The sequence below is a fragment of the Struthio camelus genome, chromosome 15, assembly GCF_040807025.1.
Source record: "Struthio camelus isolate bStrCam1 chromosome 15, bStrCam1.hap1, whole genome shotgun sequence".
In the NCBI taxonomy this organism is placed as follows: Eukaryota; Metazoa; Chordata; class Aves; order Struthioniformes; family Struthionidae; genus Struthio; species Struthio camelus.
Window position 1 is genome coordinate 14,079,879 of NC_090956.1, and position 72,089 is coordinate 14,151,967.

General features: G+C 42.6%; 1 long non-coding RNA gene across 1 annotated transcript; it reads right to left on the minus strand.

Annotated features, from left to right (window-relative positions):
- Nucleotides 1-8,288: 8,288 nt before the first annotated feature.
- On the minus strand, nucleotides 8,289-46,093 carry LOC104149723 (uncharacterized). Its single transcript, XR_011134734.1, has 4 exons — nucleotides 45,903-46,093; nucleotides 31,895-31,996; nucleotides 14,310-14,373; nucleotides 8,289-12,282 (listed from the first exon to the last, which is right to left on the minus strand). It is a non-coding gene; the product is annotated as an uncharacterized lncRNA (long non-coding RNA).
- Between the last annotated feature and the right edge of the window lie 25,996 nt (nucleotides 46,094-72,089).

The window sequence follows — 72,089 nt, forward strand, 5'->3', positions numbered from 1 at the left end:
AATGCATTTCTCCACCCTGGCTTGACTGCAGGTTTTTCTGTCCATCTGGTCTGAAGAGCTCAGCTTGCCGCTGGCCTGGCCAGCACAGCGTGGGGATGGCCGTCATCTATTCCCTGGAGATTTCTCCTCCAGGCAATATGGGGTCAGCCTTCTTCAAAACACAGCTCGTGTGGGACTTCGTGGAGAGTGTTCGCGTGCATTGGCAGTTGAAGCTGGCACTGCCAGAGCAATTGGTGGCCTGAACCGAGGAATAGGGCTGAGCCCCGATGCAGACGTTAATGACACGACTTCTCGTTAACGTTTGGGTGGGAACAAATCTGTTCTTTGAGCATTGCTTTTTGAGAGAGACTTCTGCTTTGGGCATCTGTTTTCAGTTTTGCGCAAGCAGGAAGATGTGCTGAATCTGCCCTGGGAGGGCTTGCTCAGGTAGGTCATGTTTCTAACCTGTGTTTGCTAAGGAGCACGCAGCAGGAAGCAGAACATATCCTGTTCATGCTGGAGAGTCTCCAGTACACAGACTAAACAATTCTTGGACCTCTTGCCTCTTATGGAGTGGGGAGCGATGTGCCTGGGGAGTCTACATCCATCTTGCATCATTAGCTCCGAGGCAGGAATTGCACTGGGCTGAATCTAACACACCGAACCAAGGTACCCAAACAGATTTGCTGCATTTGTGGATAAAGGCATCTGTCGAGCTTTGGCCAGGAGAGTTTGTATGTGCCGGGTCAGCTCAGTGCTAACAGCGAGTGAGGGCAGAGCACAGCGGGAGGCTGTCACTGGAGCGCGAGGCATCTCTGCTCGCGGGAGCCGCTGTTCTAACGGCCTATGGGACGCGTCTAGGCAAGAAACTATCTAATCATGTTTCTTGTAAAATCTCCCCGATCCTTCTTTGCTTTGATTCTGTGCATAGTGCAACATAACTCTTGGATAATGTGTACTGCTGTGATGAGTCCAGAAATTTGGTAGTGAAATGAAATGTCAGATAATGAAACTGTAAATCCTGCCTTCTTAACAAGCGACTGAATGAGTAGCTGAAAATAAACCATCATCTTAAGAAGCAGCTAGGTTAGATAATAGCAATGGTCTTTCTCAAACAGACATGTCCTGAATGCAAGGGGAAGAAATGGTTTTAAGTAACGCAGAAAGTTTGGCAATAAGTTTAAGATGCCTAATTGTTTGCCAGTGGCCTTAAGGAGCCGCTCTGGCCCCAGGAATCGCAGGAGGAGGTACCTGTGTTGCCAACATCATGGCCTGGGAAATACGATGCAGTTCCTGCTGCAGCTTCTATTAAATGCTGTCATTTTAAGCACTACATACTGAAGCTGCATGGAGCATGAGATGGGTACCAACAAATCAAAATTAGGTAAATACATGCAACTTTGTAAGTGTTAGAAGCATAATTAGCTAGTAGTATTTTAGCAGACTCTTTATACAGCATGTAGAAAAAGCAGCTTGTTCACACGTCAACGAATTTAGCATTAAGAGATATGCTGTAATTTGTTATTTGAGCAAGTGGTACCACATGCCTCTGATTTTATAATCTGTTGACTCAAATCACAGACTGTCAAGTACATTTCAAGTTTATCCATGTTTGCATGCCAGATTATAATTTTAAGGAGCAGTGTCTGTTTATTAAGACCTCTAACGATATTCTCAGATTTCTGCCATATACTGCACGTCACAGGTGAGGAGTTTGCTGTCCTAAAATTTGACAGCTCTGTATCTGGTGCAATAGTTCTGTCATCTCTGTGTTGCCATTAGCACTAAAATACAACAGTGGATTTTTTTAAGCATCAGATTATGGCATCAAATATTTGCTAAAATAACAACGGCAGACATTTTAAGAAGAGTCAGTAATACTTTAAAACCATCAGTCAACAAAGGCATAAAGACTGATTTAGTGGCTAATTAAACAAAGTTTCCTGTATGATTATGTCTGCACAGTTATACTGAAGTTTTATGCCTCTGTCTTGCTGTGGATTTTATGCATAATTCACACACACTGACAGAGTCAGGTGTCTGTTGAGAAAGGCATGTAGTCAATGTATTTCACGAACGGTTTTAAGGATGTGCGAAGATTAAAAAAGGGAGGAAGATGTGTAGACCCACACTCAGATTGGATGTCAATAGGTTCTTGTGCCAAAATTACACATTAGCAGGTAGCAATGCAGTTTATGCAAAAAGGAGGCGGTCTGTGGGAGTGTGGGACGTCACTGCTAATCAGCTCTTTGGCCGCCGGGCTGCCGTCCTGGCGAGGGCAAGCACCGCGGAGAAACCCGCTTCAGAGTCAGGAGCACACACAAAACAAGGGCATAGGAAGAGAAATGCTATGAAGAGTAGAGCCCGCTCAGCTTTGCAGTAAACGATAGCAGTCATTTAGCTTTACCGTTTTCCTGTTACAGTATCGCCAGCCCATCAATGCATTGAAACGCAGGTGAAATTTAAATGTAATTTATCCTCTGAAAACCAGGGATTTTTGGTGTGCCTGAAACTATACGCTCGGTTGGATTACAACCGCATATGAACCCGATGTGAGCAATTGCAAATTCCTTCTTACTGGAAAGGCAGCCTTGTTCCTCCGTGGGCTTGCGTCTGCATTTTGTTCTCTTTTTATGAACATTTCTCGTTCAACATCGCTGCGCGATGGCAGGCGAGCGGCGAGGCTCTTAACCGCCAACGTCAACCCGAGGCCCAGCTGACGCGGCGTGCGAGGGCAGCGCCCTGGGACGACGTGTTGGCCGTTAGCACGTATTTCAACGCGGGCTGGCACGGCCTTCGCTCAGGCGTCGCGCGGCCCTGCCTGTCGGCTTTGCCGTGAGGAAGGTTTCCTCTCGCGGGCCGGTGTCCGTGAGCGGCTGCTCCGGCTGGCAGGAGGGTGGCGGGACAGCGGCTCTGTCCGTGCTCACACCGAATTCCACTGCCGCATAGTTCGCAGAGAATAATACATGTGTTTACTGCAATAAAGCAACCTGTGTCTAGCATATAATATTCAATTTGTAATTTTGAATTAAATGACACCTCACTTCCTATAAACTATGCAATTGTATTAAAAAAAAAATCAACAAAACAAAAACCCCTTTGTCTTCCAGCTCCTCTACCCACGTTCTGCCGGGAGAAGGTGCTTAACTGCGGCAGCTCTCTCTGGGCACATTATTTTTGCTGGACATTGCTCTCCGTCGTGCTCAGAAACGCCAGCAAAAGCAGCAGGTCTTTTTTGTCTTGAGAAATATCAGCTCTGGCTTAGTTAACACGGCCGTATGTTGCATTGCCCGTTTTTCGCAGCGCCACCTTCGAGCAGGTCTGATGCGGCTGCACAAGGTGAAACTGCTGGAGCACACGCATTTTTATTTCACTCGCTTTCCTTGCAGTGAGTCTTTTTTTTTTTTTTCCTGGTCACATTTCTATTTTGCTTGTTAAGCTGCTGCTTTCACTAGCTTGGGAGAAGCTGCAGACTTTATTGATCACGCTGCCTGTTTTTCTGATTCAGTGAAATCCTTCATTTGAATGTCTATTCATTTTGCTGACTCAGCTGCGCATTGAAACGCTCGAAGGTTGACGTACGCTTCTACTTGAGCTGCGTGTTGCATTTAATCCCCCTGTGCTTTTTGCTTACTTAGCTGGCTACTACTTTAGCTGAGTAATTTGGAGGAGGAGGGTAATTTCATTGCTGATTGGGAAACACATGCTATAAAATGAGTTTTGGTTGTTTATGGCTGCAACCTAAGTGTTCTGTTTGAATTGGAAAAATATTTTAAAAGGAAACAAGTAACTGAGTTGTTTATTTTATTTGCAGTATTTGCAACAGGAATACTGAGAGTTCCCGACCTGGAAGCTAAAGGCAAGTAGTAGGTAACGCAGTCTGATGCCAAGCGAGGGGGTCGATTTAGAGACAGATAGAAGGAGATCTACTCGCTTGTTCTCTTCAGCGTTTGTGGCTGCTGGAAAGCCAGGCTTCGTGGCTAAGCAGCCTCTTCTCCCTCCTGCCGGCGTGGGGCCGGCAGGTCTCTGCCGTCGGGTGCCGGAGGCTCCCACCGATCCAGCGCCGGCCGGGCAGCCCCGTGACGCTAGATCTGCTCTCCGGGCTGGTCACCCGACGCATGGACGCGCCCATGCACCTGGGTTTCCTGCACCTCTCCAGCACGGCCGGACTTGGCCCTTGAAAGGGTTTTAACCTGCTCCTGCAGCCCCGATCCCCTTCTGGGCAAGGTGAGAACGCAACAATTGGCGGAAGTCTTTCGCATTGAAATGACACAGCGAAATGCTTCCCCCCTGCTCCAACACAAATACTCCCACTTGTATCTCGAGAAGAGCCCTGTGTGACTTGTAGCTGGTGTAGTCATCCCCCACGGCTAACAGACAGAGATGTGCAGGTATTTCAGGTCTCTTCTGATCTGTGCTTTGTTTCTTTTTCCCTGAAGTGTCTCACATTTTGGGTCTGTATGCTTAACAAGAACTCTGCAAGACTTCCCTTGCCCTCATATGATATCTAATTATCACCTATTCTTGTAGTATTGCTGCTGTCAAATAGTTTACTAGTGGTAATTTGGAAACAGACATTCAGAACAGAAGTAGGGGAGAAATGTTATGAGTAAATCTCACCCTTTGCCTGTAGCACTAAGCAAACATTAACTCCTGTGAAAAATTCCTGAAAAGTTCCCACGCAAAGCTCTTCCCTCAGCCCCTCATCTAGCGCCAAGCAAACTCCTGTATAGGCGGTGGCTTGCAGCCACAGTGCAATGACATTTATTTCAGCAGCTATACCTGCATCCGCTGGTCAAACACGTGCAGGTCTGTCAAATTCTTACTGCAAGCTAGGGATCACTTTAACTCTCTTTTTTTCCTGCAGAAGGCTGTCATTTAAAGGAAAAATTAAACAGAACTCAAAACAATGGGAAAAAAAAAGAGATTTGGAGAAAATGGTAAAATTGCAAAGAGGCCTAGGAAGAAAGAAATATGTAGTGCTAATAACCAAGATGTTCAAAAAGAACTGAAGTTCATGGTGCCCCTGCTTTAGGACCCAGCTCTCAAGGGCCTTGCTTTCACCGGGATGCTCAGCACTTCCTTACAGTTGCGCCCCTATAAATACCTGCTGCATCTGTTTGTACCCACCCCACTTCTGCTCACTAGTTGTATTTGAAGTTATTGCAGTATTTTGTATTTCTGCAGTGCTGTGTAACACGTGGGCGCGACCAGGCAAAGGGCAGGCTGCTGGCGCTGCCGACCTGGAGCACCGCGGGCTCCCGGCGCCGGTCGTGCCTCGCGCCGGCGCACCGGCGCAGCCCCGAGCCCTGTGCGCCCTGGAGCTGGGCTCGAGCCAGCAGCTGGCACCCCCTGACCCGGGAAAGGCCAGGAGACTGAAGGGCTTTTTAATTTTCCTCTCTTCCTTTTTCTTTTTTTTTTTTTCCTCCTGTTTCAGCGTGTTTAATACTGCTGTGGATTAGAGAGCGTCTGAAGTAAAGCAGAGGGGGCTCAAATGGCCTCAGCGTTATCATTCGCCCGTTCCCACTTCTTCAAGCGAGCTGGCCTGGAGCTGAGCAATTCTGCCATCGTCAGGCTGGACGCAGCAGTGCCGAGCGAGGGAGCGGCTGCTGCACCCGCGCTGCAACTTCGGGAACAGCTGCGTAAAGGCTGCAGCAGCTCCCCGCTACGGGCGCTGTACCAGAGAAACACTGTGCGGATTATTTGTAGCTCTCATAGAAAGCTTTCCTCTGAGAAATTTCCTATCGAGGGCTTGAAATTTTTAAATCAAACCTGGGACATGGGGAATAAATCCGAAGAGAAAGGCTGTTATTATAGTTCATAAGCTGACGTTTTATCTGAAGCCAGAGAAGCATTAGAGCAAAACCAGCCTATGAAGTTTTGCCTGGCCTGGGCCAATACTTTTACATATTTACAGGAAAGTTCTGCAGCTCACCTACCATTTATACAGGCCTGGTAGAGCAGGGATTAAATACGGGTTGGATGATCGAGGTCGCTGAACACATATAATTTTATTCCTGGGGGTAAGCAAGCTAGCTCGGATAAAATGAAAACTGAACCAAAACTATACTTAAAGCTTGTACTGAACCCAAAGTGAACCTCTAGAGCTGGAGAACGGTCCGGAAGGGAGAGAAGGTGCGCGGTAATCCTGCGTCAGAGCCCTGCCGAGAGCTCCCGAGTACCAAAGCACCTCTGCCTGCTCTTAAATTACATAGCCCCTGGTAGTGAGCAGCCCTTACGATTCGGTCTGATTTTACTAAGCTCAAAGACACCAAAATGGGCAAAACAACCAACGATTCCCCTCAACGCTCTGCCAAGTGAGTGAATGGAGCCTGGACAGCCAGCCGAGCCGGAGGCACCGGGGTGGTGTGTCCCCTGCTGGTCACGGTGCTCCTGAGCCTGTTGCCACACTGGGCTTTTTTTTTTTTTTTAATGCTAAGTTAGGCATGCAGGTGTTATTCTGCACGTAGCTCATGCGCTTATACAGGAATAGGTGCTGCAGTGTCATTTTCCTACCTATATGTTTGTTATAGAACTGTTATATTGCACAAACCTAGCGGAAACGGACCAAATCTCTCCTCTCTTGAGACTGTACACCCGGCCTGAAATGCACCCAGCACCTACATATTGCCTTAATGTTCACATAGGCATCAATTTTTCAGGATCTTGAAACTGTTAAATAGGGCTTAGCCCCTATGCTGCAGGATTTTGTATCAGAAAACAGCTGAGAATTACTGCCTTGGACAAATAATCCCTTTGTGACCCAGAGTGAGACAGTCTAAGTTCAACTAACAACATGGAAAGGACCAAGCCTGCAACCTGACTGGTATACATAATTTATTGTCCTATACCAAATTAAATGCGTACAACATATAAAGGCAAGAAACTGGTCCCTTTTTAGGCTGTTATTCCTTCCTTCAGGTATCTTCACCCCGTCAGAGCCCGTCTGCAGACCTGAAGGGCGCAGAGCAGAGGTTGGGCACAGACCCTTGCTACAACTGCCCCAGAAAAGGCAGAAAGTGGTGAGTTTCCAAACAGACAACTCCTATTGTGTAACAACATCCTCTCAAAGAACAAACGCAGGAGTGTCCTGAATAGGAATAAGCTTACTTCCAACTGACATTAATTCTTCATGAAGTATGCATGGTAATTACTGTTAATCCACAAAGAAATTCTTGGAAAATTATCTGTTACATCTCTAAGGTGAAAAGGCAAGGTGAAAATGGCACTGAATGCTGAAGGCATCATGTTTATTTTACCAGAAATTGTCAAATTTTGCATCAAAGGTCAGGAATAAATTTTAGTTTGTAAGCTGTGAGAGCGAAATGTATAAACACTTTAATTTATTGCCCTGTCACTGTTAATACATTTGGTATTCACTGTGATAGCATAGCTGCTAATGAATGCTTTTGGTAATAATGTGGATGTCATATATATTTATGCCCTAATCTCTTTCAATGGTTCATCAGGAAAAACAAGTTAGGAGCTTTGCCATTTTAAATTTTTATAAATTTAAGAGGGGAAAAAAAATCCTCTCATTTCATTTCAAAGAAGTACTTAGCCAATATATAGCACAGTTAACTGCTGAAAATGGGGAACCTGTCCTCTCTGAAGAACTGGTACTGAATACAAAATGATAGGTGCAGAAGTCACTGTAGCCATTGGGAAAACTTCCCATGTCTTTCAGACTCGCTTGGAAATACGTGGGTCAGCTGGGCTTTTTCAAATATAGCTAATAAATAAAAAAAAGGCTATGTATGTCTGGCTTTATATTTTGTGTATGTATGAGAGTTGATTCAAGAATGGAAGACAAATGATCCCAGATATATGCTTCGGATCCAAAATAAACAAGAAAGGGGACAAAAAATTCATAACCGCTGCATGACAGGAAAGTTCATGTCTGCCTGGAGAGCCAGATTATAAAAAAGTCACTTAACCTTGATGGTTTTTGAAGAGTCGAGTTGTACATACACGTTTTACTGACTCTTGGCATTAAGGTGAATTCCATCCCGTTTAAAATTTAACACACAAGTGCTTTGTAATCCTTTCATACGGTTTTTTTGAGTGCTCTGCAGACCACTCAGCAGAAGTTTTGCCATTGATTTCAAGAACTCCATGACCAGGCTTACAAACCATTCGTGACTTTTGTAATCTAGTCATAGGCTATTTAGTAGTAAAAATAAGGCTGAGCAGCACATACTTTTCCGGCTGTGAAATATCTTGGATCTGCTGGCTGCAGACTCCTGAGATGAAGTACCAAGGCTTTCGCAGGCAGCTGCGGACAACTTAGGCAGGGCATCCCAAATGAATACCAATAAAATGCTTACGCACCATCACAGTTGTTTTACTGCGTTATTGCTCGTATCTTTTTAAGGAGTAAATGAGGAGCAGAGAAGTCTATTGATATTCTTTTTCATATATTTTAGTGATGAACAAAAAAAAAAAATCACAATTGCAATTCAGCTTTGAACCTAGCTGCGCAGAACTGGGCAAGAGGAAGAAAACAAATGCTGACAAGTACACTTGAGAAACCTCTCGTGTGACCTCAAACACCTTGCTTATAAATCATGCTGTTGCATTTTCAAAGCCTGTGGCATCACCAGAGGCACCCCGCGCATACGTCTCCGGTGTGCCCCGGGTTGGTCCATGTCCCGGGGGGCTGACGGCTGGCTCTGCCCGGGCACCCGAGGGACAGGTGTCTCCTCAGGAGCCCTTGCAGATCCCTTTTCCAGAGCTGTCTGTTATTGCTATAACCCCGTCGTCGCAGCTGTCATGGATCGCTGGGGTTTGGGCAGTGCGAGGTGAAGGGGAGGGAGGCTGGTGCTGGTGGAAACCTGTGGGCTCCTCGGCTGCCACTGCCAGGTGGCCCTGTCCCTTGTGCACCTTCCAAAGTGGGACGGGGTTGGAAAGACCACGTTTGGGAGCAGGAGGGTGAGAAAAACATAAAGTGCTATTTTTTTCAGAGCATTTCACTGGTTTTCCCTGAAATGTTCACTAGTTTTGCCATGCAGTAATGCATTCTGTGGATTAATTTTATGCTTTGACTGGGAAAAAAAATAAATGTTTCCCTTAAGCCTTTTACAATTTGCCTTAATTAAGACAGGAAAATACATAACCATCAGAGCAGTGGCTGCATTATGAAATAATGTACTGTTTTTATCCTTTCTCAGTTTATATTTGTAACTTTGTGTCATGTCAAATTCAGTAGCTTTCTTTAGCGAAGACCCAAATGGCTTTGGAGCTCTTAGCAAGTGTTAGATATGCAAATAGAAACTACAATATTTACAGCATACTTATTTAGAAGCTTATGAAATGTCAGGCTTGTCATCTTCAGTGTGGACATGACTCGTTATTAAGTAGTCTTCTGGCTTCTGTTGTTACTACAGGAAGAATTCATTTGGGCGTTTCCCTTTAGGGCTGGTTTCTTTTAAGCTGTGATTGCATTAATAATATCATCTCCTGCTGTAACCGATTAAACCTGTTTCACATTGGGGAAGAATTACAACCCAATCTAAGGCACTACTGACCAACAATCAGCAAAGCTACAGAGTGAAAAGGACATTATTTTGTCACAACATTTCTGTATGGGACATATGCACTTTTAATACGTTTTTGTACTTCTGAGGTAATTAATTGCCCCTACATGCATAAACATTTCATTTGAAGGCCATTTTCATATCAAAGACTGCTCCTGTTCCCTGGGAGAAGTGTTACTTAACTTAAAAAACTGGTTTCATTTTGCAAACGTGAATTCATTTTGAGGCCAATTTTTTTTTTTCCTAAGGTGCAAAAACTGTTTTTCTAGCTGAGGAATAAAAGGTCACCTCGATTTTTTGCAAGTGTACATTCGGTAATTTTTTACATGGTTCAGCCTACTAGTTGGCTCTCATTACTTAGATCTATTTGATTTCAGATTAGCAAGTTATCAAACATGTTCAGGTTCTAAGACATCATTATTGGTGATATTCTTTGAAGTGCCAAAAAATGCGAGTGTAGCTTGAGCTTTCTAAAAAAGGTCTGCTTGCCACAGCTAAGAAAAACACGACCAGACTTGGCATGGAGTCACTTACATAGTATCTAACAAAAGGATCCTTCCTATAGAGTGCTTTTTTCAAGGAAAGCTACCATCATTTGCAATTGGCGAGAAATGCCAGTGGGCTGCAATTAGTTCTGCATGGGAACTTGATTCATGCCAATGATTCGATGCCTGCTGAAGGCACAAAAGGATTTATCTGTGCGCTGTACTAATAACCACATAATATTGTCCAGGTCATTACCAGAAACGAGCAGGAGAAGAGGATTAGCAGGTTTTGCTTCCACTGCTAAGTGGCTAGCTCAGGCCATAGGAAATATGGTTGTGCTCCTCTTTCTGTGGGAACTGAGGCACACCAATTTTCTTATTCATAGCATAGGTAAACTAACACATGGTGTGAGATCGCTGTGGTAAGCAGGAGTCACGTTTGCCTCCACAGTGAATCTCTTTCCAGTCTGTAATTCTTAAATGTTTGCTTAAACCTGAAACTTGAAAAAAAATTCCTTGCATTTCTTCACCGTGATAATTTTAGTTTTTCTTTTTTAATGACATAAATGTGCAGTCCTTTCTGAAGCTTGTTAGATTTCTGGGCTCAGTGATGTCTTGTGATAATGAGGTCTACTCAAGGAAAAATACTTCTTTGATCACCTGTGTTTTTGTTTTTTTTTGACCATTTAGTATGCAATGAGCCACATAAAACACAACCATGCTGGGGCATCTCCCCCCACCCCCTGATGATACCTACTCCACCAGCTGGGACCACCAGTGGGTGCAGATTGTGCTGGTGTCCCGAGCAAGCCTCTGCCCTCCAGCACTATGAAAGGAGGAAGAGGAAGGGCCGAGGCACGTTCAGCTGCAGAGCCCCGCAGGGAGCAGCTCGGGGTGGCCGTGGGCAGCACAGCGCAGGGGTCCCACCTTGCCCCACTCACAGCTGCTGCAAAAACACCTCTCCAAGGAAACTCCCAAAGCGATCAGAAAGTGAGGGGTCTTACAGCCACCCATTCTCGAGCCCGTGTGGCTTTCCACAAGACTCATCAGCCATGAGAAAAGTCACCTATAATAAGTTCAAGCTTAAAAAAGCAGCAGTGCTGATGAGTATTTTTGGCATGAACTGAAAAATCCTTTTGTTCCAGCTACAGCCCACATGCTGAGTCAGCTCAGCACCTCTCCTTTTCTGTTCTTTTCCTATTCGATGCCTTCCTTAAACAGGGCTGCTTGGTTGATGTTTTCTTCCAGCCTGCTTCAGTTATGTTTTGTAAGCACAGTTTATAAAAATGTTGGCATGTACTCTAAACAGGTGGCAATAGTCTATAGGAGCATGCTATCAATCAGGACACATTCGTACTCTTTTATTTCATGTTTTTGCTCTATTCATTTTATTGTTGTATTTATTTAATCTCACTTACAATAAAGCCTTTTGATACTGCTGAAGTAGTAGAAAGGCATCATATAATAAACGGTAATCAGGTCTTTCAATATGCCATGCGGTGAATTCATTCCCTTTGAATAGTCTATACAGAGTGAAATTCTGCTTGAATTTGGGATAGCTACTGTCCAGATTGATAGCATTGGCAGGTGAGGTTTCACGAGGCAGAGGGAGTGGTGTGACATCTACAGGCTATGATCAGCCACGACTGGCTAGAATCGTATCTCAATGCACATGATCTAAGTCATTGTTGTTCATTTAGATCTAGAGAAATGCAAAAAGCTCAGATTTTTCAAAAAAAAGGTGAGGTAAAGGATAAAAACATTGGTCAGAACATGCTATAGAAGAAAGAGGAGGAACACTCAAGAGGAGACAGATCTCAACGAGAATTTCAAAATCCTCCCAGATGGCCACAACTTCCCTGCAACAAGCATGCTGTGTCTCAGGAGTGATGTTTCTGAATAATGCACATGAAGAAATTGTATCTGCACTAGCTGAGCTCTGTATGAGAAATAAAGAGGAAAAAGCATCTACCTGATAAGGGAGGAAGCACTGAAGCAAGGAGCTAAGCTATTTTCCCAGAGAAGGTGGTTTACTCTCCTTGTAGCACTGGTGTCACCTGTACCGATGTCCTCAACTGCTGCACTCAACAGCACTCACAGAAAATAAGGTTGCTTCATATCATTTCTCCAAGCTGTATTTTTGAGCAACATCCACCATGCCAGAAAGGACTATTCTGGTGCTGACGTGACTCGTCTCGCCTGGGCTGGCGACAGGAGGGAGACGTTGCCTTCACAGTGGGAGAACTAGACGAACTCCAGGGCTGTCTGTTGCATTTCAAGTCCTAAATGATAACGACATAATGTGCCAATGTGATTTCATCCTGCAAAGCTGCAATTAGCTTATACAAAAATTCAAGTAGATCAGTCTATACTTGTACTTCTTCCCTTTGTTTGGCCATAAGCTCGAGAAATTATCTCTAAGTCAGTCACCCAAAATGGAACTTTATTTCTGCCTTCAAATTTATGGAGGACCTCTATGGGTGTTTTTGGTGTAAGTAATGAAAGGTGTTTACCACAATCACAAAAAAAAAGCCGTGATGATTTTATTACTTGTATTATTTCTCAGGAAGAATAGTTTATATGGCAAAGGAACAGCTCTGATCTGTGGCTTACGTGAGCTGTCTGCTATGGTCCAAACCGGACTGACAGAGTATTTACACTGAATCCTCTCCTCACCGTTCACTCAAAAAACCTGTGCAAAAGCAGCTGGCAGTAATTCATACCTGTGTTTCACCAGAAGTCCAAAAGTAAAAGTACAGTGAGACTATTTCTCACTTCAGCACTGTGCCTCAGTTTCTCTGTCTTTAAAGGTAGGACAGGGAAACTTCCTTTCTCTCCAATGGTGACCTTTTGAACAGCGGGTGATGAAGAAGAGGTATGGATTTCTCAGCGGAGGAGCAGTGGGGAGCCAAAGGGACAGAAGCCGGCACCTTGCAGCCATGAGATGTCTCTTCTGTAGAGAGCTGCTTATGTCCCAGAAAGCACTGGCTATTTCCATGATCATCACCTCCAAAAGGTTAGGGATATTGCCAGAGAAAATTAAAAAGGGGGAAAAAAAAAAGAGCTAAATCCTAAAACCTTGAAGGAAAAATCCACAGGGAAGTTTGTAGGCTGGACTGGGAAGCCCTCAGTGACAGGTGGACAGCAGGCAGTTGAAGAAGCAATGGAGATCTTCCCACCCGCCAAGTCACGGGCAAAAGGAAACTCAGCTGGAGCTGCCTGAAAGCCTAGGGCAACTTGAAGTCCATTTACTATTCAGTTTTCACAGGTCGAGGAGATGTTCACGTGGCCCAACCCTAGCCATATACCGTAGATGGCCAGGTCAAGGGATTAGTCTCCATGGGCTTCCTAGAGAGTTGCTGAAAGAGATGAGGATCCCAAAATATTGATTGAGATCTTGAGGAGTCACCTTTTGAAGCAGCTTGTCTTTTCTAATTAAATACAGCAGCCCTCTAAGGACTATAAGCCCTCTAAGGCCCCATAAACCAGATGAATCCCTTTAAAGTCAAACCTTGGTATATTTGTTAGCCTTGAGTTAATATTCAAGTGTTGTCTTTTTATTATTTTCTGGAGATTTTTGTCTTTGTCTTCTGAAAAATGTTGTAAGAAACTTGCAATTCAAATTTCAATCAGCTGTACTTCTTATCTGATATCTTTTCACAACACTGTTGTGCCATTGTCAGAAATGTACAATAGCACCTTGCGAAAACTTGAGCTCTTATTGCCAGATTCTGTTGATTCTGTGTAACTATATTAAAACTTTAGAAATTACCTTGGTACACTGGGTTTTTTTTTTTTTTCCCCCTTTAAAAGCTTGAGTAAGAATAAAGTGAACATTGGACTGACTATTCTCTCCTTCTATTGTTTAAAAAAAGCGAGTGACCTTTCTTTCAAATGAAAGATCTAAAACCAGCATTTGTTGCTTGTGGCAGCAATGGTGTTTGAAATGCAGACTCTAACGCAATCAGTACTCAAATGTGGGAGTAAGCTATTTCTATTGAATAGCAATACGGATTAAAGATGGAGTGGCATTAAGGGGAGACAGAGAGTAATGCAGAGGCATCACTTTTTCTTGAATGCAGTTTTAAGTAAATGACATTAAACTGCTCATGTTCTTGAAAATAAATCTCTGTTCTGCTCGGGCGGTGTTTCCACAATGCTTAGTATTTGCAACCCAATAAGAATGAGACAAATCTGGAATTTTCATTTCTTCCATTTGTCACCAAGCTGGCAATTCTTTAAAAAAGAAGTCAAAATTTACATTAAAGACCCTTTTCAGGAAGCAAATGTGAATAAAGTAAATACCTACTGTGCAGAAGCGGTGGGTAGAAGTCGATGCCGACCCCCTCCCTGGACAGCAGGGCTGTCGCACACTGTGGGGGCAGGACAACAGGCTTCAGTTAATGTCCTGATTTAGGCTGTGGTGACCATGTGCAGGGCTGCCTGGCAGGGAGCCCTCCCATCCCTGAACAGCACCAAAACACGCCAGGCCGTGCCGTTGGGCACTCGTGCTGAAGGGGAGGTGAGTGCACGCTGGACCCATCTCCTGAGAAGCAACAGACTGAGTCGTGTTCGCGAACGTGTGGTTAACCATAAGCTCAGCAGTGAGTCGAATCCTAAAAAACTCTCTTTCATGAGACAGAAGTTATTAAATCACCTTTATGACTGCGCACCCCTAGCCCGCAGCTGTGCGTCCCGTAACGCTGCGTCGTTGCTGCTCTCCTCTTCCACGCAGAGCTGAAAGCCAGCAGAAGGCAACCCTAAGAGGGACTTTTGGCACAGACCCTCATTTCTGTATGACAGTCTTGCTACTCAGCACAAAGCCTTAATGCATTTCTAGTCTATTAAGGGATGCCCTTCACTCCTTCTGTCCTCTGCTGCATGTTTGAACGCCTCTGTATTGTGTTTGTGCCAATTAAATTCAGAAAATTGTATTCAAGCAACACTAAGGTTTTGACACAAACTTTCAAAAGCCAGCACTAAGCAAGATGAAGTTGAGAGCAGATATTTGATCCTTTTTCACCTCCCACGGCTAAGAAGGAGCTGGTTGCAGCTGAGAGCGATGAAATGTCAACTTCCCTTACAACTCCTGCCAAAAGTGATGTGCAGCCCTCCTGCCAATGTATGTAGTTCTTGCTAATAAACAGGACTAGTCAGAAGCTTTTTTTTTTTTTTAAGTAAAATGGTGTACCCATGGCTCTGTGGGCCATCACAAAGTGTTTGACTCAAGGGAGAAGTTATCAGCACGTGCCTCCCTTGCAGTGAGCAAACATAGTGCAAAACAGATAGTTTGGGAGGCTTATTATCGATATCATCATAGTTATTATTTCACAGAGGACTATGAGAGTGAAGCTAATACAGGCTCTGGGTAACATATGCTTCTCAGTGACTTGATCTGATTAGACCAAGTGGATCTGCTGTTCTTGTTTTCTCTTTCAGAGACAGGTATCCAGCAAGGAGCTGACCCTTTAGCCAACTCAGTATGTGCCTGGGCATCATGGACATTTGTTTCCTTTCATATTTGCAGCTAATTGGAATTTCATGTAGATCTTAATTTTATAAGTTTCTTTTTTAATAATTTGAACATTTATACAAGAATTTTCAAGAAATGCAGCAAAACCAATGTAGGTGATATTATGACACTTGCTTTTTTATCATAGTGGCCAATTTTTGTTTTGCTGGCTGACAGATATCAATACTTGCTAACGGCATCATGATGCGTTCAAATCGATTGCTATAAGTACTTGTACTTATCTTTGTTATTTTCATGCTATTGGTGCAGGAATCAGTCACAGAACCTCACCTTTTTTTCAAGGTGAATGACAATATTATTCTTTCAAGAACTTCTTATTTTTCCCTCGTATCAGCTACAGCTCCTGTTCTCATTACTGAAAGGAAGCAAGCTGTGCCGAGAAAATGTTGGAACTAAATTAGTGAGTCAAACTGACTATGAATTTCAAACTTGGACCCTCACATTTTCCAAACTTGATTAAAAATATGGTTTAAAATACAAAATATTATCCTTACTTTCAAACCTCAGGCTGGTTTTAGACATTTTCTTATCAAAAGTCATTATAAAATCATAGTATATCATTATTATTCATGAGTAGGTAAATAATGTGAAATCATCATACACAAGAAATGAATTATATTTAAAAAGTACAAAACATTGAAAAGGCAACTCCTGCATTAAAAACCTAAAAACAGTGTATTTCATGCAGAAACTCTCATTTAAAACTTTTCTATTTGTAGGACAATTTTTCTTTGCAAATTCTATACCAAAAAAGGAATTAAAGTAGCAACTTCCAGTAGGAAATTATTTTGACAAAAATACCTAGATGGTATGAATTTCCAGTTTATATCAGATGATTTTTGTTTGCTTATTTGCTTGCTTTTAAGCTGTTTTTCACAAGTGAAGTTCCCCGCGCGGTGGTGGTCCTGAATTTCAGATACCCACCAAAACACCAATGGTTTTATGGTGATTTCTGAGGCTGGTTCAGGTAAGTGGCTGTCTGTCCTGCATCCCTGGGAGGAGTAGCTCGTTAGGAGAAAAAGAAAATGGGCTGCTGAAGAGCAAGTCTTTGTATCAATGAATATTATTGCAATATTTTTGCTCCACAGTGTGATAGCCAGACTGGAAGAGAGCTGGCAGTAAAATGCACATTAGGGAATCAGAGGAGCGGATGCCTCCTATCTGCTTTGATCTTGTCTTCAAAGACACCCCCCGAGCCTCTTTTCCCTAAGCAAGAAAAAGCCCATGCAGAAATAGCCGAGCGTGTGGAGGCGGTTGTGGAGTTGCCTGCCAGGAGACGAGGAACGCTTTTCTCCTTTATTATAGTGGTAGGAAAAGCCAGACTTTGGCTCAGACATCAGACCTGGGCTGGGGGGGGATGGCGGGGAGGGCACTTCCAGCTGCCCATGTGTGGAGAAGCCGTGCAAGTCCCTGCAGCCCTCCAGCCTGCGGTCTGCATGCTTGGAAAGGCAAAGCTTGCTTTCATTGGCTACAAAAACAGAGCCAAAGCAAGACAATTTGTGAATCAGGTCACTGATGAAGGTCTTAAACCCATGGAAATACAGAAAATGAGATTATCCGGGCTACCCCTCTGCCCCAAGGCTGTTCCTCCTTCACTCCAAGCTTTTAGGACACCGTGCAGCCACAATGTTGGCAGAAGTACACTGAAGTCACCATCTCTTCCTTTGGCTGCCGGCGGGATTTTATTACCGACCCTGGAGGCCATTTCAGCCCGCTTTGCAGCTCCTGCCCTGCAGCAGCAGGGGCTTGGGTGACCTCGTGGTGACTCGTGCTCTCGGCTGACCTGATCTGGCATTGCAGCCAGCACTGCCGGCCCCGGGGCCGCTGCCACGTCACCACGGGTCAAGCGAGAGCAGGCAGCTGGCAACTGCTTTCGTGCTGTAACGATTGAATTTTCCCACGTCCTGATAGCACAGTGGAGTTGATTTACAGTCAGGGGTTGTCAGCCGGTCCGTTTGGAAAGGTAGACGTCAACTGCAGGCTGAAGTAATTTGCAGCCCTTGGGGTAAATGAGGCCTGGGGTCAGGATCCTTGGTGCTGTCCCGTGTCTGGGAGGACCAGTGCCCGCCTAGGCCATCGGACCCCCAGGGACATCCCCGTAAGGCAGCAGGTCAGGCCACGCTTCGCCTACGTGCATGTACAAACACGTCTCTGCCAAAAGCATTCAATAAGGGCTCCCTGATGGCCTTTTTATCCTGACTATCAGACTTCCTAGGGATGCAATTTAGCATCATGCATTTCAGTGTTTGCTTGTTATCAGATCTCCACAAGAAGTGACAAGGCGCATCCTTATATATATTCCCCTAACTTCCTTTCAAGCCATTTTCAGAGTGTTTGAAGTGTTATAGCTTTACTTAATGCAATTAAGTTTTCAGGAAAAAAAGGTTACGCTGCTTGCATATCTCTGGTGATAAGCATCATAAGGTATTTTCACAGCATTTCTTTCATTGGTCAGGTGTGCAAGGAGTGCCAACATTTACAGGAGCATCAGTATCATGCTAACAGGCTTGTGGGTCCAAGTGCACTCCCTTTAGCTCAGCCATGCAGGAAAAATACTATCTATCTTTCAATCTTACAAAATAGTCTTTAATAAGATAAAGGATCTCATGGTATTACAGAAAAAAAATCTCCAACTGGAAAAATGCTAATCATTTCTACGAAGAACATCCAGTGGGGAATAGAAATAATCCCACCTACTCTAGGCATCCAGCCAGAAATCATCGGAGCTGCTTAAATTTAGAATATCAAGTGTCTTTGTTAACTACTTGGGATCACGTGAAGGTTAAAAACTGACCCCAGAAAATACCTGGGATGTGAATACATGCAGAATATACCATGCACACACACATGGATGTGACATTCGGGCACAGACTCTTCAGGGACCACTAGAAGGTGCCCCCAGACAGCAAGGCTAAATGAAAGCACACCCGGTTTACTGATATGCTGTTTTAGGCTTTATTGTAGCTTTCACTATATTCTTCCCTAAGTGGCCATGTCTCTGCCGCTATCCCTACGCAGATTTGACCTTATGGGCTGGCACCTACCAAAGCCTGTGAGAGCAGACATTAGTCCTTTACAGTTAATTAATAGTCCTATCCTCTACAGGCTGCTGCTAAGGCACTAACGATTCATGTCTTTTGAATAAAACATGTCGCTACTGTCCATCTCAGCCCTCGGGTAATTGCAACCATCATCGTCATCATACGAACGCTCTCGGAGGGCAGTTCATACACTGTAAGGGATGCCAAAGTTGTGTCAGTCTCAGAATTAACTTCAATACTTTCTTCACAATTATAAAGTCTATCCAATATTAAAATGCAATTAGAGTTACATCCAATTTTCAAAAAATTTAAGAACAGCTTTCCCTTTTTAATAGATCAGATATGCTTTTGAAAATGAAGAATGGCATAAGGAAGGAAAACTTTAGTCACAAATTTGCGTTTTAAAAAACATTTTATCAGCGATAGAAAGCCTATCTTAGTCTATATTTAAAAAATGCTAGAGCTTTCACAAGGTTATGCAAACATTCTGCCACTGTCATTTAATCAAAAAGGAAAATATTGGCTTTACTTAGAACGCAGTAAATTCCAGGTGTGCAGCGTAAAATAGAGCTATGCTTTTCTGGTTCACTTCCTGCAACGCTCACACGGCCAGTGCTGGCAAATGCAAAAACTAAAATTAAAACCAGTAATTTTACAACTGGACTGCTGAAAAGTGGGACCCTTTCTACACTGCACTTCCTTTGAAAAACTAAATAACTGATTTCCAGTGGACACTATTTGTCAGTGCCATCTGGAGAATCCGTTCGCGGCTGGGCGGGCGGGCGGAGGAAGAGGCACGAGCTCGGCGCTCTGCAGCGCAGCACCGTGCGCGCGGCGGGATCGCCCCCACGGCTCGGTCTGTTCAGGCATTTCTGAAAATTCTGCCCTGTGACTATTTGCAATTTCATGCATTTTAGTACTTTACAGAACCTAACCACCATCTTGAGGTCATTCCCACATACGAGTGAGCGAAGATCCAAGACAATGGAGACTTCAAACGCGTATTATCCAGAAACCAATTTACTTCAATTAGTTGTGGAAGAAGAAGAGCTTCACTTTCTACGTTGTTAGGCCACTATTGAATTTCTACTTCTCTGTTATATTTTTCCCAGAGTCAGGGAGCCTAAACAGAACCTGATTCCCTGCACTTTTACAACCAAGTGCAGACGTGCCGCACTCAGTTCATAGCAGATGCATGGGAAAGGGCAGCCTAAAGGCACTGCAAGCGAGTATCGTCTTAAGCGCATCGCAAGGCCGCCCAGCATGCAGCGGCAGCTTGCTTTAGGTTTTGCTGTGAAGAAGCTTGATAGGAGACAGGGAAAAAAGTGGGAACATTATGAAGTTTGACAGTGATTAAAAGTATTATCTACCCCCTTCCTCTGTTACTAAAGAGCTATTAATCACAATGCGGATATGGATTTATGTAGCGTTCCTCACTGACCATGAAGGAAATAATGCTGACTGGCCTGAAAAGAACAAGAAAAAATATCCAGGGCTGGATCCTCTCCGAAGCCACTTGCGACCTCGTAGTTCTCCGGCCCTCTCAGGAGCCCAGGGTGTCTTTTGCCTTGCTTTTAATAGATGTATTTACATTTAGCAGGGAGAAGTTTTACCAAGGAGAAGAAGACCAAGTAGTGCCCTTTCGACTTCAGCAATGCCCTCGCACTGGAGACGGGTCTGTGCTTTACAAGGACATCTTACGGTGCCCTGCTGCCAGCTGCCGCAGAGATACTCAAAACTTCTTATCGGTGATTATCGTGCTCGCACTTAAGAAACTTAGTGAAAGATGGAGACACCTGGCACCTAGAGGTGACCGAATGGGGTAGGAGTTTGTGTCCGTTGATTGAAAGCAGACACTTATACCCTGGAATAGAGCTGCCTTCCTGATTTAAGTTTGTTTCAAAGCATATCACAGCTTATAGACTGATCCTTCGTTTTCAGTATGGCACAGGAATTAAGCAGAGAGAGCTTAGAAAACTAGTTAAACTAAAATCTCTTTCTCTCTCTTCCCCTATCTCCCCACAAAGACCGGATAAATACTGGATAACAGAACTGCAAAGATTATTACATAATTTCAGCAGTCATTTTTGTAGCAACATTCATTTTCAAGCAATCAAAGCATTAGCCAGGTTATTCTGTCAAATTTAAAACCCAGCTGATTCAAATAAATTAATCTTCTGAAAGCATACAAATATGGAATATTGATACCATCTCACTGATTATTTTCTTTTAGTTTTAAAGTGAACTTCAATTTATGACCATTACGTGCTTATTATATTTTTCTTTTTCAAAATAAATTGCTATTGGGAATATAAACTCATAAATCTGCTATTGGGTACAGAGTCATAGAGGAGCACTTGGTTCTGCAGCCTTGTAAAACAGAAGGAGGAAAAGCAGCAGCTGCACATCTGAACAAAAATAGCCGAATGGGCTTGTAGTTTGCAATGAATTAACGATTTACCTGAGGGAAATCTGTTGTTCTGAAACAGTGATTATTCTACCTTTGTGGTTTTGAAAGTTGCTATGGAAAATGTTAAGAACATAAAGTGCCACTAAAACCTGGAATTGCCTCTTTTGGCTAACTTGAATTTTTAGATTATATTTTGCTGGTTTTGCCTTCTTTTCATTCTTTAGTTCAGCTGAGATTGCTCAGACATCATGCATTCAGACCAAGATATTTCCTAGGCTATCTTGTGGGAAACAGACTTTTAAAGCTGCTGCCTCTTCACAACATGTTTATGCTTCCTTTTTTCAGATCTAATGTATGTAATTTGGAGGGGGGGAGATACTAACCCCTTTACGGAACGGATGAAAGCGCTTTTGCTTGTTTTATCTTTCCACCTGAGCACTGGCCGGCAGAAGAAACACTTCTGGACCCTTGGTGTGGGGACAGTTAAGCCGAATCTAAAACATTGGTGCCTTTGATTGCAATTAACCTTTTTTTAAAATGATGCAGATTAATAAACTGATTTCTTAAGGGGACTAAAATTTAAATTCTTTACTGCATACAGAAGGGTTTAGACATGCGCTTAAAGTTAAGTAAAAGTTAAGGGTTTTTCGCACAGAGGACCTGATAGCTAAATGTGTCTGGAGCAAAGAAAACGAAAAGCGTGGCTTGAAAGTGGAAGGTTAAGTTTGCGTTTCCTACCTACCTACATGCACACATAGGCATTGCTGTCAGGCAAAGTTCTCGAAGGAAACCAACCCTGCTGTTTGACCTGTATTTCGAACTTACATGCGAGGTGGTAGATTTATCTGAAATTCAGGCCTTGACACGTTGTGCCAGGAGCGAGTGGGACGAGGGGCCGGCTCCAGCCCAGCGGCAGCCAGTCTGGGACGTGAGGTTAAGGACCGCGCTTCTGGAAGCAGGCGAGAAATGTTTACGCGAGCACATAACTAAACGGAAAATGAAACAGCGCAGCGGGAAACAAAGCCAAATGGCTGCTCAGCAGTATGCGTGTAATAACTTCATTTTGGTAAGCATAAAAGAAAAAAGAAAAGCACAGCAACTAAACCTGTTGCTAGCAGCTGGCTCGGATGTGCTCCTGCCGGCTGCCGGTGGGCCGGGGGGCACGAGGACGGGGTCTGCGAGCAGCCTGGCTACCACCAGACTCAGGAAGAAACCCAGGAGGACGTGTTATACCTAAATTCATCCGTTCCTTGATGTGATTCATCAGATGAATCACTAGACCTTTTAATTTACATCTTACCGTTCTGATTTATTTCTTCTTTTTCATACTGCTATTTAAGGAACTCCTGCTCACAGCAGACACTGAGCTAAAAAAGAAATTACAAAAACCTCAGCTGTTAAATAGTAGCATGTTGGTAAAACGATTGCGACAGAGCAGATGGGTTCCTATCACTGCGTATGTTGGCCTAGGGCCCCGGTAAATATAGAGGAGTGTTTTCTGTCATTCGATGTGAGGCATTTATATACTGCCAGTCATCAGAGTATCAAGGGCAGCGTAGTATTAGTGTTCTTCCCCAGCATGGTTTCTTTGGATCATTGAAAAGCTTTGCTCCAGCACTCGAAAAAAAGTCACGCTGACTGTTAGATGGTAAGTAGAAAAAACACACTGGAAAAAAACAGACTGCCCTTCTGCAGGGCAGGGGTGCGTCCACGTACAAACCGCAGTGATCCCTTCTGTCCTTCTCCTCCCGAGAGACACAGCTGAAACCTGAGTTTCAGAGGGAATATCTCCTAATCTAGGGAGAATGACACTTCTTATTGGAGAAAGATGGGGAATAACCAAAGTATAAAGAGTTACGAAGAGAAGATAAACCAAAAGTTTCTATTCACTGATTTTTTTTATGTAATGAACCTCAGAACACTATACTAAAACCAGGGAACCAGATATATTTTTTTCACCATAACTTTTCAGCTCTGGAGCTGACCGTGGCCGGGTAGAAGTGAATTCAAGAGGCCGGCAGAGCGCAAGGAGGGAGAGACGCTGCGGACTGAGCACAGCCCACGCTTACGCAGCTACAGTATATCAGAGAGTTTTGTTTTGTTTTTTCTTTTTAAGAAAACTAAAACTAAAAAAGAATAAGAACCTGAAAAAGAGCGAAAGCATCCTGCTCCCAAACACTGCTTCAGCTCGGTGCCAGATGCTACCTGCCCCGGGACCGCAGCTCGTGTCACAGGGAAAAACCTCAAACCTGCCCACGTTATTCGTGTCCTCGGAAAGTGCTCAACCTCAGCCACCCGCAAAGCAGGCAAAAACTTCGACCTTCTAACTAGAAAGGTGCATACGGTATTGCTGATGTAAGTATCTGCAGTTTATTAGTCATCCGATGACATACAAGCTCTGCTGACATGAGTGGGATTATTTCCTTTAAATTGGAACTAAACTTGGGATCAGTTCTGAGGAAGGAAACTGAATAATTCTCATGAAAACGTATTCTCACATAAACGAAATTGTCTACTACAACAATCAAGCAAAACAACTTTGCACCTACTCTTGTCTCAAGTCCTGATCGTTTTGCTGTGTAAGGTTCAAAAAAAACTCCACGTCCCTAGAGAGAGCAAATAGGAAGTCAGGGCTTTGCTTGTAAAAGAAAAATAATTGAACAAAAAGATGCCATGCTCTCACTTTATGATGTTGTATGGTAAGTAGGAGAACATTCATTTACCTGGAGTTGTAAAGTTTTAAAGATTAATCTGTTCAGCTCACTGGCCAGCACCTAAAGCATTCGGTACGGGTATGTGTGCTTCTTCCAAAACTAGCTCAGCAGCAGGACAGTGAAACACTGCTGGGGCGCGCTGCTGCTACAGGCCTTTATTTTTTGATTGGTGATATTATTGGCAGGCCACGTTAGCCTGTAAAACGTTAGTAATTCAATGGACAGAATAAGAGAATCATTTGGTTTAGACCTCACCAAATGTTGACCTGGGAATTGCACTGCTAGAGTCAGAGAATGAAAACAACTACAAGGTGGGGGGCAGCAGTGCTGCCGTTGAAACAACAGATACAAGTGATTTGGGATTGCCAGCGCTCAATTTATACTGTGGCACCTGAGTTATTATTTTTAATTACAATTAACATAAGTATTTTCCCAGAGCCTCTTTCAGGGCAAAACCCCAGTTCTGTGGCTCTAAGGTGGACGTGGCATGGCCACAGCGAAGGCAGTGTGAAAACTTGGCTCTCTTAAGGACGAGCTAGTCCAGGACAGGAAAGGCAGTAGACGTGCCCATTGCTTATAAAAACTTCATAAGACACATTACTTCTTCATGAAAACTACATATTTTTACTAAAATAAAAAATGAAATCTAACTAGACTTCACTGTGACAGCAATAATCAGACTGTTTCACTTACTTAACAGTTCTAGCTCTTCGAAACAGGTTAATATGCACAGACGAGGAACTGAGCTCTAGTAAATGCCAGTCCTTCTCTTCCCAGCCTATGTTTTTCCTCTCTTTTCTTCAGAAAAGAGAAAATTATCACGTTCATGCAAATGCCCCATTTTCTAAGGTAGCTGCAATCAGATATGTTGCACATCGCCCTCGTGGAAATGGCAGCAGCTACACCCTTTGGCAGGTTAAAAGATATTCATCTCATCTCTGATAACTTATTCCAAGACTATAGGGGAGCTAATAAAACAGCACGATCCCCAGACCAGAATATCTGCAGGAAAGGAATGTGTTAAATCACCCAGTGCAGCACCACCAGTAATCCTAAAAGAAAACCAGTCGCCTTTTCCCACTCTGCAGGCTCCTGTGCTCTCTAGCTCGGAGAAGGGACTGACCTAACCCTGCTGAAGTTTCAAGAAAATCAAGTTCTAGCCTGGATCAGGACTCAGAAAACCAGTCCCCTCTCTCTATAATTGCCTAGAGCAGGGTATAGGCTAACAACAACAACAATACGATGCTTGATGTCTCTACCACGCTTTCTGTGCCAGGCTCTCAAAACTTTCTGCTGCTCTAAGTGCATCATTCATGATAGGAAGAAAAATCAGAGCTGAAGTTAGCAAGTAGGCCTCAGAAATATTTGTTAGTCCTTAATGAAGACTGACTAGTTCTTGGAAGACTTGTCATATATTTCCTTTAAAAATACTTTAACTTAAAGCTGAATTCAGTTTTTTTTTTTGGTTCATTACAACTGAATCAGCTCAGACAGAAAAGTTATGAGATACTAATTGCCTACCATCTCTACTCAAAATAAATATCAAAGGCAAGAAAGATAAACAAGGGCTATGCATATAATATGCATAATTACTAGATAAACCTATGCATTCATAGCCTGTTAATCACTACTAGGGTTTAGATGGTATTTGCAGCACAGAAGAGGCAGTATGATGTGTTTTGGTCACTGCTTGCAAGTCCAGATCCCTACTCCGAACTCAATACTGCTCCAGGAGTGCATGGAAAGTGTCTTGCAGGGCAGCTTGCAAGTTAAAGAAAAATAATGATCTGGAGATCTGGGTATACTCTTGGTGCAAACTTAAATATATGTATACAACTAACAATTCTAGAACAAAGATCATCAGAAGAAAAGGGAGGACTAAAATATATTAGCCTATCTGTGTCCTGTGCCTTATCATTCTAACATAAAGGCTAAGAAAATTCCTTCTTTGTCAAATCCCAGCTGCTCTACTCTTTTCAGGGATTGCTTTTCTAAGAGAGGAAACTAAGGCTTGGGTACTTTTGCAATCCATAAAGCAGAGTGAGTGTTGAAGAAACAGTGCCCTTTAAACCACCTTAGGTCCTACCAGAGTTAATAAAGTCTTGCTGTTTGTGTCTAGATATTATCTGTAAATCAGCATAAAAGATTTTGTGGCTTTTTCTTCTGAAAGTAACTTTTTTTTTTCCTGAGGAAATAGGTAGCCTATTGAGAAAACACCTATCCACTGACAGATGCATTTATTTTTATCAGGTTCTTCAAAATATCTGACTTTAAAGTGACATTGTGACCTTGCTGTGAGTGCCCAAATGGCAAGACCTGCATGTGCAGAGCTGCAACAGTTCGGAGCTGTGAGACATCCCAGGTTGGACCATCCTGAGTCCTCGGTGACTTTGGTGCCCTATGTCGCTGCTTTGCATCCCTGCGCAAGGCTTGGGAGCCTGGTCCCTCTCCACCGCTGCCGCTGGCTGCCTGTACCTCTGCACTAAAAGCAGAATTAGTTTATTTGCTCCAGTGAAGGGGCAGGGGCTTTGCTGCACACGTCACTGGAGCTGGACGGGTTTTACGCTTAGCTTTACAATCTAGCCCATGGTCCTATGAAATGCAAATAGGCCTTTCATGAAAAAAATCATATGCAAACAGATTCTTCATTATTGATTTTAAATGATAGTCTCCTTTACTATGTGACGCATTTATTGGTTTTATAATTGTGCTTACATTCACAAATATTTCATGAGTGACATGTTCATGAATGAATGACTTTGCTGAACGAGGGCAAAAAGGGACATTCATAATGGTCACTGTTATGCTGGATATGAAGCGAGGAGAAGTTGCGTGTATTTCTGCCTTCCAAGTCAGACTTTAGCTTAAGGACGAGCCTAGGTATCAACCTGCTAGAGAAAAGGAAGGGAGTTAGGAAGGAGGGAACAGAGGAAAGAAGGAATTAAGGGATGACCTCTCTAAACTGGTTCATTAAAAGTTATATAACATTGTCACTTTGGAGGGTGGCAAGTGTTGACAGAGCTGCTCGGGATGCTGGCATATACTTCTCAAGTGCTCTAGTTACAGGAGATTTGGCTCAACTTTTATCCTCCTCTCAGAGGGACTGTAATTTCAGTTTCTCTCTTAACATCAGTAGTTTTAAATAAGAGTGAACTTCATCCAAGGCTGGTGTCCTACATTTTAGACGCCGGTGCTATAGGTCCTTTGCTAACCCCATGTCCCCTAAGGCAACACCTCGGCAATCAGCGCAGCTCTGCTATTTTAGGAGGAGGGCTGGCCTGTCAGCTGTGAGTCCCGGCATCGGCACCAGCCCCTCTACCTGGAAACAGGGAGCGGGAGCTCACAAAACGCACAGGAGGAAACAAGGCGCTCATGCTGCTGGCTTGTGCTCTGCAAAGATGAATTATTCATTCTGTAGGGAGAGAAAAAAGGGAGAGGAGATGGCTGGCAAAGCCCCAGAATGGCTTATTTACCCTTGAGTAAAAACTTAGATTTGTTGAGGAGATTCCATAAATTTAGCAGAACTCCCAAAATGTCCAGATGTTTTGGAGCAGATGAGTAATGCTCTCTTTCTGAAAGCTTACTGAATTTTTTATTATCTTATGCACTGTTTGCGTGGGTAGGTCTTCTGAACAAATCGCAGTAAATAGCAGTCCCAGGAACCGCCACAGGTACTCTCACATAGCGAGGGAGGACAACTGGAGACGCTCAGCTCATGATTTCAGGGCCTCTTAAGAATGGCTGGAAGTGGAGTGTGCTGTTAAACACTCAGAAAGCAATCACTGACTTTAGACACAGCCAGGATAGGCAGTGGGGCTGATGCATTTTTGGGATGCAGACCTCATGAACTTCAAGGGGAACTACATGGACGCGGTACAAACTCAGAATTAAACCAGAAATCGAGTGAGCCATCTCTGCAGAACTGAGGCTGCAGTTTTTGCAGATTGGAAATACTTTCCTCTCCATGGTAATTCTTTAGTAATGCTGTGCCACTTAGGCTAATTTAAACCGGAAGAAAAAGATTTGCCTATGACAGCTTTGTCTCAGTAGGACAGCAGGACCAAATCTATGTCTTTACCTTGTTTTTTGTCCAGAGGGCTGGAGGGCTTACACTTTCATTTGATTAAACTCTGTATTGTGAGATTCCCTCTATGCCTAAAATAGAAAACGCCACCGACACCGGGAATGCTGACAAGCCTGCAGGGCCTCTCCCGTGGCAGCTCTCCGTGTTCATCCTCTCTGCTTGAACTAAACCTGCATCGTCTTTCATTTATCTATATTAATACGGCTGGGTTAGTACCAGGTGTATGTATTTAAAATATTGAACTGGCTTCCTTGGCTGTATAACGAATGCATGAATATTTTGTGGTTTTGCTTCTGGATTTTCATTTCTCCTCTTCTTGCTTACGTTGCATGCTATCTAAAGACTTCATTTATTTGAACGCTTAATCTTCATTTGCATATATGTTCTTTAGTGATAAAAAAGAGCCTATTTTGAATCTAGTTTTGAGTGTGTGTATATATAAGTTCACTATCTGTGAAAGCACATCCATGTTTTTCCACAGCTACACCCCCATGCACGTATATATGTATATACATATATATCTGTGTACAGTCAAAGTGAGATTTATTTCACTTGTGAAAGATCATTGACAAAAGTTATGTGACCACAGCTCCCATTTACAGCCCTACCTTGCCAGGACCACGGTGGCTCTGCTCAGCCCTCGTGGCTCAGCCCGTAGGTGTGACAGAGCCTCCCTCACCCCAAACCTGGCTCTCCCTGCACTCACATACTGCCATCCTTGCAGCTAAGTCAGCCTGAGTGGCTCCAAGCCCAGTGGCAACCTAGCTCCAGCACGAATCTTGCCCAGGACGCAGCGACAGGATTTGTCACTGCTTTATGTTAAAGCACAGATGCAGGATGAGGAGGTGGCACCAGCATCCACCACATGCCACCAGGTAGGAAAGTGGCATGGGAGAGGCAGAGCTGCTCAAATACAGCCCTCCCCACCAAGCCATACACCTAGCTATCTCGAAGCAGGTAGTTTTTGCTCATCACATTAAGGTTTGCTTCCACGCGCTGAAGAAAATGCCAACTTGCATACAACATGAAAAGAAACTCAGGACTCATATGGCAGAAGAGACTTTTGAGGAGACACAACAGCTCTATGGCTCAAGCAGCCAGCATGTTACCCAAGTTAAAACTAATCTGGGGCTCTGATCACTGCTTGGGAGGGTTATGTTAAAGAGCTGTTGGGTCAAACTGAGAGACCATCCTGTAAGGAGAGGCAGGAAAGCAGCCCTCCTGCCAGCTGTGCATTCAGCTTCATCTTCACTACGTTATCACTGACAGCTCGCCCATGCTCACGTCATCGTGGATCATGCTAGGGTATCTGACATTTTCAGCAGCACCTATAACTCAGCTGCCCATTACTTTCTGTTGGTATCGTTTAGCTTCTATCCTCACAGATAGCTTCTAGCTGCTAATATATACTAACAATTTTCACAGTCCTCTGCTTTCCATCTGCTGTAGTTTCACTGCTGGTTTTTTGTCTTACTTCCGCTACGATCGCAGCTTGTTTTTGTTGAAGTCACATACTTCCCTGTCCTTACTGTGAATTTTTGGCTTTTTAGATGTTCATGTTTAGATGTTTTAGATGTTTTAAAGTTCTCTAAATGGTTCTAAGTTCATCATCACATTTCACTGCATTCCAGTTCCTTCTCACAGATGGCTCATTTCATAATGGTTTTCAGTTTTCTGAAACTGGCCGTTTCAGAGATACAGGCACGGAGACGGTTGTTGGGAATTTTATGCTCTTCGTATACAACAACTGTCATCCCGTGATGATCTCCTGTACCTCAGTGGTTTTTAACTTTCAGTTGCGTGGTCAGTTCGCCTTCATCTGCTGATGTAGCACTCAGGACGAGTGCTGCTGGCAACGCTTTTTGCATTACAAAATGTCATTTAGAAATTTTTAAAAAAGGTGACATTTGAGCATTGCGAGCGTGAGCCCTCCAGCACCTGCTGCTCGCTTAGGAGCCTGCCTGGGAGCTCCCCTTTGCAGAGAGGCGGGGAAGCAGCCGACCTTTTCAGTTTCTTGTGCCGTTTCCCAGCCGCACCGGAGCAGACACCAGGTGCTTCCTGACCGCCTGTGTTGTTACTTAGGTCTATTACCCATCCGCGTGCCTCAGCGGTACCGGACCCAGAAACAGGCAGTGCACGTTTATTGCAGAGCGCACGGCCCGCTGCTCTTCGCCCAGGCGACCCTCCCCAAGCCCCCGGCAGCGCTTCGCGCGTTCGAGTCGCGGGCATCCGCTGGCTTTCAGCAGCAGCAAGGCCACACGCGTATCCATAAAGGAGCAACTCCAGTCCTCTGCGTTTATTCATCAGGCGCGTATCACCTCTGTCTGCTAACTAAAAAAAAATCCTCTCTTCCAGTGCCTTGTGGCTCCACCTCAGGTGGAGCTGATTCAAACTTTTAATTCATTGCAGGGCTAAAGCCTTTGTGCTTACCCCTTCGAAGGGGTTTCAGGCTCGCCTTGGGACCCCTGCACGGTGAGCGGCGGCTGGCAGGGAGCAGCGCTAGTCGGCCATCCCCGGCGGCGCAGCCTCCAGGGCCCGCGGCCCCGCGGCCGGCGCCGGGTTTCCCTGCGCCGCTGGGGGGGCCAGCAGCACCCGCCGCAGCGCTGCGATCGGCGGCAGGTCACCTCACGCCTGCTGCTTTATCGGTGAATCGGGAGCTGGCGAAAGAGAAGCACCGAGGAAGCTGCAGCAGTCAGTAGAAATCATGCTCCTTTTCTTTTCCTTTTCTTTAGGCTCATAAGAGAAATGAAGAGCGCTAAGTGGGAAAGATGGACACTGAACGCTGCTAGAAAAACACAAACTACTTTCCCGAAAGTGGTGATTCTGACTGGCGGGTATCGGTGATTAGAAAAAAAGGGGCATGGGATGTCAAAGAGATCAGGTGTATAACGGCACTGAGGCTCGTTCAAAGATAAACGGCAGCAAGATGATTTCCTGCGGCAGATCTGGTCTGCAGGCAGTGAAAACAAACCGCTATAGTTAGAGAATTTTTTTTACTGAAACGAAAATTCAAACAGCTAAACTGTGTATGCATATTCACGCATACAAATATATCAACTTTCCTTTCTCATTTGACATGATTGCAAAAGAAATTCCCATCCTGCCTTTCCACACCCACACGCGTACGGGAAGAAGAAATTTAAAGGTTCCTTGAGACTGTGTATCCACCGCGACACTGCTGAGTACTCAAAGTACTTCTTTGATGAGATAGGAGTGCTATGCGATTTAGTGGTTGAAGACTAAGCTTAAATGTTAAAAGCTGTACATCATATAACGTTTCACACTGACTGGAAATTCACCTTGCCTATCTTTGGCCAAGATTTTGTGCTGCTATTTGCTACACAACAGCTGCCCTTTACAATGGAATTAGATGCATTTAACTAGTGCTACATAAAAGTCAAAGAGTGCTGGGGAATCCCGAAAAAAAAAGCATGGAGGAACTTCCTGCCTCAGCAGATACGGATGCAATTGTTTGCTATTAATATTGACTTTATTGCTATGGGCAATAAATCTTAAGGGAGCTAGGAAGTGTGGGATGTAAAATACGCAGGTATAAATCCAACAGCTTTGTAACGCATAACAGAAAAGAACAGAAAATACACAGCTGTGAAAAACCCACTTTTTACTCAGCCCTGACAGTCTCTTTTTAGAGAAGACCTTGTTGGCTCAGGAGAGTGAGCCTCATCCCACCACCTGCCTTTTGGCAGCGAGCACCCTCAGCCTCCGGGCAGGGGAGAAGGGGCGCCGGCCGCAGCACGTGCTGCGTTGCGCCAGCGCCGCCGGCACCGACCTCCCGGGGAGAGGCCCCCTTCCCATCGCTCAGGGCTCGGCTCTCCGAGCCGCGCGGACCGGAGCGGTGCCGCGTGCTGCCGGCGGCGCGGAGCTGGCGGGCGGCTGCCCCGCTCCGGCCGGAGTTTCCGAGCCGGACGCAGCCCAGAGCTGGAGGGTGAGCCAGCCCACGGGGGGATGAAGCCTCAGTCGCTCACGGATGCCCCACCTAGGACAGCTCTGGACCCCAAATCTAACCCATTTCAGGATATTCCTTCCTTTTGTGCAAAAGCGTGAAGGAGGCATCCAGGAATCCACAAGACCAGCCACGCAGGGATACGCACCTCTAATTCCTCTGCTCTGCCACCTGGCTGCTCTACGTTGGGATCGCTGGTTTAGGGAGCGCTCGAGCGGGCTGGTGTTGGCCTCCAGAGGTTCACGTGCTCCTGCCAGAGAGAGACAGGGACCATTCAGACATCACTATTTGTAATAGCACTTAGTCACCCAGAGCCTGGCATAGGGAGCACAGGAAGACGCCGCAGCCCCAGCCAGGGAGCAAACCCCGCCACCCCTGCATCCCCGGAGCGCCCGAGCGGTTCGTGCAGCGCTCGGTGAGTCCTCGGCTCCGTGCAGAGCTGCGGGGCGCCCGCCCAGGGCGCCGGGCCTGGAGGTGCCCGAGGTGCCGCGTTTCACAGCCATGGTGCCTTTTAATTACCGCTTCCCCCCTTGTCTGCCCGGCAATGCTCGTCACACGGGCACAGCGCGGCTCAGACCTTCGCTTTCTGAGTTACGGCTTTTTTTTTCACCAAAGAATGAACGCGATGGACAAAACGTGTCATATGAAATTAGGAGAGTTCCAAATAGAAGCAAAAGACTGATATTTTGGGAATTTTAATAGTCCCTTACCAATGCCATAAGACATTTATATATATAAAAATGAAACTCTATAGCTTTATATTCTAATAATGAAGGAAAAAGTGAGTAGACATTTAAACAGGTGGGCATAAATGTTAAAAGTCAAAATGCTGAGAAAAAGAGAAGTCTCCCTGAAAATTTCTAAGACAGAATTGTACCTCTTATCTGCATTAGAAAACCTCTGCCCTTCAGTATGGGTTTGTACTGGTTTACAATGGTTCCGGCAGTCTTGTTCTCATCCTTCCACTTTTATAGTCACTCCCTGGAATTAGCTGAAGAGAATAGAAAACTTCCACAAATGAACAAAAGTCTCTCTCTCAGGCAATGAAATGTAAAATTCTGAAAAATAATTTTACAAAAAGGTAATGGAGGAAATATCGAAAAGACTCAGACTTAGACTGAATTCAGTGCTGGAGATATTCATGACGTTTACACATCATGCAGATTGAAAGTCAGAAAACTTATAAAGATGCAGAGACATCTCCACGCAAATGTAAAATTAAATTTCGTTTCCTTGCTAGTGGGCTTGATTGGCTTGAAATCTAAGAATACAGCTGATGCGTTTGTAAGTGTATGTAACTAAATGTATTTTTCTTGTGCTTTATGGATACATTGTTATAAATTTGATATTTCTGTATTAGAGAGCAAGCCCTATAAACAATTGTACAAGGAGAAAACATATGTCAAAGAAAATGTTTCTTAGCTCCAACCCTAAGAGACTTAATATGTGATTCAAAAAGCTGGAGTCACTATTTTCATGGCTTTCATGCTACCAGCTTTTCTAAGAAAACTATTTGACAGCAAAATAACATACTCCATTTGCCACAAGCCTGGTAAACATAATGAAGGAATTAAGAAGAAGGAGAAAATGTCAAGGATAACTCTATGCAACAGATACAGCCCTCATGAATTCACCATTACATCAGATCAACATTTCATGCCTTAAACTAAGACAATTCTTGGTCCCAGAATTAATTTAATTCCCAGGAATAAGGGAACTGAAAAATCCAAGCCGGATTTTTTCAAAAGGATAAGGGTCATATTTCCAAAGCAGGTACAGAATAATACAAGAGTCGTATTCAGGCAGCCCAAGTACCACCAAGTCACTGTGCCTGGGGTTTCTTATTGACTGGCTCGAAGTCTGTTAAGGCATAGAGGCTCTGTGACCTGGCTGGCATTATTGCAGCCATAAGCTAAAATATGGTCATTAGTGGAACTGATAGCAATATATAGATAAATTAATACCTAGCTCCTAATGACTGCTCAGACATTTAAAAAAAAAAAAAAAAGCCAGAAGGATTCTCTTGCTTTTTGGCACCTTGGGATATGTGGACCTGCATGAGCTGGGAGCGGGTGCCCTGGTGGGACTGGTGAGTCATCTGCTTTGGAATCACTAACTGTTCCAGTCTGACAGCGAAAAAAAGAGTGATCTCAAGATACTGGGGCCATGATGGGATGCTTTGCTTTAGAAAATGTACAGTGCTGTAATAAATTTAATCTTTACCAGATGGTGTAGATATGACAATGTTTGCAGTCATTTTTAAATTAAAAAAAGAATAAAATCACATTACATTTGCCCTTGAGGATGTAAATAATTCAGCTTTGTTTATGAATCATAAACCTGACTTCAGAGAAACGTGTGCAAAGGACAGTGACAGCCAGATGTCTCTTCTGCTGTTCTCATACCTGTAGCTGATACCAAGATGGACTTAAATGTGTAAATTCAACAGCCATGATGATACTAGCTCAAACACACTGAAAAGTTCTGTAGTTTTGATGTGCCACCTTGGAAAGATGAATGTAAAGTTCAAAAGTTTAGAAAGACCTCCCCCAAACCCGCCAGGAGCTAATCTGTGCCACTGGCCCGCGTGGGGCCTGCAGCTGGGAGGAAATGCCGGGCACCCAGATTGTTTTGCCTGGCTTCCCGCAGCCCCAGCGGAGGGTGAAATCAGCTGCAGCACAGGAGAGCAGGCGTGCAAACATGTGGTGGGAGAAAGGTGGCTGACCAGGCTAGACCTTTCGTGTCTTCTGTCCTCTCATCTTCCTTCAGCTCACTGGGCTGGCGGCAAGGACCGCCAGTGAGCTTTTCACTGCACAACAGGACCCCAGGCTTTGCTAGGGTCTGCATATGCTACCAGGGTAGAAAACCACTTAAAGAGGAATGCAACTACCTAGTCCCAGCACTGGTCACATCTTCAGCCTGGGCCCCTGTGATTAGTGGCAGACCAATCAACTCTAAGTTTTATCATACATGAGGAGGCTTTGTTTAAAGAATTGTTCCTGATTTCTGCGAGTAATGTGTTTTCCCCAGGCTTCATCTTTCAACAGCTGTCCTGTAAATCACATTCAAAAGAAAATGTTTAGAAAAGTAACCAAAACTGATGCAGCTCCGGCCTTTTACCATCCACTGACAAAGGCCCTGCTCAAAGACCTGTCAGTGTGTGCACCACAGATGCACAGGCTGCATCTTCAAACCATTTACTCTTTTGAAATGGTCACTAGTTTAGGTAAAAGCTGATCGCACAGAGGAAATAGCCAACTTTTTTGACAATATTTGAAGCAAACCTCATCCTTCTGCAACAGCATATTTGTTTGTGTATAAATATATGACAAGTTCACATCCGAGTGGCCCAACAGTCAAAGTAACAAAAGAGTAGACTATCGTCAACCATATTAGCTTCCTCTTTAATTTCTACCATTCAGCAAACCATTTTCTAAGTCTTTGTGTTATAAAGAAAATTTGGTAGGCATACACTAAAACCATTATCAGAAAGCTGGATTTCTTTCACATTTATAGTGAATATATTAGACACCTAATCTCTCCAGCAGACAAAAGGAAAGCAATCAATTCTGTACTGCTCAAATTTTGATCTTTTAAAAAGTAGAATCACGAATCATATCAGAAAAAGCCCTAATTTCCCCATTCTTCCCCTCCCCCCCCCAAAAACAAAACAAAAGCTCAAACCAAACCAAGCCCTACCAACTCAGCTTCACTCCGAGTTTCCAACGATCAGGAACAACAACACATATCTTCTGGTTTGTACCTCCCAAGCTGTTCTAATTAGTAGTGGCTAGAGGCAGTATTTATTTCTTAGCTCATGAGATAATAGGTTATTGATTGATCTGGGAGTTAACAGCCAAGGTTATGTCTCATGTAAGAAGTGACTGTGTGGATTGAAGCTCATCATTGATCTTGTTTCCACACACTCAGAGAGACCATATATTTAACAGTTGCACAATAAGAAGAAAGGACCCTAAATGTCATTTATTGACTTTTAAAGATATGATTCCTCACCTGCACCCATTTTCAGTCACTGTGGTCAGCACAAACAATCACTAAACTTGCCGCTAACTTAAGTTCAGTATTTGTAGTTTACTGGAAGTTGCCTATAATAAATAGGAAAATAGCAAGAACTGACATGCTGAGATCATGTGCTATTGCAAAAATAGTCAGAATAGAAAGGTAAACGGGTTGGTTTCAACCTTATTGCCACATGTATTTCAAAAATTCATTGCTTTAAACAAATCAGTATGCCTCTGCAAGGAGTGTCTCTGAATCAGGATGTTCAGAATAGGAAACTGTCTGGCAAAAAAAAAAATAAAATGAAATACAACAAAGGGCAATGTCTGCTCTGTGTAAATGGATCCCAGCACTAAAATGATTATTTTATGTCAAACAGTTTTGAACTGTTCTAATTCCAGAGAGAATTAGATCCTGTACTGCCTACCCACTTATACCTGTATATATATTACATTAATTACCTCCCTACTGGAAGTCATCTAGAGAATGATCAGTGAAAATAAAATGCAGAAAATTACATAAGTTTCTCTTGCAGTCTTCTATTAGTATTATCGATAAATGTCACCCTTTTTTTTCTGGTCAATGATTTTTCCAGTATATAGGTCATTTTCGCACAATTCTGCCTGGCCATAGCTAGACCCACGTACTATACGGAGCCACAGCTAACACAGACTCTTCAAAAAGCCTTTTTGAGACTGCCTGTTCACTAGATGTTTTTGAAGTGTCATAGCAGTTTGAGAATTAACTTTATCTTCCATTTTCTCAAGCCTTTGCCCCTTTTTTAAGCTTTGATACGAGCCCCTGGGTTTCTAGGTGTTTGCCCAACTCGGTGAGAACCTCCTAATCTGTTTTATCCACCTGCTTGTAATTTGCAGGAAAGATGCTGCCCATGAAGATACGTGGTTGGAACCTAGAAAGATATTTATTCATTTGCACATAAGGATTTTGCAACAGCACTATTCTGTAGCATGTGTGCCTTGCTTTTATTAAACCATATAATGGAGAAAAAAAAAAGTACTATAAAATCCAAGGACAAGCACTAGAAAGCCAATCTGCCTTAAGGTAAAGAAGTTGCTGAAAAACCTATTATTTTTTCCTCTTGCAAGTATTACAGAGACATACCATTTCTATTGTCTCATTTACGTCAGGTAGGATAGCTAATGATATATTATTACATGACCCAGAGCCAGATTTGTCCTGCATATGCATTGCATTCTCTTCCCTGTGTCTAGTACTCCTTTTCCAACTATTTTCTCACTAAAATCATTTCAGGTACTGTTTCAGTTACAGAAAATAATATGAATCCGGAGGTGGTGCCACTGAGCCAGATAATTGGGCATGACTGTCCCGCTCTGAAAGAGCTGAAGAGCCTGACAGTGTTTTCCAGGGAGGGAGTTTGGGGTGGACGTGCCTGCCACCGAGCCACCTTCCACACCTCCGAGTGGCATCAGCATGCTAAGTAGTAGCTTCACACGCTGGGGAGGGTATACGGGGAAAATGATGGCCCCTTCCAACAGCCTCGAGCATGGAGTTACTCTGCAGTAATGGCTAATGAAGGAGGCCTTTTTCAGAGTCAGGGAGCAACACCAGCAACACGCTAAGCTTTTACCCTCGTGTTGGACTTGCAGCTTAGCTGTGCGCGTTTACAAGTGCCAGTTCAGAGCCAACTCCCACTTCTATTTCCCATGGATTCAGTACAAACCCAACAACAGCTGTAGGATCAAATCCCAAGCCTAAATATGGAAAGCTGTTAGATGATATTGAATTTTTCAGTCCAAGTTTGAGTAGACCATGCTAATTAATGAAGAGTTTCCAATTGGAAAACTATGATTCGAGTGGCAACTATGGAGAAATAGTCTGAGGTGTGGGATAAAATCAGAGCTCTTTTGCCAGAGTAATTAATTCAAATGAAAGACGCTGCATGTTTGTAACTTGTATGCTACATCCTGTCTATTGATTCTGTCTGCAGGACTCTAAAGCTATTTTTTTTAACACAGAGGATTCTTCTTTTTACGTTTCTAACAATGGATAAGAACCCTACCTTTTTGATTTGAGTTATGGGTTAAAATGAATTCAAGTCATAAAAGAAACTTGTGCAGAAATGGATGAGCTTCACTGAACTTAATATAAAAAAGAAATTCTGTGCTGAATTTCATAAATGGATGCAAAGATGAGTATCAGGTCAAATTCACTGGGAGCTAGAATCAGGGCTACTCAACAAAATGCAGAACTATTTATATCAGGAAATAGTTTGCTAATTGCTAATAGGCCTCTTAAAGATAGAGAATATAATGTAGTTTCAGGCTCAGATCTGAACATATTGCACAACTTATCATCTGCAGCTGCAACTGTTCTTTGAATTAATCTTCTTTGAGATATGCACCAAAGAATTTAAAGTTCAGAAGTTTAGGCTGCCCTTAGCTGGTGGCTGTATTACAGCCCTTGAATCCCATCAGACAATCCGATCTCTGTCTTGCTCAGGGCACAGTTGTGTGTTGCCACGTACTTCAGCTGGATTATGGAGTTTTAATCCAGTCCTCTGGAAATAGATGTCTGGTTTTCTGGGGCCATAGGGTCCCAGATGCCTGTGGAAATTAGAGAAGGGTTTTTATTCCTTTTACTTTTCAGATAGCTGCATCCTGTAAGTGGTGACAGAGCTGAGCAAAGAGATCACCAAAGCACTGACAGCAAGACACCCAGAAAGTCCTGGTCTCCAGCTCTTGTCTTTGCTAAAGGACACCAATTGCACTGGGATTTTATCTGTGCCAACAACTGCCCCTATGCTGTGCCAGCCCTGACGTACAAGCCAAGCTGATGCCAAAGGGGCCAAGCCTTTCCAAACCTTTCCTCTTCCTTCTCTGTGAAAAGCAAGAAAGTAGCATCTCAGTAGCTTTGCTTTGCACAGGTATGAAAGAATGTAACCTCGGCAGATGCCGACATCTGCTGGAAAAAAAAACAAAAACCACCGCAAAACAGACAACTGCTACCTTAACTTGCACCTTCTACTCGTTTTACGCTATCTCAGTGTAGCCGTTTAACCCCAGGGACCACAGAGAGTTCTAGTAGCTGCAGCCCGTCAATAAGGCTGGCCTCTACACAACCCCAGTACAACATCCTTAACCTGACTGGCCAAAGTGCAACTCGTGTCATTCCACCGCTATGGGGGACCTAACATCTTTAGTCCCCAAGGAGGTCCACGTTCAAATGAAGGATCAGAAACTCACCAATCAGCACGCACCACACACTAAGAGGTATGCCCACGGTCACCATCTGGCTGCCTACAAAAAGGGCTGCAGCCTGGCGTGTGTGTGTGCGTGTGGCGACGACGGCGGAGGGGAAGAACAAAGAAGGCATGAAGAGCTGGAAAAATCACTACCAGTGTGGAGAAATTGCTATTCCAACAGCTTAGCAGCCTTGTTAAAGGCTGCAAGAGGCTAAGGGGCCATCTTCAAGGCCTTCACCAGAAACCGCAGGACAGTGAGCAGGAAGAGCCCCTTCACTGCGACCCTAATTTGGGACGCCGGACCAGGAAGAGCCATCAGAGGAGCCGCCACAGCAGGGCCCAGTGGACACGTAAGCGCTATGATGGTCCTAGGACCGGGGAAACAGCACGCCTGTCGGCGTGGCCGGATTGACAATACGGTCGTAGCGCCGGGGAGAGGCGCGTTGCTCGACGCGGCCTTTCGGGCATCTTTTATTATTATTGCTTCCATCTTCAGTTGTATGTTGTATCCTATTTTCTCTGGATAAACCTACCACTTCCTATATTGTTTTATCCATCCACCTGTGTTATGAATACTATAAATACATACATAGACATTTTCAAGGTTATTGGTTATAATTGTTATTGTTAATTGTCATTAAAAGGTTATCTGTTTATTGCTATTATGAATCCCTTCATTGCTACGCAAAGACCTATACCGCCACCTCGAATCTGTTTAGTTTATGGTCCTCTGTCCAGTATCCCCATCATGCCCTTCTGTTGGGGTGCCCGTCCCTCTACCTCGGACCGTGACGCTCAGCTTCAGCACATTTCCCTGCAGCTGCTATGATTTAGGAACAAGCTCTTCTTGGCTTCGTGTCTGGATTTATGTGGGGTCTGTAACTGCCCGAGACGGCTGCAGGTGAGCGATGCGCCAAACCGCTCCACACATCCAACCTCATTCAAGGGCGAACAAGTGCAGGAGAGTGCCCACACGCTCCAAGAAGCAGGGGTTCCTGTCAGAAGGAGGTTATAAAGCTTTGTCTAAGTGAAGTTAAAAGACAATGCCAAAATGCAAGGAGCACCTGAGTCCTCACAGAGCGTGAGGAGAGCTGGGCCAAGGGATGGAGTTTGGGACCAGCCAGCTGTATCACTACCTGACTTTATTCTCATTTCAATTTCATGTTCTTCTAAATGAAAGGCTCATCCTTTGATGCTTTAAATTGTCTGGAAATCTAGACTTATAGAGGTAAAGTGTAACACGAAATAAGCAGGAACAAACCTTAATATATAATAAGGAACAACAAACTTGTTTTCCTTATCAACAAACAACATGTTTCTCTAAATAATACATTAGCTCCTTTTCATTTTTCAGACAAGTGGCTATTATGTTCAGCTGGATATCAGACAGTACAGCACAGATATTTTTAAGCATTTATAATCACGAACCAAAAAGATGTTGGCACAGTAAGAAGCTTAACAACAATAAAAAGTACATAAGTGGAAAGTTAGAATGGATGAGAGCCAGCAATAATACTTATCATGATACTAATCTCATTTAAAAATAGTTTCTCGTTTCTATGCAAAGAGGTAGCTCCTGTCAAGCTTCAGCTGCAGCTGGAAGGCAGTGAAGCAGGCTCAGCCCTGCGGGAAGGACAGGAAAGCCTATGGACCTCCACAGCAGACCCGAATCCTCCGGACACCCGCTATCCAAAATAGTTTCAATAACCGTTTCTCATAAAACAGTATTTCATACTGGGGGAAATGATGTCTAATTCTGCCCAAACTCAGAAAAAAAATGAATTCAGCTAACAGAGCTGTTGCAGACAACCTTTAAGCACCTAAAGGCTTTCCTGTTACAGAGAGAGAAAGTCCCCAGTAGGCAAAGAATAGAAATGCACATTTTTATACACAAATTAACAAATACAATTTTGGAGAAGGCTGCAAGAGACATGGCTCCTTTACTGAGGCCTGCTCTGACCAGTCGTGCCACCTCTCCAAATTCCCTGGTTCGAGCCAGCTTTTCCTGCCCATCCCTGTCCCTGTCCCTGTCCCTGCCCCTCTCGAGGCTGCTTTTTGTCGAGTGCCCGTGCAGCGGCCAGCACAAGACAGCCATGTCCTTGGCTAGCACCTTCTGACCACTAGAGAGCAGGTAATTATACACACTTATAGCCACTCTGCTTCTTCAAATACTAAAATTTCACCCATAGGTACACTTTTGAACACTTTGTTTTTCTAATCAGTGAGCAGTGTCTCTTATCACAGGAATTTTCATTACGTCATACTTTTTATAATTAGTGACAATATGGTATATCTTTCATTTATCTCACACTATCAGGTAACTCTTGGCTATCAAAATGTTATTAGCCCCCAAAATAATTAAATGATCCCCCTTTTATAGGAAAAATACAGAATTTCCTGTGCCTTTACTATAACCTCACTGTAACCATTACTGAAAGAATACATGATAATCAAGCAAGAAATAAAATTACCAAATGTCTTGTCTTAAATCCTAACATTAAGAATTAACAGATAAAGAGAAAAAAAGAGTCTTTAATAATTTTGAAATCAACTTGCAGAGTTTGAAAAATTAACCTTAAGATGCAAGTTAAGAAAGGGAATGATAGTAAAACCACATCATTCATTTTCCTCAGGATTAGCGAATTCTGCATTTTAGAAGGCTCTCAAATATCTATGAATATAAGCATATTGTCATTAGTAATACAATCTTCTTTCTAAGAAAACACCCACAGATTGAGCTCTCCATTGGATGGAGGGCAATATCCCATTTTATAGCAAGATTTTTATTTTTCTCCACAGAGGCTGGAATTCTCCAGGGCAGTGCTTGTGTCCTTCAGTGCAGAATATAATCATTTTGACCATAGTCGTCTTTTTCTAAAAGAAAGTACTTCATTTACCAAAGAAAGTTCACGAGTGATGCGCTTCTTCCTGCCTTTCACTATTAAAGGCTGCACTGACACTGTAGTAAATGCCTTTCCAATTGGATTTCATATCTAAGAGGTGAAATATTATGTTTTACTGTCTGATTCACTAATTTTTAACAAATACATTTTGTAAATTTCTACATACACCCTTAAGTGTCAATAATATTAAGTGTTCACTTAAACATTGCATTCATAGATAATTTACCTTTTTAGGTTTTTCACATTTCATTTGCGATCTTCCTCTGAAATAGGATAAAAAGTCAGGGTTTATGCTATCTCCATTCAGTAATTTGATAGGTCATAACATGAACATTTCAGAGCTCTCTCTGAGCTCCAAGACGTATTCCTTTCTCTGTGTCTACGGAGAGACCTCAGTGCAGTCAATGGGCTTTTGTTCACTTCCATCAGTGACGGTTTGTTCCTGAGTCATTAGGGAAAATGCCTGCACTGAGCTCCCGTGTGCAAGAGCGAGGACCACAGTGCAGATGCTGGAAGGAGTTACAGACCCTGCTGTCTCCCAACCACTCTCTCGCACCTCCTGTCCCTGTTTCCCCCTGGCGAGCATTGCCCTTGTGATGTGCTAGGGCAGATCAGAAGGGACCTGGATGACTTTCATTACCCTTGGGCTCTTTGGGGGGAGAAGGATTTGCCACACAGGCTGAAGGGCCCTAGCAGGGGACCATTCAGATAAAATAGAGCTCTCATGGTGGGAAGTATGATGAAATCCTGCTTTGCCTCCCACTGTGGCTTCGCCTGCTATGGGAGTAAGCAGGAGGCTTTAGCTTTCCAGATTTATCAGTCAGCACGTATGAATGTCCTTCTTAGTCCAGGACAATCTTCATGGTCTAAACCTATCACAAAAGCTTTACCTTTTGGTAAATAAAAAAATCTTACTTTTGATGCTCACCATAGTAAAATGCAGAAATCACAAATACAGATTATTTCATGTATTCCTGTGACGTCAGATATGGCAGGTTATTGCAGCCAAGCTGGAGTCGCGGTGTGCAGTTTGCAGGCTCCTGGAGCAGCCATCTGGGAGTGCAGACATAGCCCTGTGCCTCCCACTACCGCATATTTCTCCCAATTAGGTCCACAAAGGCTAAAGCACACTTTCTCATTATCTAGTCCACTGGCTGTGTTAAGAGTAAAACCAGTGTTATCATTTCCATTCAAGTCCTGTACTAGCTTAAAGCCGCAACACAACTAATTAACTGTCCCATGCAATTAGTAACCACCATACATACATTCTGGAACATAATGGAAAGCATTTTTTTTTAGCCTTTGTGCAGCTAATAGGGTCCTGGTTTGGGGGAGCTGCAAGATAGGCATTTCCATTGCAAGCAGCTACTCTTTCAACCTCCCTTTCGGGTAAAGGAGGTCTGGGCTCTGCACACTCTCAGGCACTTTCCGTAGAAACTTGCAAGATATTTGCCTCTTCTGAAATACAGATCCTGAGGGTCTACTGCGCATGATCAGGCCTGCCAAAAGTACCAGCGTTCAGTCCCTTGAGACTTTTTTAGTGGCTGTGAAGCACTTTCTCTCTCTTACCTACTGTGAAATCCTTACGTCCTCCATCTTACAGGACCAAAAGAAAAGTATATAGATTACACACAACATTAGACCACCTAGACAAGAAGGTTTTCCTCCTGTGTATCAATCAATGCACATGCAAAGAAGCCAAGACGTTCTTCAAGCAGTTGCAAAGGGTCAGAGGCGTGGGCACTGCTAATAAGCATCTCTCACCTCTACTCCAGCTATAAAATCCCTGTTATACTGCCTCACCACGCCATTCATATGAATAAGCTAAACTGCTTAAATATGTGGTAAGGTAATACAGGGCTCATCTCACCTTGCCCTATGAAGGCAATATTATGATAATATTACCATAACAACATTATGGTCATGTTATGATTACCATGTAACAGCAGGTAATTGCTACCTGTTGTAACTAGCCAAGCTAACCTTATAGCACCCATTAAAATATCCGTAAAACATTCATTTCTCTATTGACGTGGTTTAACTTGAGTATAGAGCAGATGCAGACATATATTTCTACTTATTAGGAACAGAAATTGTGAATTCAGCAGTATGTACAAGAGAAAACAGAGGCGATTGCAAGCTAAAGGGAATGGTGCAGTACTGCTGTGGGAACAGAGAGGTCAGAAACAGGTCATAAATCAGTGAGTTTATCAATCAGAGCAGTGCAAGGTTAGGCTCAGCAATGTGGTCAAAGGGAAGAGAGTTTTAGAAATGAACAACCAGGACTACTGCCCTGCCACAAGTGAGGTCCCTGCACAGCGCAGTCACTATGGAGAGCAGCTGCAAATCAGGACAGAAATGTGGTTTACAGTTCAATGTTATGGTACTATGAGAAATGAAATACAGCTAGAGGCAGAAAACAGAGGAGAAGAAAATAGCCAGCACCTGCTCATAAACTGGCTTAGGTTTTCTACAAAGCTTTAAACCATTCTAGTTTGGATCACAGTGAATAAATCTGGTTTTAAAGTTCAGAATTTCAGATTTTTCAAAATTCAGTAGTTCCAATATTCAGTATTCAAGATTCAATATTTCCAGCCCAACACTCAAAATAGTTTTGGAAGAAAAAGCACAGAACTTTCAAAGATTAACTGTCCCTAGTTTAGAATCCTAGTATTTATGCAGACATGAGCACCTATAAAGACTGCTTCTTGTCCTGGGTGTTTGCACTGTGTAGACACAAGGGTTCCTTTTCACCTAATGAATTTTGAGTCTCCCATGCGTAATCTCAGTTTGAGTATCAGTTCAGTCGGGCATAAAGCCAGTACAGACTAATGCAAATATTGTAAACAATTAAGCCTCTGGCCATGTGCGATTCAGAACTGTCGTACATAAACTTTCTGTACACAAAGGAATTTAGAATCCGGACATGAACTGTTATTGCTTTTAGACTGATAGAATTGCAGACAGCTTGTTTTGGCCTTAATTAATGAACTGTTGTTTCAATCAGCATTTGCCTGTGCTTTATATATGATCCACAAGACTAAAAAATGTTATTTTCCAATTTTTATGTACCGTATGCAGTATCTAACTGCTTTCAAATGTGTGCTGAGATGCAGCAGTCACATGATTTGTAAACGACTTTTTTCTTCTCCCAAGAAAATTACCATGTGTGAGGCCCTTTTAACAAAAATCTTGCAATACATAATATCAGTAAGACCAGGCCTAAAAAGCTCAGGAAATTGCATTTGGAAATTAAAAAACAGGTTTGTAGATGTTTTAGTTCCTGTGGAAGCCACCCTTGCCCCCTGTGATGATGAGCTATGCCCCGTCAGCAGATCCTCTGGGCTTACGTTGATCTTGGATGCTAGTCTTAACTTTGCCACAGCGGGAATTACAGATGGAAGGAGTATACTCTGAATTCGCAGATATTTGAGGGAGTTGACAGCAGGTTACGCTTCTGGGCCCAGATTCAGTTCTGGGACATGTGGATACAAACGCTGATTAAAGCATAAACCTAGATCTCAGTCACTTTTCTAAGTGCACTGTCACCTCAAAATTGTTGGCTCATATGGCTACATTGTGCCTAACACATTCTGAACAGCTTATATATCATGAAAGAAGGGTTCTGATGGAAATATACTGAGCATTTGCTCGCTTTGCTTTGAAAAAATCTCGACTGGTTTTGTTCTTCTTTTCTGAAAAGTACTTGCCCCATTTCTTGACAGACTCTAACCTACATTACTTGTTTCCAGGCCACAGGTAATGAAACGATTGGCCAGGATTTTAAAGGAAAAAACAAGTTTCTGTTTCTCACAATTTGCAGCTCTGCTTTACAACTCTTACTGCAAGTGGACACTTTAAAGCAGTCCTAGAAACAGTTTGTCGCAGATTGGCAATGGTGCAGCGTCCATGCAGGGGCGGTGGGTAGAGCCTATTGCACTGCAGCGGCTGGCAGGGAGTCAATACAACGTGACAGTGGGGGAAATAAACTTGATTAGAAAAGGTATTACCGAATAAAAGCCTCCTCCAGGATGAACAACCCCTTTTCCATTCGCAGAGGGCTCTATCTGAGCACAGGTTGGTCGTCTCCTTTCTCCCGCAGCGCTGCACAGCCTGTCCCTGTCGTCGGATACTTCACCGTACACAGAGACGGGTCCTGCCTCGCTGACTGATGCTGCGGAGTTCCCTTTCGTAGCACCTCCATGCCTAAACACAGAAATGGATTTGTCATGTTGGATAAACGCTGCTGCGTCTTTCTGAGGAATCCCAGGTTGCAGGATGTGACCTAAATAGACACAAATGTTCCCTTGAAAATGTATTCTGGCAGAGGGCTCAGCACATCGTGCAGATTACAAATTGCACCCAATTTTCTGTTTTAACTGCCTGGTTTCTTGTGCTGAAGCTGCTGATTGCTTCTGCTGCTGCAATTCAGAGAAACATTTTCTACATAAAAATAAAAGTAGCAGTTGCAAGCATTTAAAGAGTGCTGAAAAAGAACAATTTACATGGTCACTTTTTATTCCATGCTCCATTGCTCAGTTTCCTATTGTTAACTGATGCAAGCAATATAAGCCCTGATCCTGGGACAACATATGTGCCAAGAATGCTCATAAGTAATGGTACCACTTCAATTCTGAGATAAGCAAATAAAATAAAAGTTGGTTATGTCACAAATTTGTCAGAGCAGTGCCTCCTCACCCACGATGCACATGGAAACATGATCTCCTTTGCGTTGTTCTCTTGCTGCTCGAAATCTCAGCAAGGTTTCAGAACTGATATTTCCTGTGACGTTTCTTTCAGAATCATATGTTCCTGAAATGGCCAGAATGCTGGTGGAAGAGGGTTCAAATCATGTGCAGATACCTGTTTCGTTTTCTGACACATGTCCTGGCCCTGACACATGTTCAGCCCTGAGTTGCCTCATGCCCATCCTTGATCCCCAACATCACGTGCACCCACCAGCTAACAGCTGAGACACTCACGACACGAAGGGTTCTCGCAGCCTTGTGCACGAAGTGGGGCTAGAAGGGAGCCTGCTACATTACTCAGACAAAGACTTCCAGACCTTTGCAGACAGGAGGTTGGGAAGAAGCATCAAAACCCCGGAGGAGTTCAACAGCACCTCTAGTAAGGTCTTTTCCGCTCCTTTAGCACTCTTCAATTGTGCTGCTCCAAAGAGGAGGGAGGGGGACTCACACATTCCCAGGAAGATCATGTGTGTTTAATGTGTCTCCAGTTCACTCTGTTTTGTCTCTCTCTCCTTAAGGCATGTGTCCCACAGTGGGAACCTTAACCCCAACAGGCATTTTCACTGGAAATAATATTTCATAATGATGTAAAGAAATATATAAGTTTTTTGAGCACTTAATAGAGTCAGCAATTAAACAGAAAGCTGTTCTCAGCCATAACCATATGGAGGCTGGCATACTGGTGTAATAAAAAAACTGAAGAAAGAGGCAATAACATACTTACATCATTGCAAAGAAGAAAAATCAGGAATAGGAAGAGAATAAGATTTGAACTGGCATCAAATGATAGGCATTTGCTTTCAAGCACAGACACAAAGATCCTGTCTTAGAAAGATCTTGGCTTAGAAAGTCAATTTGCTTTTATCTTCTTCAGTTTCCCACTGTGCACCAGGCAACAATATTCTCTCTTTGCTGCTTATCTGACCTGGGAGCTCCTACATTGATGTTGATGCATCTGGATTGTTATACGCTAATATTGCCCATTAAAGTCCAAATTGTTTTAAAAAGGTGAATAACGTCACTCCAAGCAGGAATGGAATAAAACGTGGGAAGAAAATGCCCAAAGATGCCACAAATGGATTTCCAGTTTCCTTTTATCATGGAGTAGAATATTTGGTCATTTCCCTGGTTAATTTTATTGCTTTTATTGTTTAAGGCCTCCTGCCACCACACGCTGGGATCCTCGGGGACACAATCCCGTGCTGCTATCCAGCTACAGCAGAACCCGGTCCCGTGCCCAGTGCGGGCACCCTCGGTGCAGCCTCACTCGCGGCCCCAGGTCAGCTGTGTGCATCAGGCTGTGGTGCTGCGCCCGGTCCCCTGGCACAGCCGGTCGGTCACGGAGAGCAAGGAGCCGCTGACCCTTGCACCACCGGACAGGTCCGAGACTCAGCATCAGCACGAGAAACTATCTGGAGCAAAAGGAGACTCCTAAACTATGAGCTGTGCGGGTATGTTAGTCATCTGTTCCCGTGTGCCTACGGACTTACAGTTTAATTGCTGGTAGGACCTTCACTAAAGCAGCTTCAGTACAGCTGCCTTCATAAAAACATTTTCCTGTGGCTTCTCAGTGGAAATTGTAGAGTAAACAATGCTAAACTGGAAGGTACAAGCAATTACTGTCTTTACAGGAATGCATCATCTTAGGGAGGACAATACATCAAAATAAAACAGGAGTTTGGGGCTGCATCCAGGTCCCATTGAAGAGAGAGGCTGAACTCTCATTAAGCCCAAGTAGAGAAGGCTCAGCTATTCTCAAGCCTCTATAAAATCACACCATCAAAATGCCACAGAATAGTTAATGGAGGGAAAAGCAAATAATTAACAATCTACCCACTACATTTAGTCTTGTAAATGCTAACATACATCATAAAAATACAAGGTAAATTCATAATGATATATTTTAAACGGGGTACAAGAACAGTTTGAAATCAGGAGAAATTGATCAGCTGGGATAAAAGGAACTTTCTTGATTTCCGCTTAAAGAAAAGAAAGCACCAGAAGGAAACAAAAAGGATCAAAAAAGAGAGTACCCTACCAGAGCAGCACAATTACTGTTAATAATAGAAGCCCGGAATTCGTTTGACTCGAAAGAGAGCCAAGACTCCCAAGGCTGCAGTCCATTTATTTCTTAGTTGAAATCCAAAGCATATTTGAGAAAGAGGCAAGACAAACATCTGGACTATCCTGATGCCAATGAAAAGTCTGACTGATTTCAGAAAGACTTTTGGTCAGACTGAATCTGAATTCAAGCTTTTGATAAGCAGACTGGTGAGGGCTCCAGGGTTTCTAGCCATCTCAGATGTGTGTGACAAAATGAGATTATTCCATCAATAACAAAACAATCTAATGAAATTGGCTGGAATAGAAGTCTTTTTGGAGGACTGTCTGAAAGATAATATGCTAAAAATAAGCAGTCATGACAAGTGCTGCTGTGAAGCTGTGACTGATAAACTCTAGTCAAGGATCCTCTGGTTATCCACATAAGTAGAGCAAAGCAGGAGAAAGCCATCACAAGCATTATCTCTTTGCATGGCAGAGTTTGCAGGAAATACTTTAATTTGCTATTACATATTGGACAGATAATTCCACTCTTCTTTAAAGATGTTCTCCTAAAGAGCCTCACAGGAATTCTACCCTGTGCTGCCCAAGGAGGGCTATGAGAAACTCTGAGCCTTGAATGATCTAAAATTCGTCACTTCTGAGCTTCACTGCGAATAGAAAGCCTCTGAAGCCTGGCTGAGCCCTTTAATTCTTCCTTCCCTCTTAATTGTAGCAGATCCCAGGATTACTCCTTGCTAGGCATTTTTCCCAGGACAATCTGCCATTAGGTAACCTGAGGATGCCAAGTGAAGCTATGCCTCGCTGTTCATCAGTGCTATTACGTTCTGAACTTTGGCATTTTGGAAAGCACTGAACAAAAGCAATGACAATCTCAAAAGTGTATCCAATGTCTTCTTAGAAAGTAGTGTTGATATCAGTACGGGTAAAGTAAGCGGAGCGTTCTTGTCTGTGCAAACATCTGACAGAGGTCTTCTGAATCAGCTGTGAGCCTGGTGCATCCGCAGCTGCAAGAGCAACAAGAGAGGACGGCAGTGCTAGTCTAGCTATGGGGTAGTGAAATTATGTATGAATTATATGGTGTTTTCTAGAGGAAAATCAGAGCTGTTGCTTCTCAAAGACACCTATATGGGCCTGATTTGCAAAGCTGATGGAAAAAGCCCACTGACTTCAATCAGTTTATTGCCTTGTACACTGTGCTGCACTATGCCAACAGCTGCTCTGCTTCCCCAGGCACTGTGATGTTTTCACTACTATGATGAGGTCTGGGCTGAAATTGTATCACTCGTGAGCAGTAGATCAGTCAAAGAGACAGAGCTGTAGGTAGCTCCAAGGCCTCCTGGCGTGGTGAAGGCCCTCTGCAAAGCAGAAAACATTGAAACCGTCTGTCACGAGAGGAAGTTATCAGCACCATAGCTCCAACAACCAGGTGATGAAGGCACAACATGGCAGAGGAGGGAGAAGACAATTTCTATTTGGATCAGTACAATCTGACCTTTTCATGTGCCATAGCATGACAATAATTTGCTTACTGAGCATTTGGCTATCTGGTTTCAGATATAAATGTGTCTGCTCAGGTTCCTCTTAGCTTAAATAAACTCTAAAGAGCATGATCCTCTTCTCAATACACCATGTTATTTAAGAGAAAGTCAGTTGATACTGATTTTCATAGACAGCTAGAAGGAGAATCCAGCCCAATGACTAGACATCTTTATTGAAATAGTAGTAACCAGATGGTTACTGTCTCTGTCCTGACTGCCTCTTGGCTAAAAAGCTGACTGGCTCAGAAAAGTTGAAGGTATTTTCCTGAAATCTAGAGGGTCCAGTCAAAGGGATCAAGTAAGTTAAAAATTAAGCCATGTTTTATCTGCTTTCTTTTTCTACCTAACATTAAAACACTGCCTTTTTTACTGTCATCTTTAAGACCTGAAAATCTAGCCTTATTAAATCATTGTCTAGCTCCCACCAGTTTGACATCTGAGCATCTTATATTACCACTCAGACAGAGAAATAGATCATACAGGAAAGACTTTCAGATGTCAGGAAATTAAGTCCAAGTGCCCAGCCAAGCCTCTAATCAAGCGACAACAGTGTCCCTCTCCCCCACTCCTTCTACCAAACAGGACATTTTTGGAACACTTCTCCCAGCCTCTCCTGCTTTAAGAGCATCAAGTTGATTGTGAATACAATGAATGTTGGCTGCTCAGCATGAGCCAGAAAATTTCCATAGAAATGTTTGAAAAATACCTCACACATCTGGCTTCAATTAAGTTTATCTGCATTAATAAAACACATTTCTCACTCAGTGGGTAAAGATATTTTTTAATCTTTCATACAGTGATCCAATAAGCTTGAAAACTGATAAAAAGCACATTCATGTGCAAATCAGTCCTTTTTCATTTCCCTTAACTTTTTTAATGTCATCTTACTTCAATACTTTGAAAGTCTAACCTCTTTCTTAGTTGCGTAAATGATTCCTATTGGCGTTACTAACAACAGTGGCGTACAAATGTAAATCGTCAACCACCTCAGAGGAAAAAATACACATCAGAGAACTGTGCTGAGATTCAGAGGGTCGGCAATGATATATGGAGCCTTTCACACTTTGATCATCACTTTGGATCTGCAATATCCAAACTGACCTACAGTTGTAATTGTCTGATAATTAATTACTCAGTTGTGTAGATGATATGATTGCTGGTTTCTTTTTACCTCCCAGTAGACAGGTATTCCACTTACTGCCATTAATATTCTCCTCCCTTGCCATTAATCTCAATCATTCAGATGAAACTATAGAAATTATTCTATCCTTTTCCCACTCTTTTCCTAAAAGTCCAATGTCATGCTTAGAAGGTATTACTTTACAGTGATAGCTATCGATCCTTCAGCACATTTTTACTGTCTGCCTTTTTCATCCACTGTAACCGTGAAGGAGAAGAAATTCCTTTAGTGGGAACCAGGAGGAAAGAAATATATTCCTGGTTAGAGACTATTTACGCTCTCTGGCTCCAGCAGTAGAAAGCTGTGACAAAAATCCAAACAAATGGGAGAAGAGGGCTCACAAAATCCTTTACAGACTTGAATTCTTGTTATGCCACAACAACCTTGTGAAGTTCTTATGTGCCCTGTTTATATGGACATGCAAAAAAGTTGTGGGCCAACTTGCGTCTGCAGAGATAGTTCAGATCGGGGCTGCTACTGAAGCTGTGTCATCCCCTCCCGAAAGACACTGCACCTCGAATGCATCGTTGTTCATCATTATTCCCTCCCTATTTTCTTCATCCCCCAGGGACAGTTTCTAGCTGATTCCTAACCCTTCTCTGCCCATATGCTCTGAGGATTTTTACCACATAACTAAGGCCGGGTTTTAGCTCTAAGTGATTTGCTCAAGTTTGACAGTTCAAATAAGAAAAGTCATAAAGAATATTCAGCTCCTTGCACTCCCACTCTCTTTGCCCTTTTCCTTGGGAAACACAACTTCTGAAGAACATGCAAATTTTCCCTTCAAGTTTCCTGCTAGTGGTAAATATATTTGTTTTCATTATCCTGTTTTCTTGATCCTTGTTCAATGAAACCTACAAATGCACTGAAGTGTTACATATCAGTCAGGTCATCAACTTAGAAAACATCTAGCAGCAGAAAAAACCCATAAAATGAAGCAACTGTAGTGTAATTTGCTGTTTGGTTTATTAGACGTTTAGTCATTTTAACAGCTCATACATCTGTTCTGTTATGTCATCTGGCAACTGCATGTATCTGAAAACTATATTCTTTCACCAGACACAAAATCTGTAGCTCTCATTAAAATAGTCATGGCAAGAAACATTTTAGTCGACTGGTGAAATGCTACTATAGTTAAAACATAAATCATCAGCGTGCCATTGTTATGATGTGGCAGAACTTGACGGATGTACAGTAATTTATAAAAAAAATACAAAGAATAGGAACATTGTGACAAGCTGAAAGCAGACAAGGGATTCCTATATGCAAATGAGAATTTATATACAGATAAGTCTGTAATGAATTTTATAAAGAAAATAAGAAAAAAAGAAATATATTCAGATGAAAAAATACTCGGCCCAGTCACAAACTAGCTAGCTCAGGTACCAGTAGTATTTGCAGCATGGCATGCAAAACTCATTCAAAACATGGGGAACTCCTAGACTTTCAGCCCACTCTGAGCTCTGCCAGCTGTTCCTCAGACCGCAAAAACCTAGACCGATCACATTACAGGAATGGCAGTCACTACCATTCAGACCCTTTAAGTCTCAGACATAGCTGAGAAATGACCTATCTAGAACATTAATTAGAGCAGACGCTGCATATTTGAATTAAAAGAGCCACCAATCTGACTACCCTGCTTAGAAAAGAGTCAGTGTGTTCTGGAGCAACGTGGTCGTTCAAATTTATTTGGAAGGAATGAGGAAGACACAGGAAAGGCAACAGTCCCATGACAAAGCCCAGTGATTTTGCCTGGGACTTGCCTTCTCTGAAAATGCGAAATGGATGCTTCTTCTATACATCTTTATCCTTGTGTCATCAGCTCAGCAATGGCCTGAATTAAAAGGCATGGAAATATGAATGTAGGCATTGACTACGTTTGAGAAAAGCTCAATAAAATCTGTGAAATCACTTCACTGACTCTTCGTTTGGCTCAGGGTTCTGGAAAGACTGATGCTAGGAGGTGTATACAAATTGTCTGATTTGATAATATGTGGAAAACACACTCAGAAACACTCCAGAAAAAAAAAGTTAAGTTCCATTATTGCGTTCCCTTAGTGTATAGATACTTTTACAAACAACATATTTCACTATTTCACCCAGAATGCAGCATGAAGTGTCAGTAGTTCAAAGATGCCACTATTTTTACCTAATTTAAATATTCACCAGGTCATAATGATTATAGATCATTTCTAGTTTCAAATTAACCTTGTGGAACATTTGTATACTCTTAGGGAAATGGTCTGAGAACTGTGGAAATCTCTAATTTCTGCACCAACAGAGGGCTTTGCATGCTTGATTAAGTCTGGAACTGCCTGTTCGTAATTTGTTTCTCCAGATGAATACTTATTTGATTCACAGTCTGTTTCACAGATGCTTTTAAACGTATTTTCATCAAGAAGCCTGTATGCAGAAAGAGAACCTCCTATTTTGGTTTCCCATGTGTTACTACTAAACCACTCGCTCAGTTATTTGACCTTCCAATTATTATTTAAGTAACAGAAAGGGCCTAACCTTAGATATACAAACAACTCATTTATTCTGAGAAGGGTACTTGGTCGCTGAAGAGCAAACGTCTACTGAAGCATTAAGCGGGGGACCACGCTGTAAAATCATTTCTGGCATCTCTTTTCATGTTGAGTGGCGAGTTCCTGGCTCTGAATGCTCCCAGGTTATTATAACAGAAATCCTGGCAGTTTTAGAAGGAAGGCTGAGTAATAAAAATAAAAAGATCAATAGGCTTGGAAAGAAAAGTGATAAAGCAGAAAAGACAAATAAAATGGAATAGAGTTCTTAAGGAGAGATACTGCCGGATTAACAGTGACATAGTCAGTAGAGTTATATCATTTGCATAGGCTAAGATCTGACCATTCTGGAGAATTTGTATGCAAGGCCAGTCATACACAGGTGATTAATTCAACTACTGCTATGAACTAGAAATAAAATTGCTGCATTAAAAAAAGATATTTTAGCATCAGCTATCAGCTCTGTGCATATTTTCCTCTGATTTCTATTTCTGATGCATTCGTCTCCAGCCCTCTTCTAGGACTTTTCCAGTATATCTTAATTACCAGTGCTGAGTGATTGCCATTGAGCTGTAGGCAATGCAATGAATCAGTTTCAAAGTACAGTTGTTCATGTAGAACTTTTGGTGCTACGAATTACTGCGTTAAAGAATACTAGTCATCCAGAAAATCCCACTAGTGAGCATGATCATTGTTTAAAAGGAGTATGAAAAATGTAGGTTTAAATGTAATGGGTTTCTTACTGGGACTGATTTACCACAAGAGACCCAACATAATTTGTGCCTTATATGTTACTGCGTACAGAGCTGCGTGAAAATCTAGCATACTGTTTGGAAAATAATTATGAATAAAGCTATCAGAAGTCTGTCCCCACAGGGCCGCTTGCTTGCCTGCACAAAGACAGTGTTAGTGCTCTGTTTTCAACAGCTCTTTTTCATAAAAGCAAACACGATTTTCAGCTCATGTGAAGTCCAGATAGTCATAAATCGTAGCCAGGTCCTACGGTGCCAGTTATCCTTGTCACTATACTCTCGGTGACTATGGAGTAAAGATCCAGCTTAAAATAGATTAACATGTGCCTCAAGTTACCTCCATCTGATGGCCTAATCCTGCTCCAAGGGAATTCTTCCTTGCTGTACTTGAATCATCTGCTGCCCAAACCAGTGTAGCTACACTAACATAACTGAGGCTACTACTCATCTGCTATGGTCAGAGAAAAAAACAAGCCTGTTCTCTTCAGTGGTTTGAAGGAGGTGCCCAAGTACAATGACACATTCAGGGGATGTGTTCATGAACGGCAAATATCTGAGTCAGTATAAATATGATTTAAGATTTATATTTATAGCCAAAAACAACGTAAACTGAAATATGGAAAGCAATGCGCTTTCAGAAGTGGAATACTTGTTATTCATTCTGACTCTGGATTTGTAATCAGCTTTATCAATTTAATTTCATTTAGAGAGTGTTTTGTGACAGCACTTTCTTGGGTTCAGAGACAGCTGAACTCAGTTTATTGAAGCCCCAAGTCTTCCTCGTGCTTGACTAATGAAAATATTAACATATTATATGGAACTTTGGAAAAACAGGAAATTAAGGTTTTGGAGACTGTAGATGCAGATGCTGGGACCTGTATGGAGGACAACTGAAAATTCTAGGAGAAAAGCAAGACGAAGTGAAGCTGAACTAGACAGACAGTCAATGAAGAATAAATAGAGTATGTCTAATAGTTGGAAAACAAGTCAAACAACATAGGAGGCTAACTCCAGTAGTGAGCGTGTTTCCCAAAAGCTTGACAAAGAGTTGGCAGCTTTATAAGATTGCCAGAATATGTATCCACTAATCACACGCAAATAAGTGGGTAGTGAACATATTTAAATCTGTTCCTCTGTGCAAGTGCCTTCTGCAAAGCCCATCTGCTTAATATCAGTGGGACTCCACCAAATGGTTAAGATGAGGTTGCTGAAGGAACGAGACTTACTTTCTTTCCCCCACACCACATCAGGAGCTGAGTTACAGCTACTATCCTCCCTTGTGTTATTGCATGCTTTCATTTGTCTCTAGTCAATGCTGGCTTCTTAGCTTTTATTTAAAGCTATTTATTGGAAAGTGACTTAGAGAAGCCAAGTTGCCCTAGATGCAGAGAGACTCATTGTGGTGCCATGCTCCCAGTCCCACCCCCTCCCTCCCCCAGTCTGGTGCTAGTTACAAGCAGTCTGCATTCCTGTGCCTTACACTCTAAAGGGGAGGATGTCAAGACCTTGAGATAAGGCCTGCTTAGACGTCAGGACCTTGAGAAACAAAGCCTCCTCTCACTGCTGGAGCAGTGTTAATCATTGTGGACTGGAACTAACTTCTTCACCACTGCAAGGGTAAAGCAATCATTTGCGACTCCACCTCCACCTTACCCTGAAGGGTATAAATAGGTTGGCTCTGGAGGCCATCTGTGGCTCTTCATGGAGATGTCCTCCTGCAGTTACTTCCCTGGAACTGAGTGTAACCCCTCGGGACAGGGGCACCCTCCCAGGATACTTCCCTAGGATTGAGTGTATGTTGGCTGCTGAGGTTATGGTGGGTAAGATCAACCAGAACTGGCTTGCCTAGTTCATTCATTTGGGTAATTACAATTAGTATAAATTAGCTAGCTTTGTCTATTTACTAAGTAGTTACTGTTAGCATAATTTTTAGTGTAACTAGAAGAAAAGTATTCTAGTTGAGGTAAGCTTCTGTTGATAAGAACTGTTGCTTTGTACTGTTGTAACTTGAGCAGTAAATCTTGATCTTTGAGACAGGTTGTAGAGTCATGCAGTAAATCTCTCTCTCCCCCTCCTCCCCTCTCTTGTGCCACACGAAACCTGCACAGTCTGGGACTGTAAGGTAGTTGGCCGTCCTCTGACGGTCATCTACCCAATCTGTTTCAAAACAAAGCACCACCACTACTTAGGGCAAGAAACACCACTGAGATTTTTTTTTTGCAGACACTTGCCCTTGTGCGAGGGGATAACACAGCTTTAACCCATCACCTTAAGTCCCCACTTAAGCAAGAGGGACTTGCTGAAGTTCTTCTGAGCAGATTTTAGGCAACGCTTAAAACACCACACGCACTTTGTGCAGATCCTCTGGTTTCTCACAGCAGGATGAGCTGGGATTTCCTCTTGGTGGTTACAGGGCTCTTGCAGCAGAAGCTTTGCAGAGAGCAGGTGTAAGGTGTCACTACAAAACGACCAGGTGCTGTCCTGGCTCCTGGTATGACCATCTGAGCTAATGAGTGCTGGTTTCAGGATTAGTGGCAAACTGAATGGCCTGTATGCTATGCAAAGTGCTACTTCATTCACACAGATAAGATCCGAGAGCCTTGTAAATTTTAGCTTCTCATTCTTTATCTGAGCTCTATCTTTCACTACGTACCTCAAAACAGGAAATTATATATCCCTAAATGACTAATTCAAGGCCCTTGACTTAAATTCAGCTACAGAGATATGTACAGATATATTTTTAAAATATTACTATGTTAAAGCAAAGTCATAGATTACATTGCTTAATTTAAAAAAATACCATTGAAATGCAAAGCCAAAACAATTTGGGGAGGGAAAAGAGGCTCATTCAGCTCTATAATTTCCCCAGTGAAGCCAAAAGTTCTCATTAACATTCATAGACTCAAAACATACCATATACCCTATTTAAAGAATGGATATATTTACTGGAGAAATCTATTATCAGGAGAAAGTCTTGATTGTTAGGACATTAAACTTTTCTTCCTCTCCAAGTTCATACATTTGGCCTCACCTCACAACATACTAAATCAACGTGGACAAATACTTTTTCAGGGCTCTGCTCCCATTTGAGTCAATGGCAAAACCCTCACTGAATCAAATGAGGGTATAATTAAGCCCTGACATTTTAGTAAGTTCAATGCATAGAGTGGCTCACTCTCTTATAGACCGAGTAAAAACTTGGTATGCAGCTGACCCAAAGCATGCCAAAGAGCACACAAAATAAGAAAAGCAAGTCTCACAGTCATTTTGGACAAGTTTAATCATCCCTCTACTAGATCTTCCAGTACAGAGCTGTATTAAGCCTTGTTAAAGCAAGTAATCGCATCCTCACACCTTCCTCTGGACAAACGTATAGACTACATCTTTCAAGTTCAGGGTGACCGATTTGCAAAAGACTAGATTCTGTCCCCTTTGCTCCTGCTAATACTACCTTTTTCCACAGAAGATCAGCTGACTTGGGGATACAAAGATCTGCTCTGTGGCTGCACTTGGTCCAAGAAAGAGAAAACCCAGAAGTTACATCTGGAGAGCTGGCTTTTCCCATAGGAGAAAGTTAAATCTGAGGGATGTTATCCCTGAGGATTTAGATGACTTGTATTTAAAAATGTGTGTAGTATACTTGAGGGAAAAGTAAATGTTTTACTCTGTTCCCTGGCCCTTGTAACGAATCTGGCTAGTGAATGGCAGAATTAGTTCCTAGAGATGATGCCTGGCTGTTCCCATTCGGGTCTAGGATGGGAAACAAGCACCTAACAGCGACAGTTTGGCAGAGCCAACAGAGAAATCATTTTCCCCCAGCTCCATGACTGAAAGTGGCACTTCAGGGGAAGCAGTTTGCTATGATTTGGAAACCATTAGAAAATCTTTGCTTCCTGGAAACACACACAGGTTTGTAATCCATTTGTAAGTGTTAGTTCTGGAAAATGGCTTTAGAACAACTTCCAAACCTTTGCAAACTGTGCCTGAACTCTGCAGGAGGACTCCCAAGCTGATCACCTTTTTCATTCGTTCTTAATGAATCATTAAGAACAAACGTTGCATCCTTCCCCCTCCTGCAGTCCACCAGCCTTACTCTTCAAATACTGCCAAACGCAGGGTGAATCCAGGAGACAGTCCCGCCATCACTGAAGGTGTTCTGCTTTCCTACAGGAACCCCTACAGGTACTGCTGAACTCATTATTACGACGGGATGATGCAATTCTCTCCTCGTTCACCCTCAAAGCAAGCACGAGCAATAAACAAAGACAGGAGGGGGCAGAAGCTAAAAATTTTGCTCAGATGAAAGACTGAAAGTGAGAACAGAAGGTGATTGAGGATACGCTGATACTAGAGTTGGTTTCTGCAAGCAGGTCCTCTGTGACTTCAGGCGCAGTACTCATCTACAGCTGCAGGCTGAAGGCTGCGGCGCGGTGCGCTGCGCTGCGGGAGTCATGCCGAACTGCTTTCCAGCCTTGTATTGCAAATGGCTGGGCTTGAAGGGATGAAATCCATGAGCAGGGTTTTAACCTTAGACTCCGGAAATCAGGGGACAAATTTCTGTGCCAGTCTGGATTTCGCTTGCCATGACATTCCTTCTAAATCTGTTTGTCTTATCTTTCAGACAGGAAAGAATTTGCTGGAGGGAAAGCTTTGCCTCTCCTTAAGGTGCAACGGATATACAGAATCGTCCTTAGAGCCCTGGGGGATGTTCTATAACCTAACAAGCAAAAAGCCTTAGATAACTAAGTGTGAGAGTATTATCTTTCAAGTGATGTTACAGGGATAAACACATAGCTACGCATATGTATACATATATGTGTGTGCTATATTCAATAAAACATTGAGTTATACAGAGTGATTTTAGTTTGGATGTGGCTCTTAAAATGCAAGCCAATTGTCAGTAGACTGAATGTAACAGAGCTCATACGGCCACTGGAAAACTATCCTAGGCCTGTAAAAGAGATGTTTAACACTCACTGCTAGATGACTCTAATCTTCAGATCTTTGATTCTTGGCAGCTCACCAGCATGAAACTTAGAACAAATATTTAGTAGCATGGAGCAGTGCAGGAAGAAGACGATGGGGCTTTTCAGGGTGCTCAAGCACACCGCAGCTCCTGGTGCTTCGGCTATGGTGGGGACCATGTCTGTGATGCCAGCTGTGCCGAGGATCCAGTGGCTACAGTGCAGGGGAGCGGGCTGCAGCATTACGATCTTTGCCCTCATTATACATGGCATAGTAGTCTACTTTTTTAAAAAAGGACCAAATCAAATGGGATGGCTGGGGACCACAGCAGGAGCGCTCTCTCACATCTTTGTATTTTCACCTCATCCAGTAGAGGTGCAGCATAAGAAGCAGGACAGAGAGAAGCTCTGCATCTGACTGACATGCAGAGAGACCTTGCTGGTGCTAAAGCCCTTGATCTATTCCTTGCATGAACATCACACTCTTTTGCTGTTGCAGGCTGGCATCTGAGGGAAGTTCTGCTCATGCTCCTGTGAAGCATGCGATAGCAGGGCAAAGGATAGAGATGCTTCTCTGAAATGATGTGTCAATGTAATTTAAATGTTTTACAGCCAGATCCTTGGCATAGGATTTGAAAGAAGCCAGTGATGCTGGACTGATTTACATCAGCTAAGATATGGCATTGCTCTGTTTTTGGAGAGTTGGACAAGATGCTTGCAAACAGTAATCCTTAATATATGAACAAAAGGAAAAACACTCAAATGCCGGTCCAGAGATTCACAGGGAAGTGTTTCCGAAAGAGCCTATCTTTGCTGTGGAAGCTGGTAACCCTCAAGTATTGGTTTCCAGATACAGTAAGCAGCTGTCATCTCTCTCTTTTTTTTTAATAAACATCTAAAACGTAGACAGTTACACGTAACCTGGCTGAACCTGTGCTCCCTTACATCAACAAAAACAAAGTAGAATTCATGCGGCTTATTTTAAGCCTTTGCTTTAGGATGAAATGACTTGCACCATAACAATGACTACTTCTAAGATAACCTCAACGGAGCCCATATATGAAGTATTCAAACTTAATTATACACATCAAAGAACAAAGACTAACTTCACCCAAACACAAGCCTTCTCCTATAGCTTTATATCCCAATGACTCACGCTGAAGGGATATTGTTTTCTTTCAGGCTTTAACTGTTGAGATGTAATTAAGAAATAAAGTTGCTGGACCAAAGCGTCCATGGCAGTGAATGGGTATCATCTGTGCAGAAACAACAAATTTTTCACCTCGCTAGTCAGACCTTTCCTATTACAAAGAAACAGTATGATGGCTCACTGTTTCCCTGGCAATTCATATGGCTCAGGTCCTTTTCAGCTTGCATGCTAACAGTGGTGTCTCTCTCTGCGGAGGTGCTCTGTAGCCTTGTAAACACCACATGGATAATATCGCTCAGACTAGCGCTGTGATGAGCACATCAGAATCACACGCCACAGACAGGTTATAGGTCTTAAGCCCGCAAGGTAACTTATCATTTCCAATAGAGCTATACCAGCCATTTAGTAAAGAAAAAAACCAGCAGACAGCCCTACCAGGTCGTAGCAAACGTCTAGGCAGCCATGGCTCTTTTCTCTGGTTACGGCTGGCTGTGCATACACCGCAGAGACTTTAAACACTGTTTCTCTGTTATTCTATCTTTTTCTTTATTTTTAATAAGATTTTCAGCTGATGATTTTTTAATACTTAAGGATGAGTTGAATTTTAAACACAAGTATTGTCTCACTATGTATCTTGTGTTAGAGGACTACAGATCATGAAGCTAGATACTTATTTGAGGGTCCAGGAAAGTTAGGGCTGGGTCACTAGTCTTAACTATCCTAGCACTGCACCATGCGAGTTTCTTACTTTACTTACAGTAGTATTCTTTCCTTAATTTGAGCCTAAGATTTTTACCTCATTGGATCAGTATACAACAAATTCCAACAACTGATCTAAAACATTGTATGTTTTAGGACATTGACGTAATTCAGAGAAGTATATGAAAGAAGGTCTTTAGTCTCTGAGGACTGTATTGTATCTGACATACTATTCGCTGCTCTGAGATGAGGGGGAAGGAAGAAGGGAGACCAGCTAAATCCTTCTTGTTGACACTCTTCTCTTTCATATAGGATGAAAAGAAGCAGAGAAGAGGACTCTTTTGCTTGGTGCCTGAAACAGCGATCAGAAAGATGTGTTTAAAACTCTTCAGGAATTTCAAGGGAAGCTGAAAATTTCACCAAGGAGGAGGAGGATATTTCTGCCTTGTTGGTGCCCTGTCATGGAGAATAGGTCACTCACTTTATCCTCTGGAAGTTTTTGACTACGGCTTGGTTTTACTTTTCCTCTATCTGAAGATATTTATTTGAACTTGCAGACATTTCCTGGACATACCAAATTTTTTAACAAATTTATTATTTGCCAACTTTTTCATCCAATTCTACTGTAAACATCTCGTTAGATCAGTACATTCAGCAGCCCCAGATGACTGTTTTACAGGAAATATAAATATTTTAGTGTAAAGAGAACTCTATAATCTAACTCTATTAGATTCACAGGAACAGATCCCATTTTACATGTTAATTCCTTTTTCTTGCAATCAGGCATAATTTCTAGCATTCCCAACACTGTAGAACGCGTTCTTAGGTGTTCCTCAGGATGGGCATAATCCAGGATACATAAATATATACGTGCAAATGTTTTTTATTTATGTTGATGATGTTTTGAGAAAAGCAGAGGGAATCCCTTTTCACGTCTCGAGACAAACGTAAGATTTTTTTCCACATCTCTGCCTCCTCCAAATATAAGGAAAGTTATCAGAAACGAGTGCTAACTAGTTTTTGTTGCAGTGTTTTTTCAGAACAAACTATTCAAGATAATTTTTGCCCTTCTGGCTTACCCCTCATGAAAACACGCTTCCTGGAGGATGCCTAATTGGGTAATATAATAGTTTATCCTGCTAATGGACTGATTTACTTAGTGAGGCAAATAATATGCTTGTGTATTTATTTATGTCATTCATGTAAATGCACATAGATTTTTCAGTTACTGTGAAATAATTATAATGTTATTAAACTAGCATAAATCTTGCATTCTATAGCTCAGGGAGCATCTCTTTGGATTTCAGGGGGCAGAGGAAAGTGGGAGGAGGCTTAAATGCTTGCGAATGAAACGCACTCATTAACTGTATCTCAGTTTATGAACTTCAGAAGTTAAACACTAGCTACAAAAAAAATCTTTTAATCAAGATGGATCAAGGCTCTTCATTTAAACGCATTATCCAAATTTGCAGTCGTCTCTAGTTAAGGCTAGTAAGGCTCTAGTCAGGCTGAATTAGCCTTTCAAAAGAATTAAGGGAAGAGAATCCACACTTTGATGGTGTTTGAAGCACGAGTTGAAGTAATTGAATCAATGTGTTAAATCTTAGATGGAATCATTTAATCAGCAAGTAAGCCAGTGATAGAGAACTATGTGGCTAAAACTAGGTGCGGTGGTTAACTTTGATGAATTATTCCAAACAAGGAAGTCCCCCACAACAACAGCTTATCCAAAATCAGCATTTGCTTGTATTTGTCTCAGTCAGAAAAGGTACAATTAGGGTTAAAACTTGCCAAGTCTTCCTGACACATCACTGTAAATTCAAGATAGATTTTACTCTTCAGTTTGAGTATCATACATGAATGCGCTGCCTAAAGAAAACTAAACTGCATGCTTACTGCCGGGACAGAAGGTGATGGCCAGCCATTCTCTATGTGACAAGGCATGAGAATTGACAGGTCTGGATGGCCACACATAAAGGACATCCTGTGCTACAGGAACATCATCAGAAATGCGTGATCCTAAAGTTGGTATGGGCTTGGATCCACCCTCAGAGCTCGAAGTCCTACTCTGGGTCAATAAAAGAAAAGCCTCTGTTGACTGTGGAAGTGGTAAAAGAGCACTTTACCTACCAGGAGCTGTCAAAGGGAGAAGTGGCGAGACTTTCTGACTCCTGGTATTATTCCTAGTTTCCTCGCTGTCCTCTTCACCCCATGTGCAAGATTCCCACTGAAGCAAACGGGGCCTTACTTTTGTTAGATGCTTTGTTAACAGCAGGATTTAATTTCTGCAATTAGGATATGATGAAATAACAACTAATCAAGCATTTCTTCAATGAAGTGATAATCAAAGCTATCCATATGCTTGAATGCAACCCTTGAGACCACCCACCCTCTTATGCTAACTGCAAGTAGTTTTGCTCACTGACAGAACTGAAAGGACAAAGAAAAATAGGCATCAAAATGAAACTTAAAAAAAATACAAGTGGTTTCATGCTTTAAAAAGCCAGAAGAGATAACTGTTTTCTTTTATAGCTCCTGAAAGCTGTGGAAATGCACAGAGCATTTCTACTTTAAGAGCTCTCTAAAACTTGCAAGTTACTCAGGTCCCACGCTATGAACCCCCTGGGAAAGTAAACATACAAATAAGTCCACAAATAGAAGCTTTCACCCGAAATGAAATACAGAAGAGAGTCAAGGATGAAGGTATCCAAGTGTGTTTTGGTCGCTGGTACAAAACAGAGCTGCAGTTGGTACTCATGGCACGCCTGCCTACCATTCACTCAACACTCGCCTGCTCAGCCCGTGCCACGCACCGTTCAGGTGTCTGCACACACAGGATTAAAAGTAGGAGCTGAAGCACAATCTAGAGGCACGGCTGAATTCAACTCACTGTGCCTGTTTAATGTCTCCTTCGTTCAGACAACAGATTGCACTAGTTGCCACATTTGTTTTCCTTTTCTCTCCTCCTTCTCTAAACTGCTCCTAATCAGAAATCTGACAAAATCCCCTCACCTCCTCTGAATGGAAAATCCTTCAAAAAACAGAAAATAGAAAAACAGACAAAAAAAATCACCCTATCACTATTAGTGGGAATGAAGGGGAATAAGAAGCTACTAGCTTATTGCCTTAAGCCCTCTGCGAGCTGAGGTTATGAATCACCCCATGGAAAGGGGCGCACGATCCAGGTACAACTCCTTAAAACAACCAGCGGGCCGACAATGCAGCCAGGGCCCAGCCGCCCAACCTGGCCTGGGGCTGGCCGCCCACAGGTGCCTGCAGAGGTGGCAGGAGTCCCCTTGTCCTCGGGGTGCCCTCGTCTCGAGACATGCCCACAGCCCCTACTTCGGTCAGGGAGCAGGGGGCTGCCGTCGGCTGCCAGCTGCATAGACACAGCACTTTACAGTCCCACAGGCACCGGTGGAAGGCAGGGACGAGGCTTCAGACACAGCTGAAAACAGCTTTTTCTTCCATCAGAGGGAAGAGAAAAAAAAGGGAGGTGGTAAATGCCACACAGAACAGTAAAGATCTGAGGAAAACATCACATAACATAACCAGCTTTCTGTGTGGGAGAAATAAGCATTGACAAAATTCACATGTCTGAAGGGAATTTAATTGAAAGTTTAAACATAAGTCAAGGCTCAGACACCCAACAGCAAAACATATCATGCGTGAAAAGCAGCAAATCATGCTCTTGCTTACTAGGCTGTGTTTGAGCAAAAGCTTTGTACAGACAACCTGACTATATTGCCTATAAGTAATCTGCGGCATCTTATTAACCATGATATTTTAAAGTTTGTTTTTTTATAAAAGGACAAAGTACACGTTAGAGCGAGTGAAAAATGGTTATAACCAATCTCTTTTCCAGCACGCACAGATATGGTCTACTGATCATTGACATTAAAAATTAGACTGCCCTGAGTTTCAGAGGAAAGAGATGGAAAAGACTGATTAGGTCATCTCCTCCAGCTCCCAGCTAAAGCAGAGTTCTCTCTGTGGTTTGTTTACCAAAGTTGTCTAGAAAGCTTGCCTTTGGACTAAATGAAGTATAATGTCCTTAGTAATGTCCATATTTTTCTTGAGCTTAAATCGGGAGGTGTATTTCCATATATTTAAAATATTCTTTTGCCAGCAGATATTGGTATAAGGATTTCATGTCCTAACAATCCTAGACTAGCTCCCTCTACACAGAAAAACTGAGCTGCAGTGGAGCTCATAAACCCTTTCCCATTGCGCAGGGAAAGGGTTCAGGAGACTGTTAAGCACATAGGCGCAGAGGGACCAAGATATTCCCGAGTTGGGGATGTCAGCCCATCCCCGTGGGAGAAGGATGAGTCCCAGACCCAGAGGAACGTGCTGTCATTGGCTCCTGACTCTAGCTGTACTCAAGCTCCATGAGAGCAACCACAGAGCAAAGCAAGGAGGAAATAAGACACCGTTAAACACAAGGATGTCCATGGGCATTAGAGGGAGGTTTGCAGTGTACAGTAATGCAATGTTGAGAAAGAGAAAAAAACGCTCAATTTTAGAATTAAATCATGTGGAGATTTTTTTTAAAGAAGTCTGTTGCTATTGTGCTGCAGAATTATGAGTATTACAAGCCATTTCAGAGAAACGTAGGTCACAGTCATCTAAAGGAGTGGTAGGAGGCACAGCGAAACACAGCAGTTTCTAACAGTGCTGGTGTTCGGTCTCATCCTGGCACAAACAGGCACCAAAATGGGAGAAACTGAATGCGGGAACAGCAGCGCAGGAGGAAGCCCTGACCTTGCTGGCGTCAACAGCAAAAGTCCCATGAACACCACCTTCATTTTGAGAGCAAGAGGCTGCAAGCGATCTTCATATCATTTTGATTGCAATAGCTTTATTAGCACAAGTCTCCCAAAACTGAGGTTTAGATGCTCCTTCTAACTGAATTACTCAGTGGAGGAGTACAAGGGGGCAGAGACTGATGGAGAGAATTCCCAGTACAACATAATGCAGCCTTTGATCAACACAAAAACACTGTTTCTGTTTATTTGCTTTAGATTTGTTTCTTTAATAAGAATGGGGGAAGAGACAAAAATTGTAAGGGTAAGGAGCTCAACTACTATTACTTAACTCCTACAGTTGGGTTATTGAAATGCCAAAGAGTATCCAGGTCTGGACATAATCACAATATAGAGACTGCAATGACACTTCATGCTGTGAGGGCAATTAGAAAAGCAATAACATTTTCTCAATCTCATAGCAAATATTTTCTTGATCTGTACTGAGACAAAAGGTAGTTACAAGACAATGAGGAGACAACCTGTTTTTCATCCCCGTCTCCCTTAAAACATACTGAACTGTAACAGATGTTCGTATCTCTCAGCTTTGTTAAGGCAAGATTAATGGTTACCTGATATGAGTGCAAGTGTTAACCTTGGTTTTGATCGCAATAGACTTGCTTTTCAAGATTGAAAAACTAATACATTTGAAGCAATTAAGCAGGGAATTACAGTACTGCTAGCTGTATTATTTGCAAGTAGCATGAAAACTAATAAGTTTTCATCTACCGTCTACTTTTAACACTGCCAAATTAATTTAACAGTGGAGAAATGACGTTCCTAATTGCAATATAAATGTTGCTCTACAATGGCATAAATACATGTTAATCTTAGAAAAGAAAGAATTTATGTTCCTGTTTTTGAAATAAATTATTTTAAGAGTGACCAACTTTCTTACTGGCCACAAAAATCACTAGTCATAAGATTCTTGTTAACGGTTCAAAATTAAAAAAAAACCCTCAGCAAGGCTTCTAACAAAAATTTCCACAAAAGCAATAGAGTTCTACAGCACTTTCATTTGATTTTTCTGTTCTAAAAACAGAGTCAATTCTGTTCACAACAAAAACTAAAAACTACTAAGAATTTCTCTACATCTGAATAAAACAATTCTGTGAGATATAATCAATAATTTTGGCATAGCATTAACACCATATTAAAAATAAAGGCAGAAGAATGACTTTATCTTGCTCTCATTCATTATAAAGCAGGCATGACTAGGTCTATGTTATAGATAACTGATCCTGAGGACTGACGTTGGTAGGCAGAGCCACATTGAGGCATTTTGGCAGCGGGCATAGGACACCAGCTTGCCTCCCTCTGCGTGGTACAGCTAGGCTGGGGGATGCCTTTTGCTCAGCCTGGAGTGGGGCAATCCCAGGGCTGCCCAGGCTCTCCAGATTTGTTGATGTCATCACTGTGCTTCCACCTTTTTCATGGGGCTCCCCACCCACGCTCTATTGGCAAAAATCCATATTTCTTACTAGTCCAGGCAGGCACATCTTTCTGATCTGTGGGTGCTGGGGAAGGTGACAGTATTCAACAGCAAGGGATTTCCTCCACTCTAGAGGCTGCTCCTTGTGTGCAGAGATGCCTGGGCTGACTAGAAATGAGATTACTCGTAGAGCAGCAGCTGCTCACAAGGCAGCCTGATGCTCTGTGAGAATTAACCTACCTGGCAAATGCTACACCCCAGCGAAAGCTACAGCTTCGACCTACCCCCAGAATATGCCTCCATCACCATAATGTATTGGCTGTCCACACCCAAGCAGCTCCAAAGCTACAGTTGTATTAAAGAGCTGCAGCTCCCTAGTTTACAGTGTAACTGATCTTATCCTCTGGCATTCATGCATAAAGTGAGGCTTATAATACAGATACCTGTGGGTGATAGAGGCCAATGGAGAAGCTATACAGATGGTGCGGGAAAAAAAAAAAAAAATCGACTCCTGCATTAAATGGAGCATTTAAAGAATTTAAATGCAGTGTCACAATGTTAATAAAAGTCTTGAACTAGCTTTGTGTAAGCACTATCTCTCCACTGGCTCTTTTTCACCCGCAGTGAAGCAAGTCTCCTGGGGAAATAGCATTGAGCACTGATTTGCCAAAGGGGTGAACTGTTTACTGCCACTCTAGCGATAACCTCAATGCCAAAGCCTGAATGCTAATAACTGGAGTGTTCGAAAGATGCACAGCCGGGCTCATGCTTGCAGTTGGCTGAATCTCAGTGCTCCAGAAATGCTGCAATTAAGACTCTAGGAAAGTTTTCTTCTCAGTCCTCTGAGTATCTATTAAAATGAAAATTGTCACAGCAATTAAAAATGATTAAAATAAGTAATAAATTAAAACAAGAGACCAAAATGCTCTATCTCAAGGCAATGAAATGCAAGCTTTTCCTTATTACTCATTATGACCTAGTTAAATATAATTATTTATCTGGAAATATAAGAGCCTAGATTCCAAGGAGATGGCTATCTAACTCATTTTTTCCTCCTCTCTCCCTCTCTTAAAAAGATAAATGCTATTGTGCTCAATCTCTTTGTAAAACCACTGAAGAAAAAGTCAGGAATAATTAGATCTGATGGTGCTGTAAACATTTTTAGAGAAAAATAGAATCCCCTTCAGAAACCATCAAAGTAATAATTACACTTCAGGAGCTTCAAGCTTGAGTGCAAAGTAAGAAAAGGGTATTTGTTTTGGAGGTTATTTTACTTCAGTCAAAAACTGCTGCAGAGTTTGTTTCTTCTTTTCCTTTATTAATATCCTTTCAAGCATAGTATTAATCTCCACTAAACATTTCCTTTTTCAGTCTGGGCTTTACTATTCAAAATAAGCTGCACCTATTTCTATGCAAATACCGTTGCCATACTATATATTGTCTCAATTACAGATGGACTTTTGGAGGGGGCACATTCAAACCTTTTTTCCCTCAAGGAAGATGCAGGCCTGAGGGTCCCCAGAACTGGGGTGACCCCAGGACTGGCACGCCTTAAAAAGGATCCCCTCTGTTCACAGGGTACCAGGGAGAGCGGGTTTAGGATTGCCCAGGAGCACCAAACCGGGCAAAACAACAAAGCAATGGCTTCAGTCTGGGGCACGTGGGGGACCTAAAATTCCAGGGAAGTCAAAGGACTCATGAAATAAACTTTACCATGAGATCAATACTGAGAGGTTTCCAGGTTTTACAAATCCAAACCAAGATTTTTTCCATGTTGGAAACACTTTAAAACATGTGTTTATAAACTACTGCTAAATATCCAGCATGTCTTTGATGTCAGGGATTTGAGGAATGCAATTTCAAACAAAGACCAAACCCAGCTACATGCTCAGGAAGAGAGGTTTTTCAGTCCAAATCTATGAGAAACTTAGAGCAAAATATATGAAAAAAATCTTTTAGGTTTAAATGAGCTTTATCTCTTCCCTAATGGCCATCTCTGGAAGATATTTTGGGGGCTTTCTGGATTTCATTATTGCCTGACCTGAACAAACACTGCTATAGCTTTTAGTCCTTCCTCTAAAGAAACGTCTTTCATGTGCTTTCTGTCTCAGCTCTAGCAAAACCTATTTCTCTACCAGACCAGCATGATAGTCTAAGACAATTTAAAAGTGGATTTTTAAAGCTCTTCAGGCTTGAGATGTTACTAAACTTCTTTGGGTCCAATATGAGCATATATTTTCAAAAACAAAAGAGCAGAAAGGTGGAGGGTAAGCTACACAGGATAGCATTACTTTTTTTTTTTTTCATTCGCCTCTGAACAGTTCCAGCAGGTCAGAGATGCTGAATGGCATAGCAGGCAAAGGTGCTTCCCTCTGGGTATAAGAAAAACAGGCACTCCTGTCTGAGTCTATAAACCCAGGTTCCTCCTCATTGCACCTTTTCTTTGTCAAGCAGACGCGTCCGAGCTCTTGTTCTGGTACCAGAAGTGCTGTGTGGCTGAGTTTGTGGCAACAAAAAACAATCAATGCCTTTTAAATGGAAAATCATTTCCATGTGTATTACTGTAGATACAGATGTGAAAGCAACATTAGCCACAGTTTGTTAAACGATAGGCATTTTTATCTTTAGTGGTGTTTTGTGACTAACGCTTGATGAGTAAACAACTGCCTCCATGCAAACAGAAAGTCAAAACCTCTCCATGTATGTGGTAACCATAATTGCAAAATGTGAATGACTCATACTAATGCATCGCATTTCAAACAGCCCTATGAGATACAAAACTGTCAGACGATAAGGAAGTGAGGCACAGAGATTAAATGATTTAACTAACTCGAATAGACCGTTTTTTGTCAGAGCCAGAAAATTAACTCAGAATTTCTGAGTCCCTGTCCAATATTTCATTCTCAACATTAGCATTACTCAAGTACCCTCTCTTCCTAACACAGTGATTATGGATGTAATGGGCCATTGGGGATTGTTACAGATATCCTTTTGGATAAGAGCTTTGCATCGTTACTGTCAGTCTCTAAACATGCTGGGCATACCAAGATCGAGTACATCAATACATAACAATGATGTTAGGGCTACAGCTCTTGGGTAAGCGTTAAGCAATTTCTAATATGCAGGTGAGGCTTTGGCTTTCCTTTGAACCTGGCAGCTGGGACTTGCAACAGCAGTGTCCAGCAGGACCATACTGGGTCTACCTCTGCCCTTAATTGCAGAGAAACCCTCCAATAACCAATGTTTCTTTGTCCCTCTGAAGCCTCCTGTGCACGTGGTAGCCTCATCCAATTCAACTATGCAGCAAATTGTGCGTGACATGACTGCGTAGCTCAGACTGTTTGCCTGAAAAACTTAGTATCTGTTCCATGTTTCTGGCTGGTTCACTGATTCCTCTGAGGCTTTCTTGCCTACCCTTCAGATTTTGGGAGGAAAGCCATCATTACTCTGCTATTCAGATAGCACAGTGCTGAAGGTCATGCCAGTCCCTACACAGAAAGAGACATTTAGAGATTACTGTGAAGAAATCCTGATCTGTTTCTTTTACTAACCAGTCATTTAGAGAAATAGATGAGATTTTTTTTTAGTGGCATAGTTCTAATTTCTCCCTAGATTGGAATAACAAACAGAAATGAGCCTGCCAGCTGCAATCTTTTCAAAAGAGGTTCAGAAGATTTTAATCTGCTCAGTTCTTAAACATGCAACATTCACTACACAGGACTATTAATCACTGAATTTTAATGACAGTAATAATTCTTATATAATATTTTGTCACTACTTATACAGAAAAATGTGGTAGGTAAAAGAGTTCATCTCTGCAGCAGTTTCTTTACAGTACCCACCAGAAGGAAAAAAAGTTTTCAGATTATCTTACTGATATCACATTCAAGCTCATTGAGTTGTTTTGCCTTGAACTGCATATCAGACCAAGAAAACGTTTACCTATGAATGACAGAAAGTAGCCTTTATTATTTCTGCTGTCTTCCTAAATTTACATTTTACTTTAAAGGCATTGCTTAGATAGTTCCTATTGTTTTGCATTCTGTGCTCTCTGAAAGCTTTATGCAAACCTTTGCTGTGTTCAGTACTTCTCCTAATAGAGGCATGATTCCAAAAGCCACAGTTCAAGCCTGTACTGATTTGAGTACGTTTCAACTAGTACAAGAACTGATTTGTAAGTGATCTTAATCAATATCAAGATATCAGTACTTTGAACTGTAGACATTATAGGAACATACACACAAATATTTCTGTAACAGGAAAAGACCAGATAGATTTCTATTAATGCATGAAGAAAAAACCCAGGATAATACATCAGAAAGAAGTAAATCTATATTTTT